The sequence below is a fragment of the Phocoena phocoena genome, chromosome 15 (genome assembly GCF_963924675.1).
Source record: "Phocoena phocoena chromosome 15, mPhoPho1.1, whole genome shotgun sequence".
NCBI classification, from domain to species: domain Eukaryota; kingdom Metazoa; phylum Chordata; class Mammalia; order Artiodactyla; family Phocoenidae; genus Phocoena; species Phocoena phocoena.
The window spans coordinates 83,047,495-83,118,649 of NC_089233.1; the positions used below are offsets into that span (position 1 = coordinate 83,047,495).

The 71,155-nt window shown below is 46.1% G+C and overlaps 2 protein-coding genes across 2 annotated transcripts in view; one reads left to right on the forward strand and one right to left on the reverse strand.

The window, feature by feature from the left end:
- The first annotated feature begins 8,060 nt into the window (after positions 1-8,060).
- On the forward strand, positions 8,061-55,226 carry VAPB (VAMP associated protein B and C). The gene is made up of 6 exons (XM_065892335.1): positions 8,061-8,436; positions 34,206-34,358; positions 46,138-46,241; positions 49,798-49,878; positions 51,816-51,992; positions 54,238-55,226. The coding sequence occupies exons 1-6, from the start codon at positions 8,379-8,381 to the stop codon at positions 54,394-54,396; spliced, it is 732 nt and encodes a 243-aa protein (XP_065748407.1). The 5' UTR covers positions 8,061-8,378; the 3' UTR covers positions 54,397-55,226.
- A 15,179-nt stretch (positions 55,227-70,405) lies between these two features.
- APCDD1L (APC down-regulated 1 like) overlaps positions 70,406-71,155 on the reverse strand; it is a 9,599-nt gene continuing 8,849 nt past the window's right edge. Inside the window, exon 4 of the mRNA XM_065893317.1 lies at positions 70,406-71,155. This exon is cut by the window's right edge and continues 21 nt beyond it. Coding sequence (XP_065749389.1) covers positions 70,406-71,155 — 750 coding nt within the window.

The window sequence follows — 71,155 nt, forward strand, 5'->3', positions numbered from 1 at the left end:
TGGAAAACTGACGTTGTGAGCGTGATTTTCTCAGTCTTTTGGGTTTCATAGGATGAAAGACAAAGTTCAGGGCCCACCCCAGGTGGGAAGTCTAGCAGCGGCCTTCAATGTACAGTCAGCTGAAAAGACTGCCCCCAGCTCCAAAGGGAAGGGAAAAGGCCATTTCCTCCGAGACTCGTGAAAATAGGGCAACCTTCCAAAGGTTTGAGGTTACCCTGGCTGGTGCCCATCCCTGCCCCCTACCTGGCAGAAGACTGGATATTCCACAAACGGAGCAATGATGTTTCCTGCCCCATGTGCTCTACTAGGACCTTGCCACACCCCCATCTGGAAGTAGAGTCTCTGTCCCCTCCCTTTGAACCTGGACAGGCCTCTTGACTGCCTGGAAGGATAGAATGCAGTGCATAAGTGGCCCTGGGTGACTTCTGACACCAGTTTACAAAAGGTGACACAGCCTCTACCTGGCTCACCTGTTCTCTGTTTCTCTCTCCCTCTCTCAGTGTAACTGAGCAGGACCCTATGGGGCCTTCCCAGACCAGGACCTGACCCTCTGCTCCCTGCCATGCCCTCCACCTGCCTTTTGTCTGTAGAAAAACTTTAGAAAAAGAATAAATTTAATCAGAGAAGTGAGGAAATGCAGAAAGAAAGGAGAACAGTCAAGCAAGACAAAATAATAATGTTTAGCTGTTAAACAAAGTCAAGGACTTTGGTTCCTCCTCAAGGGCTAGAGATAATATTCTGAGCCACATCCCGTGAGCTGTTTTGTAGATTCTGAAAAACCCCCACCAGGTGGAAGAAGTTAACTGCGTGCTGCCCACAAGCATGGAGACCCCAGACCAGTTAGAACCAGAAGGTTGATGATGTTGACTCCCGATTACCTCACCACCAACCAATCAGAAGAAAGTCCACGAGCTGATCACACACCCCACAACCCCTCTCCCTCACCCTGTCTTTAAAACCTTTCCCTGAAAGCCCTTGGGCAGTTTGGGTCTTCTAAGCACTGTCTGCCTGGACTCCTTGTTGGCGCCCTGTATTAAATGTTGCACTTTCCTTCACCACGACCCAGTGTCAGTAGATGGGCTTTACCGCGTGTGGGCGAGTGGACCCAAATTGGGCTCAGTAACATCAAGACACTGGCTTTCAAGCCCTGAGCTGCCATGTAGAAAGTCCTGCCCCCCGCAGCCTCCATGTGGAGGGACTATGTGGGTAAATGTGATGTCAGAGGGCAGTGGCCATGGAGCCCCAGGTGTTCCAGCTGCTGAGACCTCCTGGCCAGGTGCCAGACATGTGAGCATCTGAGCCTTCCTGTGATTCCAGCCTGTAGAATGGGGAATTTGGACTTGCCCAAATCAAGGTCTGGCCTTTGTCCAGCCTTCCGGGGGGTGATCTCTGGACCCTTGGGATTTTGTGACTGATAGGAGTATCTGTTTGCCTGAGGATCTCAGGTTATACTGGATAGTCTTCACAGTGTGATATAGGGCACCGGAGTGGGGAGGTGCATATGCAGATAGCCTGAGAAAGGGGACTGGCCATGCCAGAAATAGCAACAGTGTGACTTAGGGTCACATGATATCAGTTGAACCTGGAGACTGAAACAGCCCTATGGGCAATTGGTGGACCAGTTGTGCCTATGTAATGGAGCCCCAATAAAAACTCTGGAACTCTGGACACAGAAGCTCAGGTGAGCTTCCCCGGCTGGTGATGCTCTGTGCACATTGTCACACATTGACCCTGAAGAGTAACACTTCCCAACCCCACAGGGGGAGGGCAATGGGAGCTCCATGTTAAGAATCCTCTGCCACATGTGCTTCCTCACTTGGCTGACGCGAATCTGTGTCCTTTTCCTGTAATAAACCATAACCATGAGTCCTTTTCCTGTAATAAACCATAACCATGAGTCCTTTTCCTGTAATAAACCATAACCATGAGTACACCAGCTTTCATGAGTTCTGTGAGTCCTGCTATTGAATTGTCACACCTGAGGGTGATTTTAGGAGCACCACCTCCCCTGACACTGGCCATTGGTGTCTGAAATGAGGGCCGTCTCAGGGGCCATGCCCTCTAACTTTGCAGCTGGTTCTAAACTCCCTGCACGGCCTCAGCCCTTCTCTTCCTGTCGCCTCATGAGAGGCCAGGCATCACCCCCCCCGATGCGTGCGAGGGAGACTGACAGTGTGTGACGTCTGAAGCCACTGGGCTTTGGAGTGATTAGCTACGTGGTGATGGGTGATGGCAACATCAGACCTCAAAAGATTCCCATAAATAAGGTGAAAGATCATAAAACACACAAGGAAACAGGACGCCCTGAGCCAGCGGGAACAACAGCATTGAAACTGCACGCACTTCAGCTACTGAGAAAGTTGTAAACAGTCTTCAGTGTTTAAAGAAATCAAAGAGGGTGTGGGGATTAGGAAGCCATTTCCCCTCGGCTCTAAACCAACCCTCTGCTCTCTGCTCTGAGGTGCTGGAGCTGGAGCCCTGTCCACTCATTTCTCCTCAGGCAGCTGCTTTCCTGTCAGGTTCCCTCAGTACAGGCGCTTGAGGAAGACCCAAAGGCAGGAGGGCTGAGAAGGGGGTCTTGCTCCTCCTGTCTGCTGCGTGCTCCTGTCGCTGTCACCTCAGCAGCCACCCTCCACCTGGCAGCATCCTGCTCCTTTCTGGGGGGTGATCCCAGAAGCATCCTCGCTGCATCCCCTCAGAGGCCCTGGCACTGGCCAGTCTGCTCCCACTTGCACAAGCCTCTCCTCTGAGCTCCTGGGGTCTAATGACCCGACACCTTGCCTATGTTCCCCTGCCCCCCGCCGCACTACCCTCGCGATACCTCGGCGTCTTCCTCTTCTGGCTTTTACAGTTCCCCCTTACCTGATTAACCATTTCCTCACACTAAATTATCTTTGTCAAAATAACTGCTGTAGTTTCTGCTTTCCTGGCTGGACCTTGACTGATAGAGTACTTTGTACCAAGAGTGGTCCCAGGAAACAGACCCTCGAAGAGGGGATTCTGGGGCTGACTTAGCCACATCCTCATGCTTGACTGTGGTGCCCACGGGGTGTGGAACAGAGGCAAGGGTGTGCTAGGCTCGGACCAGCTCGCAGAAGCCAATGGTGCGTCTCTTTTAACTCTGTGTTCCGCGATGTTCCATAGGTGGCTTAAAATCGGTCATGGTGGGAGTGTTTGCATCACAGAAATCTGCCCAAACTACAGATCAGTTATTGTTATCCCAGAGAGTCAGTTTAGCATCCAGCGTGGGTTACAAGTAATATGCAGTGTGGCATCACTACTACTTGCCTTCGCACCTGCATCTGACTGTGATGTAGTGCCCACAGCAGCAAGGGCCCGGGAGAGCCGAGTGGCTGCTACCCCTGACGTGGCAGTGATGACCACGGGACTGTGTGTGGGGGGGTGGGTGGCTGCATCTGAGTTCCTGGAGCTTTTTCTTTTTTTTTTTTGGCCACATGGCTTGTGGGATCTTAGTTCTCTGGCCAGGGATTGAACCTGGGCCCTTGGCAGTGAGAGTGAGGAGTCCTAACCACTGTGGCCAGGGAATTTCCTCCTGGAACTGTTATGGAAGGTAAATGACAAGCTCTTTAACCTCTCAGCTTAAGTCACGGTTGGAAAGCCAGAGAGATTCTACAGAGCCCTAAAATAATCCTTTATTTCTTGCAGCTATAGGTTTTCGACCTTGCTGAAAATCATAGCCCAGATTGAACTGGTCAGGTTGCAGAATTACAACATAAGTGGAATCCATAGATTTTCCAGAATCTCAGGCAGTACATTTAGATGTTTACTTTGTCTGGCTGAGAGATGACCAGAAGCACAGATGTACACTGACCCGTGGCGAGTGGGTGGCCAGGAACAGATACAGCAGAACCGGATTTCGTGAGAAGGAGGTGTGGGGAAGGGTGATGTGGATGCCTCCCAGGATGAGCTCAGTGCGAAGATATTTCCAGTGTCCCATGTGAATGCCCACCCCAGGGCATCAGTGACTCAGTAATAATCCACTGGACACGGTGACAAATTCTGGGCCAGCCCCGCCATTGCTTGTACACTGAGTTTACTTAAAAGTGTTCATGGTAGCAGGTGTGGAAGCTCTGCATGGGCCCAAGAACATGGACTTCCCCTCATCAAGCTGACCTGGCCACTGCCACTGCCTGAAGTGACAACAGTGGAGACCAACACTGAAACCCCAATACGGCACCATTCCCTGCATGGAGGGGGGCCTGAGACCAATATTAGAGACCTGCCAATGTGATCCTTAGTTGTATAAAGGCACAAAATAGAACTTAGAGGCTTAAAAAAAAATAACTGAAATGAAAAACTCCTGGAAGAGGTTTATCGGCAGTCTAAGGGAAAATTACTGACTGCAAGAGAGATCTGAAGAAATATCGGGACACAGAGGTGACAGATGAAGCTATGACAGAGAGGCAAAGACACACGGAGAACGGTGATTTTATGTTGCCTTTGGGAAACAACCTGCAGTTTGAAGAATACTGGTTGAGTAAACTACTAGTCAGACTTCTGGGAGAAAAGAGTGAGAGGATGGACTAAAGTAACATTTAAAAGAGACATTGTCACACATGCTCCAACATGGGTGAATCTTGAAGACATTATGCTGAGTGAAATAAGCCAGACACTGTACAATTCCACTTACTTAGAGTAGTCACGTTCATAGAGACTGAAAGTAGAATGGTGATTACCAGGGGCTGTGGGGAGGGGGAATGGGGACTTATTGTTTTTTGGGTATGGAGTTCTAGTTGCAAGAGGAAAAGAGTTCTGGAGACGGATGGTGGTCATGGTTGCACAATAATGCGAATGTATTCAATATCATTGAACTGTACAGTTAAAATGACTAAGGTAGTAAACTATATGCTATGTGTATTTACAACAGTTTAAAAAAATTTTTAAATGTTGTTTGAGAATTTTCCAGAACCTTGAAAGATACAAGTCAACAAATTCAGAAACCCTCGGGAATTCGAGCAGGATAAATGCTATAGACTGAACATTTGTATCCTCCCCAAAATTCATATGCTGAAACCCAATTCCTGAATGATGGTATTAAGGACCTCTGGTCTTTGGGGTGATGAGGTCATGAGCGGGGAGACCTCATGAATAGGATTAGTGCCCTTATAAAAGTGACCCCAGAGAGCAAGAAAATAGCTGACTATGAACCGAAAGTGGGCTCTTTCCTGGCACAGAATTTGCTGGTGCTTTGATCTTGAGTTTCCCAGTCTCCAGAACTGTGAGAAATAAATGTCGTTATTTAAGCCATCCAGTCTATATGGTATTTTGTTAAAGCAGCCTGAATGGGCTAAGACAATAAATTAAAAGATACATCGTGATAAAACTGCAGAACCCCAGAACAACAGGAAAAAACTTTTTATTTTTTATATTTAAAAAATTTTATTTATTTAATTAATTTATTTATTGGCTGTGTTGGGTCTTCGTTGCTGCACGCGCGCTTTCTCTAGTTGTGGCGAGTGAGGGCTACTCTTAGTTGCGGTACATGGGCTTCTCATTGTCATGGCTTCTCTTGTTGCGGAGCATGGGCTCTCTAGGTGCTCAGGCTTCAGTAGTTGTGGCTCATGGGCTCTAGAGCGCAGGCTCAGTAGTTGTGGCGCATGGGCTTAGTTGCTCCGCGGCACGTGGAACCTTCCCAGACCGGGGCTTGAACTCATGTCCCCTGCATTGGCAGGTGGATTCTTAACCACTGAGCCACCAGGGAAGCCCAGAACGGATTATTTTTGAAGGAATAATGAGGATATTGTCATCTGAAACTTCAGCAGTAACAACGAAAGCTGGAAGTCAGTGGCGGCATCCTCACAGCCCTGAGAGAGAACAATTATCCCTCTAGTAAACCAGCCAAAATATCTTGCAAGAACAAGGGAAAAATAAAGTAATTTTCAGATGAACAAAAACCGATAGCATTTGCTCCAACCAACTCACTGAAATAGAGTTTAGAGGCTCTACTTCAGGCACGAGGAAAGTGATCCTGGTTGTAAGTTCTGAGATGCAAGAAGAAAAGATGAGTAAAGAAACTGGTAACTGTGTGGTTGTGTCTAAACCAACATTGACTATGTAAACAATTTAGTAATGACTCACTGGTGAAAAAGGAAAAGATTAAAATATACTATAATTAAGGCATACAATTTAGGGGATGGGTGATTGAAGTATGCCTAAGTGCTTTTATTTTCAGAGAGCAAAGTAAAGAGTAATCACTAAAACAACATAAATAGAGTATATAAGAGGAAATCCATATATACCATAAATATAATAAGTATAAATCGACCAAATGCTGTAGTTAAAAGACAAAGATTTTCTTTAAAAAAACCTTTTTATTATGAAGAATTCCAAGCATACTGAAAAGTGGGAAAAATAGTACAAAGAATCCCCATATGCCTGCCGTGTAGGGTCCGTGTTAGCTATTTGCTGTGTTTCATCTATATGTGAAAAGGAGAAGATTAATACATATTTTATGTAGTAAACATTACATAACGAAGTAAAATTTAAATGTCAATAATGAGGTGAAGTGTTCACTTTTGAGGCCAAGCAGACATGGTGTCTCAGTAACTTTTTTTTTAAATTAATTATTTATTATTTTTGGCTCTGTCAGGTCTTTGTTGCTTACGGTGAGCAGGGGCTACTCTTCATTGCAGTGCGTGGGCTTCTCATTGCAGTGGCTTCTCTTGTCGCAGAGCATGGGCTCTAGGCACGCAGGGTCAGTAGTTGTGGCTCGTGGGCTTCAGTGGTTGTGGCTTGTGGGCTCTAGAGCACTGGCTCAGTAGCTGTGGCTCACCGGCTTAGTTGCTCTGTGGCATGTGGGATCTTCCCGGCCCAGGGCTCCAACCCGTGTCCCCTGCTTTGGTAGGCGAATTCTTTTTTTTTTTTTTCTCTCTCTTTTTTGGAGGTGGGGCGGGGGGATGAGTTCAGAGAAACTGGCAGAAACCAGGTCTCACAGAGCCTTAAGGCCATGGGAGGCTTTGGAATTTATTCTAAGTGAGATGAGTGACATTGGGGGTTTAAGCAGGGGCATGACACCATTGGACTTAGAGTTGTTGTTGTTTTTTTTTTAAAGGGAATTCCTTTATTTAATTAATTAATTAATTTATGTATTTATGGCTGTGTTGGGTCTTCGTTTCTGTACGAGGGCTTTCTCTAGTTGTGGCAAGCGGGGGCCACTCTTCATCGTGGTGCGCGGGCCTCTCACTATTGCAGCCTCTCTTGTTGCGGAGCACAGGCTCCAGACACGCAGGCGCAGTAGTTGCTCACGGGTCTAGTTGCTCTGTGGCATGTGGGATCTTCCCGGACCAGGGCTCGAACCCGTGTCCCCTGCATTGTCAGGCAGATTCTCAACCACTGCGCCACCAGGAAAGCCCGGTAGGCGAATTCTTAACCACTGTACCACCAGGGAAGTCCAGGGGTCTCAGTAATTTTTAATCATGTACTTTTTTTGTGCAGTTATTTATTCAAAGGCTGCCTCTCCTATGGGCTCTAGTGAGAGGGTAGGAACCAGGTCAATATTTCTGATCATTGTATTTCTAAATATTTGTTGCATTTAGTAGCACAGGATTCAGCACAGTGCTTGTTTACACAAACATTTAATGTAGAGTAGCTTTTATTTATTATAATTGATGCTGTTGTTATCCAAAGCGTTCAGCAGAGTGGCACAAAATAAGCAAGCAATAATTGGTAGCTTACTAAATTTATATTTATTGTTTACCATACGTCATCGTGCCTAGCACACATCATTCACCCATAAACATCATGTTTATAATAAGAATAAATAGTACTTTATTATTCAAAATCTCTAAGTGCCTGGCACCACATTAGCAGGGGAAAGTGGCAGTTCATTCTTATTAATTATTATTATTGAGTAAAGCACTTAACACAAAGCCTGGACCCCACGGGCCCTGAAAAAATAATGTTCAGGGGGACGGTCCTCAATTCTCGGCGTCCCCCAAGCGCCCCTCCCCCGGACCTGAGCAACGCCCCACCCCCTGGCGTCCGGCAGCCCCGCCCCCGCGGCAAGCGCCGCGCCTGCGCACTGCCCGATAGGGGGCTCGGCGCGCTCAGCTCTCCACCGCCCGAGCGCGCGCCGGGCCGTGGCGGCCGGCCTGCTGCGTGCGTGCGTGCGTGCGTCTCTGCGTGTGTGCGTGCGTGCGTGCCGTGCGCTCGCTGGGCACCGCGGCTTCGCTCTCGCCCTCCGCCCCTGCGCCTGCACCGCGTAGGCCGCCCCCCGGCGCGCACCCCTTAGGCGACCCCCGCCCGCGCCCCGGCTGGCCCCCCCATTCCAAATTTAAAGGGGGCGCAGCATTCACGCCTCCCGGCCCAGGTGACCTCTCAGGGGTCTCCCCGCCGAAGGTGTTCCGCCGCCGAGGAACATGGCGAAGGTGGAGCAGGTCCTGAGCCTCGAGCCGCAACACGAGCTCAAATTCCGAGGTAAGCCCGGAGGCCCGCCGCCCCCAGCCCCCGCTCCGGCCCGCGCTCCGGAGGGCCCGGCGGCGCGGTGGTGACGTCGGCCCCCCCGGCCGCGGCGCCCGCCCGCCCGCCCGCGCTTCCCGGGCCCCGAGGGCCAGGCGTCGGGCGCGGGAGTCCAGGGCCTGCTCCTCCGCAGCCTCCCGCTCCTCGCCCTCAAGACAGTCGCCTCGTTGCCGCTGTGGCCGTTCCTGTCCCGAATGCGGCCTCCTCACTGAGTGTGGGCCCCGGCGGCCGCCTGTGCCGAGAAGGCTCAAGTCCTGGGTCAGAGGTCGCCTCTCGCTGGCCGGCCACCCCGCCGTGGACACCTGCGGCCGTCCCCTGTCGCGAACTGCTCGTGGCAGCTCGGCACTTACCACTCCCTGAAAGGACCACTTTACGCACTTGTGTACCATGTCTGTATGTTAGGAGGGAAGCTCCATGAGGACAGGACTTTGTCACGTCTCTGCTTTATGCCCCGCATGCCTTAGGAGCCTAATAAGTACCTGTTGAGCAAATGAACGAAAGGGACGTCCGCAGAAGTTCCCACGGGGTGCGTGGCCCAGCTTTCCTTCTCCTGCCTTTCTCGTGCCCGTTGCTCATGTCTCTGCAGCCGTGCGGGGCTGTCAGGGTGGCGAGATCTTTTTTGTCCCCGGAGGCGCCTGGGACTGGAGCCCGAGGAAGCCCAGGGGGCCACATGTGTTTGTGGCGAACCAGAGCCCCTTGAAATGTGTACCTTTATTTTTAATCTTTTCCCCCTACCTTCTCCAGCAAAATATTAGAGCCGGGGGATTTCTTCTGACTTGGTCATTCCTTCTTTCCAAAGGGACTGAGTAACTGTGTAGCAGACGGTGCTTGGCCCTTGAGAGATATGAATGGACAAGACAGACAGGACCCCTGCTCTCATGAAGCTTACCTTGTAGGGAGGGGCGACAGGCCAGCACATGAGAGTGTTTCAGGTAGTGGTAAGTGCTGTGAAGGAAATAAGTCAGGCTGGTATCATGAGACTGTGCTTGCGTTGGACGGCCAGGTCACCGCTGTGTCGCCAGCACTTGTCTAGGGTAGCTGCTCGATAGATGTTTGTGGCATTGGAATGCCTGCTGGCCACAAGGCACCCCACTTTAAATGTACCGGCAGGAGGTAGTGTCTGGTAACTGACCCAAAGTTACTCAGTTGGCAAATGGCACATTTGAACCCAGATTTCAGAGTTCGCACTTTAACGGTTATGCTATCCGACCCCTGGGAAATACTCCAGTGCTGGGGCTGTCACTTAGCCTCCCAGGTTAACAATCTCCAGATTGTCACATTTGGAAGTGACTCCAAATGTATAAACAACTGAAGGTTTTCCAGTTAAAACAAACACCCCAAAAACCTAACGTGGATTATAATTCCACAACCGTGCTATAGCTTATGTGATGTTCTCATCGCCCGCCTGAGAAAGCAATCCAGGTAACTCAACTGAACATGGAGGGTGATGGTTTCCACTTGAGTTGTCTTAAGTTCTCTACCCTGGAAGCCTGGCTTAGCTACTCCTGGGAATTGGCACGTTCATTCATTTAGTCCACAGACATTTCAGTGCCTGCTCCATGTGCCAGGTACCAGGAGAAGATGAGTCACATCACATGTAGGCCCCTGCTGTCCCTCAACCCCCCACCCCAGAACTTCGGTGTAGGGAAGAGAGCAGATGACAGAACCAGCCAGAGCGGTGCAGTGATACAAGGTAGTCCAGAGTACTCTGAGAGCACTGAGGAGGTCAGCTCCGGAAGGAGGTGGCATTTGAGCGGAGTTTAAAGGTCAAATGGAAGCAGGTGAAAAGAAGAAATGGTTGGGGAGCCTGTCAGGTGGAGGAAATTGCATGTACAGAGGCACGAAGACTGAGATGATTGGGCTCCTTTGGGATGCCAGTAGTATTTCGGAATGACAGTGACAGAGCATTTGTTGGGGTCACGAGGCAAAGGAGGCGATGAGGCTGTCTAGTAGACAGGAGCCAGTTCGTCTAGGGCCTCCGTGCACAGGCACAGCCAGTGTCCAAGTTCACATTGTGTTGTGTCTCCTCGGCTAGTTCTTCCTTGACTGATCCCCGGCAACCTTAACCCCACCCCTAGTACACACGCTCTCCTCTAAGGTGGTGTCATAGAAAGAGGCACTAATTGGAGAAAATTAAAGTTTTTGTCCCAGTTCTTGTACTTAGTGATGTTTGACCTTGGGCTGGCCACTTTGCTCCCCAAAGCCTGGGATTACTCTTTACTCCATGGGAATGGCGCTCATATCTCCCTTGCCTCGTGTGGAAAGTTTTGTTGGTCTTATGGCTGTTCAGCTGCTTTGTAACTGTGCAGTATTGTGCAGAGATCGGTTGTATTTACACCACTGGTTTCATCACTTCAACTTCTTTACCTGAAAGGTATGGCGAAGAAGAGTGATCTGTCTCTGGCCCAGGGTTGACCAAAGTAATGATGGCCAAAGTCACTGGATATTTTTGCTAGGGAAGTGATCCAGGAAAGTTACGGTGTCAGATTGTTGAAAGCTGTTGGCTTGTGGCTTCAGAAGAGGTATCCGCAGGCATATGTAAACCCCCTTATGATTTGTTTGTTGGTTAGTTTTAAACTGAGGACTGAGATCGTGAAATCAGAATAGAGGCTCAGTACCCTGTTTTGCTGTATAGACCGCATTCGTTTCAGGATGCGAACTGGCACATTTCACTGGTGTCTTCCAGATGGCTTGGGGTGATGCCGCTGACTTCATACGGTTCACTCAGATGAATCAAACTCGTAGCTAACTTTGCTTAAGAAGATAATAATTAAAATGCTTGTCATCCAGAGGAAAAAAATTAGTCATCTTTTAAGTGCAACCTAAAATGATATGGGGTTGTATATGTTGGATTCTTTTTCGTCTTGGGCATTTTGTGTGATGCTTTTGAAGTTAAGCATGTTGCGGAAGAAAAGAGGACACAGACTTACAGGACCTCGTTCAGTCTTACTTTTTTTTTTTTTTGGTACGCGGGCCTCTCACTGTCGCGGCCTCTCCCGCCGCGGAGCACAGGCTCCGGACGCGCAGGCTCAGCGGCCATGGCTCACGGGCCCAGCCGCTCCGCGGCACGTGGGATCTTCCCGAACCGGGGCACGAACCTGTGTCCCCTGCATCGGCAGGCGGACTCTCAGCCACTGTGCCCCCAGGGAAGCCCTCGTTCAGTCCTATAGAAAGTGCCACACTGCACTGTGTTAAGTGTCAAAAGGAGAAGGATTCCTGGCCTCCTGAAGGAAGCATGACACTGTGACATTTGCCTTGGTGACACAGTAGGGTCTGTTGGGATTGGGGACACCTTTCTGAACGAGTTAAGCGCTTCTAAAACCTGTGGGATGTGTGCTTTGCGTCATTGCTCTTTCTGTTGCTCTTACCTCTTCCGAGGCCAGATCATTTTCTGTTTCACTCTGAGGCCCCACTTGTTGCCCAGCTCAATGAGAGCTTTTTCAACGAGTCACTTTCAGGGCATTTTGTATCTCTTGTTTTTCTCCTCCCCTCCCCCTTCCATTGATTCCATCCATGGTGAGTAGTATGTCTTGTATTTTCTTGGTCATTGCCCAGGACTCTTAATCCTTCTTCACATTCTAGCATTCTCCCCCATCTCGTGATACTGTCACCTGAGAATGGTCAGTTAACCGTCCTCATGGGCTGATTAGTTAAGATTTAAACCTGCAGTGGACCCATTACTTTTGCTTTCTTGTGTGACTAAACCAGTGGCCTTCTAGAAGTTTCAGGTAGTCCTGCTGTTGGTCAGTGTGGGTCACAGGTGGGGTAGCACCACTGGATTGGTGTGGTTGATTACCACTTTGGGGTGGAAATAGGAACTTGGGTAGATAGGTTAGGGACAGTCTCTTTTGTATAAGGAAAGCGTGCTTAAAAGCATTAGTTCACCCTCTTAGGTTAACGTGTAGTTTAGTATTTAGGAAGCTAAAAAATATAACACCTTGTAGATATAGTCTGTTCAATGCAGTAATTATCTTTGAGATGCTGGTTACAGCATTAATTCTCTCGTTTTAGCACAGCACTGATTTCCTTAACGTTTCACGATCACACAGAGCAGACCGTGTTTTACAGCACAGCAAAGTGTCAGCAGTGTGCTTAAGGTTCTTTATGGTAGTGCTTTAAATCCATCCTGAATAGATCGTCTTCATTTATTTAATTATTAACCGGCTTGCTTATAAGAAGCAAGTGGCATTAAACTTACCAACCTTTAGTCAAACGTAAGTCTTTGTAGATTGTGTTATTTGTGAAGTAGAAGTTAACTTACTTTTACGCACTTATTTACTTCTCTTCTTCACAGTTAACTCCTTAAGGAAGAAATGGATAGTTCTCGGCTATGTGCTTACATGGTGATAGTTCCTTGTGTGTGGTTGTAACGTGAACAGTTTTCTTCATAATAAACCTGGTAGCTTTGCATCCAAGTGTGGATTTATTAAAATAATTAGTCTGAATCGGTGCTTATTAAAGAGGTGAACTCTTAAACATTATTAACACTGTCTTTTATTTATTAAAATTATATAGCATCTTTCCTTCCAGTGCTGAAGGCAAAATACTGAGAACTTTGACCCTGTAGTATTACCACTAAGTTGCTGAAAATGAGGGGAGGAATCAAGGGAGTAAACTACATTGGTTATACTCAAATACTACCCTTAGGCTTGACTTTTAGAACCTGAAACTTGAATTTTTACATAAGGAATTATCTCCAAGATTGCTTCATATATCTCCCACTTGTATTTGAAAAATTTGCCGTCTGAAGGATGACCATGGTTTGGAACAAATGAGCATAGCTTTCAGCAAGATGGCAAGAAAGACCAACACAAAGAGTGCTGAGTTCCATTAGTCAAGACAAGGTTGCCATTGAGTGTCTTTAATAAAATAAAATAAAAGCCTTCTGAGCAGTTATTTTGCACTGGGGATTGTGTTAAAAACAAAGTTGCATTATGGCTTCCAGGCTTGCTTCCTCCTTTTCTATCATTCTAGGCCCCCCTCTCTAGGCTGTCATCAGCGTAGCATATCCAGGATTGCTTTGGCCCTTGTTCGGTGGATGTGCACATTCTTCGAAGTTTTTACCTGACAGACCTAGGCTGCTAGCTTTACAAAAACAACAGTTGTTTAAAGAGCTTCATTATGGGAACAAAATTACTGAACTTGACAGTCATTTTAAGACTATTTTTAAAAATACCAGTGTTGCAAAATAGTATCTCTAGAATATCTGTTTTTCAAAATGTTAAATACGTTGTTTAAACAAAAGCTGTTGATGTCTAGAAACAATGCCTTAATGTGCTTTTGGATTTTTCCCCCCTTGCATGGAAAAAAAAAATCGTTGAGAAAATGCCATAGTCCCAAGGGAAAAATCTTGAAGTGCTTTCATTTACTAATTTAGCATTAATGGCACAAAACTGTAAAGGTATAGAAATACCTTCCTAGAGTTTTCCTTCATCCCTTCAGAGGGGTTATTATCAGTTTTTGACTAGCAGGTTACTATTTCTTTTCATCTGTGTCAAGTAGTGTCTTCAGTCAGGCTTTTGGCTGTGTTTGTGTGTGCACGCCCGTGTGGGCACCTAAAGTACTGCTGGTGTGCACACATTCTCACAGGTACCCATGATGTGTTTGAGTTAGTGTCCAGCTGGCATTTCAGTAGGGTCTTAGAACCTTCGCCTCTTTGGGAAGGGTGTTAGGGAAATAAATATTTTGGGGGAGAAAGAGATTGAGACTGTTTGTCTTTTGGCTTGTACTTGAAGACAGTGTTATGGCCCCCTGGACCGTTTACCTAGATTTGAATTGCTTGTGATGTGGCTTTGTAACCTTTAAGACTCTAAGTTCCTTGGGCTGTCTTTAAAGGCTGGAGGGTGCTCAAAGATTGGAGAGGGACAGAACCCCGCACCAAGGGAGCTGGGAGCAGAGGGCATATTTGTAAGGGGCTGAGCGGTGGAGGTCCACCACTTAGTAGACCCCGCAGTAGGGTGGGTCTGGAGTTAAAAGCAGTGGCCGTAGTGGAGCTGACATTCATTTTGCAATATGAGAGGAAAGAAAAGGTGAGGGAAGAATGAACGTTTCTAGAAGATAAATGCTTAATTTCCAGAAGGTAGACCACAAAGTCGAGGGACTGTGGTAGATGCTTTATGTTCTTCATCTTACTGTTTAATCTGTAGCACAGTCCTGTGATGGAGTTACTCAGTGGTTAGGGAGCCTGCTCCTGGGGGAGGCCACCGTGGCACACAGTGGTGCAAGGAGGCAACGCAGGTGTGTCTGGCGTCAAAGCCCATTTCTTTCACATCGACTCTAGAATGAACTCATAAAGGGTTTCATTTTGGAGGGAGGGAGGCAGAGAATTTTTAACCATTAAGGAAGTGTTAGGAGCTGTCAGGATAATTTCTTAAGAACATTAATTAATTAAGAATTATTATTTGTGGAATTTTTAGGAGGGATTTCTCAGCATACTTTTTAAAAAGTTCATGCTGGTGACTCCAAAGCATTCTTTGATTTACCTTGTGAATATTCAGTTTTTATAACAGGTATCATTGGTGTTTCATGATTCTGTATATTTAGAACACGTTTAACTTTCGAGTAATTTGCACATCTGCTCTGGAGTCTTTGGAAGGTAGGGTGAAACTTATAGGTAGAGATTTCACAGGTTTGCACATTTGTAAAGTGGGAATTTAGAGTTCAAAAGGGTGCTTATTAAGATATGAAGGTCTGAAATAAGTGACCTTCATAGGTGCTACCTTAAACCTTACAGGTGGGGCTACAAAGGCAGAGAAACAAATAAGTGTGAATTAACATATAACTAGAGATTTCTCAAATGTTGAAAGAGAAAAACTCAAGGTGAATATCAGAAAGTGCTGTTTTATTCTGTAGGAGGTACACTTTGGGAAGTCATCATTCCCCCAAATGATGACATCCATGCATATGAATCAGATTGGAGAGGCTTTGGAGACATGCATGGGTATGACGATTGTGTGCGTAATAGATGATTGTCCGATTGAGAGTATTTGGGGTTTCTTCCTTTTCCACAGCTCATCCTTTGAGGTTTACTTCATGAACAGATGACCCCCCTCTTGTCTGACGGAGTATAGCATAACTGTGACTCAGGGCTGGTTTGGTCACCGCATCCTGAAAGCTTCCTGTGGGCCAGGCACCGGAGTGGGGACTGGAGAGGAGTCCCGGCCCTTAGAGTTTCCAACCTCCAGGTGGTGGGAGGATGGAGGAGAATGTGGAAATGGGACACTTACGGGCTGTCCCTCACTGGGAGCTTAGAAAAAACTGTTAATTCTGCTTTGGGGTTTGAACCTTACAGGAAAGGTGGGATTTGAGATCTGTGACTTGTGCTAGGCATTTTTCTGTAAGTGCTCATTTATTCTTAAAACAGGTCTAGGAAGTAGATGGTTATCATCCTCAGGTTCATAACCTGAACTAGAGGTAGAACTGGGATTTGAACCAAGATCTGTCTGGCCGCAAAGCCCATGTTGTTTATCATTACATTGGCTATATTGCTCCCCTTAAAAAGTGAGTGTGAGTGTGGCTCACTAGGAAGGCCCGGGATTTTCTTATTTATTATGTTGTTAGGAAGATGAAAGGAGGACTGGAAATAGGACAGTGGGAATTGAGAAGAAGGAGTGAAAGAGAACCGAGATATAAAAAGGAAGGAAAGGTGCTTAATTGTCATTGTGATCTAGTAATGGCTTCTTTGTCACTGCTTCCACGCAGTGCAGAGTTGTTCTGGACCGCTAAAGCGACTGATTAAAAAAAGCTTTGTACTAATTGTTTTCCCCTCAGAACTTGTGTTCTAACTTGATCACTTCTGATTGTGTCATTCATGTATGAATGTTGAAAATTATGTGCTAATGTTATCACCACATCTTTCCTTCTACCACCCACTCCCCACTCCAAGGCCTTTATTACCTCAGTGTCTGTCATCACAAACAGTGCAGGTCGATTGGGTCCTATTTTGCCTTTTAATTACGTCACTCAGCAACATTTACAGTATAGTAGAAAAAAGGGAAGGAAAGGAATGGTACCTAGGTCAGTTTTCTCTTTCTCTCCATTCTTGGAGCAGCCTCCAGCCTTTAGAGAACCCCAGGAACTAAGTGTTCCAAGCCACATCACAAGCAGTTCAAATCTCGGTAAACAGCCAGTAGTATCATCATCTCTATTTTAAAAATCAGAGAAACTGGGCCCAGCACTTGGTGGAATGCATAATTTGCACCTCGGGCTTTCAAGCCTCTACAGCTCGTGTGCTTTGTATTACAAAGGGAGGCTTCTGTTCTTACTCTTGCTGTCACTTAGAGAGACACTCGGCTCACCTCCCCACCCAGCTTTGATTTCCTCTTCTGTCGGATGAGGAAACTTGAACTCAGTGCCACTTTGTGTTCCTTCCAGCTCTAGTCTTGAAAACGTGTGATTAAAATTTATTTTCACTGAAGAAGAAAGATGGAAAGCCCATGAGGGCAGAAAGTGGAGTTTGTGTTTCTCTTAGAACCTACCATTGCTTTGCACTAGTGGGCTCTCAGATTTTTAATTAATGAGCCCTCTTGTTCCTGTTGCAAAAGCTCACTGTATCCTAGTAACCTTTCTTGAGTATTCTTGGATATTCTTATCCAGTTCCAGTGTTTTCTGCATCACCTCAAACTGTACAAATTGTGTACCACTGCATGTTTTGTTTTTTTATCTTTTTTTTTTTTTTTTTTTTTTTTGCGGTACACGGGCCTCTCACTGTTGTGGCCTCTCCCGTTGCGGAGCACAGGCTCCGGACGCGCAGGCTCAGCGGCCATGGCTCACGGGCTCAGCCGCTCCGCGGCACGTGGGATCTTCCCGGACCCGGGCACGAACCCGTGTCCCCTGCATCGGCAGGCGGACTCTCAACCACTGCACCACCAGGGAAGCCCTGCATGTTTTGTTTATGTTATCCTCTCCCTGTGCTTTATTTACTGATTGCTTTGTCTTCCATGCTATAGAATGCAAGCTCCTATAGGTTTTGTTTCTTTTGTTTTCCCCAGTGGTAACTGATAGAATATATTTTTCTTAATTGTTTTCTTCTGCTAGTAACCCCAAAGAAGTTGGACTTGGTCATCTTTTCAGTGTGTGGTTTGACCATTTGAAATAGAAGCATATACACAAGAATAAAAAGAGGGATTTGCTGAAAAACCAAAGGTTTGTCCTTGTGGAGGCTTATTTGGATTCTCATTCTGTTGGTTGAATTGATTTGTTGGCATATAAGTGTGTCCTGATGGACTGCTCTGAAAATCTAAATCCGTGCTTTTTGACCTTTTCGAAGTCAGACACTGCTTTACTAATTGGATGAAGAAAAGCCATGAATCACTCCTTGGAGGATCTGCAGATACACTCCTCATTCAAAACGTCTCATGTGATTTGGGGGCAGGAGGACCACAGTTTACTGTGGGCGCCTAGTTGACCTCTAGTTCGGAGAGTGGCGGAGGGGGAAGAATCATGAGAGGTCATCTGGTGAAGTCCAGAGAAAACTTGGTCAGTTTATTTGGGTCTCTTTATTTTATTCTTTCAAAAAATTTTTAAATGAATGCCTTTGTTGCCTTTGCCCTTCCTAGTAAGGTTGTTTCTTTTTTTTTCTCTACATGCCTGACTTTGAGCACAGTGCTTTGGCAGTTAGTCCTCTTCAGTAAATGTCTGAGTGTTGTCCCGTCTACCTTTAAAAAAGAATAACTGCTTTCTCAGTCTCGTTTGCTCTCCCTAGCTACTCCCTTCTGGAAGTAGCTTATCCTAGCAAGCCTCTGCAAATAGTCTTAATCACCATTTTCTCACCACCCATTCACTCCTAAAGTCATTGCCTGGGAACTTTATTGCTTCATTACCGCATCTGTTGTTGTATTTTTATTCTTTATCACCTGTGTACCCTCTGTAGCATTTGACACCTGTTGCCATTGTGCTACTTGACACTCTTCCCTTCACCTTCTTTTTTTTTTTTTTGCGGTTCACGGGCCTCTCACTGTTGTGGCCTCTCCCATTGCGGAGCACAGGCTCCGGACGCGCAGGCTCAGCGGCCATGGCTCACGGGCCCAGCCGCTCCGCGGCATGTGGGATCCTCCCGGACCGGGGCACGAACCCGCGTCCCCTGCATCGGCAGGCGGACTCTCAACCACTGCACCACCAGGGAAGCCCCCTTCACCTTCTTAATCACCCTCTTTTGGCTTTCTCCCACCCATCTGGCCATTTTTACCCACTCCTTATGGAGTCCTGTGGGTGAGGCTGAGGGATACAGGTTCCCCCCTGCCTTCTTGCTCCTCTTCTCGTTGTCTCTCAGTGTCCCCACCCGTCTTCCTTTTTCCCCCTTGGCTTCTAACAGCGTTTGCGGATGACCCCAGGCCGCCCCTGCCCATGTGGGGCTGCAGGTACTTCAAATGCAGCATGCCCCAAGTTGTACTCTTCCCCACTCCCTTTTTCTGTTTTCTCCAAACCTCCTCTTCCTGCACATACCTCCTTGAATGGTACCCACATCCACACAGTGGAGCGACTCAAACTCAGAAACCCCATGACTCAGCTCTGTCCCTTCTTCCTCGTCGCCTCTGTGGCTGCCTCGTTGTTCTCCCCGATGACTGTAATAGTTTCTTACCTGGTTTTCCTGTCTTGAGTCCTTTCTTCTCTCCATACTGATGGCACTTTCAAATGTGCAAATCTCAGCTTATCTCTTGCTTTTTTTTTTTGAAGTTTTGAATTTTATTTTGTTTATTTTTTATACAGCAGGTTCTTATTAATTCTCTTGCTTTCTTAAAATCTTTAAATGTCTACCCATTGCCAAAAGAAAAACTTTTAAATTCTTTAACAAGATCTGGAAAATCATTTGTGCCCTTGATCTCTCCAGCATCACCTTTGCTCATGCTTGTGCTCTGGCCTTTGGTTCTCCCTGGTTGTAGAGCTTTTGCATATGTTGTTTCCATCACTCAAGGTGAGTTCATTCCTCCTCCTGTCCCACTGCTCCCGCCTGCACTTTGAGGTCATTTTCCTGACACTCCACTCACATTGTGCCTGTCCCCTGTGCCCCCGCACGTATCGTGGTGAGTTGTGTTTGGTTACTTGCCTTCCTCCCCTGTTAATCAGCAAGGCCTTTGCCTGTTTTGGGACCTTGTCTTTTATCCCTGATCCCAGTGCTTAGCATAATGCATGGCGCGAGGCACCTTCTCAGGGAGTTCACGTCCAGGTTGAGAAAGGTGAGAAGGGAAAAAGAAAAGAGACCTTAATGTGCAAAGGAATGATGAAGAAGCCCTTCACCAAGGCCTGCTGTGTGCCGCTGGCCGATGTGGACCTAGTGCCTTTCGCTCAGAAAATAAAGATATTCTACCAAGCACTGGTCACTTTTCTCTCCTCTGCACACTTCGGTTTCGCCGCCTCCCGTCCTGGTGCAGGGCCTCAGTACCGCCCGCACCACCTCTTCACCTGGTGTGCTTCACCCCGTTCCTCTTCCATCGCTTGTGGTATCTTGCTCCACTAGTCAGCCTCTCTGTTTCTGGTGTCTCAACTTCCTGTTCTACTTGATGCTTTCCCAGTGCCTGCAAACATGCTTAAGCTTCCCCTTCCTAAAAGGAAATCACATTCCTCCAGATCTTCCCCCACTTAAACAAATGCTCGGTCTTACATCACAGGTAAAATTTTGGAAGCAGTGAATCTCAGTGACTGGTTTACGTCTTCACTCTCCTTTCAATTCTCATTCCTTACCCCTCCACTGAAGCCCTTCTCAGTCAACAGGTTTCTCTTTGTGACTTTTGTCTTTGACTTTTCTGGTGAACTGCCCAGCCATTTATCATCTCTTTTACTGGATGTTGACATTCCCCAAACTTCTGTCCTCAGTCTTCTCCATTTAAGCATTCTCTGGGTTGTCGCATTAACAGTCCCTTCGGCTCTCACTTCTACACAGAAAACTTGCAAATCTCCAAGCAGATCTTTTGATCTCTAGGCTATCTGCCTACCAGTCATTCCTGCCTCTCTGATGGTCATGAAAACACCTCAGGACTTGCCATATTCCGCGCTGCATTCGTGGTTTACGCTCTCGTTCCCTGTTGAACGTGTCTGCCGTATCTTGGGACTGGCCCTTGCTCCCAGAGGGGTACGCCAGAGATCCTAACCTCGTCTTTCCCTGCCCCTTATCCCACACTGCTCACGTCTAGTCAGTCCATTTTCATGAACAGCGTCTCCTGCACCCCTCTGCTTCTGGATCTGCCCACTGCCATATCCTGAGTGTAGGCCCTCTCTCTTCAGTATTATTGCCCCATGTCCCAACTCCCTGTTTCTAATGTACTCCCTACTTCCCTCACCCTTCAAGCTATCCTGGATACACTTTTCAGAGTTATTTTCTAAAAATTGAAATTGATCATGTCATTTCTTTATTTTAAAACGACGTTCGTTGGCTCCCTCAGTCCTACAGGTTAGTGTTCAAAATTCTTAGGCCAGCATCACAGCCTTTCAAAACTGGGTCACACTTCTTTATTTTTAAAACAGTCTCGGCTTTTATTCTCTATTTTAAACAACTAAAATATTCAAACACTCACACACACACAGATGTGTGAGTACATCTCCTCTTGTATCTGGTTTCTCCTGAATGCTGGCAGAGGCGGTGAATACTTGTCAGAGCCCATGAGGAGAAGGAAACCCATTTTCCTTCCTCATACCTGCCTTCCTAGTGTCATTTTTAATATTCTTCCTTTCATTTCCTTCCACAGAGCTCATTCCCAGACTTGTGTAGGTTTACGGTTTTACTTAAACTATAAGCTTTTAAAAAGCATAAGCAGACGTGACTTCCCGCCACCCCTCCCGGTTCTCAGTTCACTCCCTTCCCTCAGACCCCTTCTTCTGCAGCCATATGGTCTCCCTTACAAAGGCCTCTTGCACTTTGATCACACCACACCGTGCTTATTACCCCAGGGCTTCTCCTCCAACTGAGAATGTACGTTCCTTTATCTTTTCAAACTCCGGGACTTCCCCTCAGTGTTCAACTCCCCGCCCTCCTGTGTTTACACGAAACTTTATATATTATCTTTCACATGGTATTCAGTGCAATGAGAGGTAGTGTACAACCCAGCAGTTAAGAGTGTGAACTCTGGGGCTAAAATGCTTGCATGTGAATCCTGGATCTACCACCTAAAAGTTATATGACCTGGGATAAAGTATTTAACTTCTGTGCCTCAGATTCTTCACTTTGCGGTATGTTAGGAGAGGATTAGTGAATTAGCACATGTAAAGTGCTTAGAATAGACCTGTTCAGTGTTAACTAATGTTACTGTTGTTTGATAATTTTTTTTTCAAGATACATCATTCCGGAGCCTCAACCCTAGAGATTCCTATTCATTAGCTCTGGGTGGGTCTTTCCAGGGTTCTGGGCAGGAGCTGCAGTGCCCTCTCTCCAGCTTGAGAGCCTCGCGCAGTACCTGGACTGGGCAGTCGTCAGTTACTTACTGGATGCCTGCAGTGTGCTAAATACTGTCCCGGGTACTTGAGACACCGAGATGAAAAGACTGACAAAACCTTCTGGTGGGGAAGATGGGCAGCATATAAAAGGACGGGAAATGCGTATAATATGGTATCAGATAATGGTAGGTGCTGAATGGGGGTGGGGGTGGATGCAGGATAAAGGGGTTTGGTTAGGAGTGGGTTCTGTTTTAAAGAGGGTAACTGGGGAAGGCTGAATTTCCGAGAAGGTGATGTTTGAACTGAGACCTGTGTAAAATGAGCGTGCAAGCTGGGGGAAGAGCATTAGAGAGAGAGGGGGCGGCAAGTGCACGGCCCTCGGATGGTGATGGGCTTGGTGTGTTCAAGGAGCAGCACAGTCACTTTGCCTGCAGTTGAACGATGGGGTAGTGCAGTAGGAGAGGGGCTCAGGGAGGAAGGAGGAGCTCTTGGTAGACAGGCCACGGGAAGGACTTTGGATTTTGTTGTGATGTGGGAAGGCACGGAGGATTCTGACCAGGAGTCTTTTTAAAAGACCATGGTCGGTGTGGGGAAAGTAGGCCGTGGGAGATGTGTGGATGGTGGTATGTGTGGAAGCCATGAGGCTGCTACAGTTATCCGTAACTCGTCCACCCATCCGTCATCCATACAGTTATCTATCATCCATCTACCCATCCATCATCCACACAGTTGTCCATAATCCATCCATCCATCCATAATCCATACAGTTATCCATAACCCAGGCCAAGAGACTGTGGCTTGGACCAGGGCAGTGGCAGTGGAGAGAATGGGATGAGAAGTGCTCAGATTCCAAATCTCTTTTGAAGGTAGAGCTGGCTGAAAGGTCAAGTGTGGAGCAGGAGAGGAAGAGAGGAAACTAAGGTAACTGCCTTTGGCTCAAGCATTTTGGTGAATGGTGGTTTCTTTTCCTGAGATGGGAAGCAGTGTGTTTGGGGGAGGGGAATGGGACTCTGCTCTTTGGCCGTGATAAACTTGAGATGCTTAGTACAGCTATAAGTGGACATCAGGGGAGAGGGTCAGGCTGTGGATGTAAATTTGGCAAGTCTCAGTTTATCGTTAGAACACAGTATAGGGAGGAATAATTTTTTCCAACTGAGAGATGACGTAAGCCTTTCCAGAAGAGAGGACATTTGAGCAAAACTTTGAAGAATGAGTATGATTTCCAAAGTCAAGAAAGGGGAAAATGGAAGATATTTTTCACCCGAGTCTCACGGCCTTTTTCCCTGGCCTCTTGTTGAATTTGTTTAAGAAGCTGCTGACCTGGTTGATAATCTCTTTTCACTTGTATAGCCACTTAGGTTCTCTACTGAAAAGGAAACCAGAGCAGATTACATACTAACTGATAAACCATATTCTACTATTTCTCATTGTTCACAAATTGAAAATTCGACTTGGACCATAGAGGTGCAGAATGCTAAGTGTGTTTTTGCTTCACTCCTCTGTGTCTGCTGTGAATTGGGACATGTTGATTTTGGTGTGGAGGTTTTTCATATGTTTGTCATCTCCACCGAAGGCTGAACATTTGGGGGACATTTTTACTTCTGCTGTTACTGACTCTAGGCACTTGACTTTGACCTGTTAATGTATAACTCAGTCAGGTTCGAGCCACAACCGTGACCGTGAGAAATTGGGACCCCTTGCTCTCTAATCACGCATATAACTCACTGGGGCACAGCACCTGTCTTGGTCTCGTGTTTTGCCTCTCTCCTTTACAGGGAGGGTTTTAATTGGAGTAGAATATAGCTTAGCTTTTGGTTTAATGTCATGATCACCCTAATCACAAAGTTGGTCTCCTAAATAAAGAAAAATTACCAGATGTTTGTTAGTCAATGGGTCAAAGAGTATGCATTGAAAAAAAACTGAGTCTAAGATACATTTAGAACTGATATAAAATTCACACTAGATAGGTGTGCCATTACCTTAAAATAATCTGTTTCAGTGCTGGGTATAGGTAGAATGTACGAAACTTCAGCTCTTATATAATACTTTTAGCCATTTTTCTATTTAGAAAAGAAATGTTGCATTAACGAAAGTAGTCATAGAATTTATTTCTGGGGCTTCCCTGGTGGCACAGTGGTTGAGAATCCGCCTGCCAATGCAGGGGACAGGGGTTCGATCCCTGGTCCAGGAAGATCCCACGTGCCACGGAGCAACTAAGCCCGTGCGCCACAACTACTGAGCCTGTGCTCTAGAGCCTGTGAGTCACAACTGCTGAGCCTGCATGCCGCAACTACTGAAGCCCACGCACCAAGAGCCCGTGCTCTGCAATGAGAGAAGCCACGGCAATGAGAAGCCCGCGCACTGCAATGAAGAGTAGCCCCGCTCACCGCAACTAGAGAAAGCCCACGCGCAGCAACGAAGACCCAACACGGCCAAAAATAAATAAATAAAATAAATAAATTTCGGGGAAAAAAAAAAGAATTTATCTCTAGATGGGTTAAAGCTTCTAGTCTTCAAGGTTTTTACAATAGATTTTGTCAAAATTTGGGGTTTGGGTCTTTGTCTTGAATTAGTGAGACCACTTCTACTCTAAACGTGTTTTAAATAATAACCTTGATTTTTATAAAAATTACACAAGAATGGCTATTGCTGTGTGTATATTGGTTTTCAACAACTCCACAATTCAGGATTCTAGTATTTTTATGTATACAAAGCATTCTGGACAAGAAGAAAATTCTCTCAGAACATTGTCTGGATCTTAAACTATTGCTTTTTTCCTGTGGAAAAAAATGTAAATACACAAAAGTACATATAATTTAATAAACACCCAAATACAGAATAACTAAATGTTAATAATTTGTTAGACTTGTTGTAAAGTTTTTCTTTAATAAATAAACCTTCACCAAGAATTTGAAGACATGTTTGTCCTCCACATGTGCCCATTCATGCTCCAGATCTCTTCTTCACTTTCCAGAGGAATTTAGTGTGAACTATTTCCATTTTTTTTCTGTGTCACCTAATGTGGTACTGTGGTGTATGTATCACGTGTTTTTTGAGACCTATCTGTTGTTGAAATACAGATGTAGTTCATTCTTTTTAATTGCTGTATAGTATTCCTTCACAAGAATTTAGCACGTTTGTTTTATATATATATATATATATATATTTTGGGGGGGGGTCTGCGTTGGGTCTTCGTTGCTGTGTGCAGGCTTCCTCTAAGTTGCGACGAGCAGGGGCTACTCTTTGTTGCGGTGCATAGGCTCTAGGCCCACGGGCTTCAGTAGTTGTGGTACACGGGCTCTAGAGCACAGGCTCATTAGTTGTGGCACGTGGGCTTAGTTGCTCCACGGTATGTGGCATCTTCCCAGACCAGGGATCATACTCGTGTTCCCTGCATTGGCAGGCAGATTCTTAACCACTGTGCCACCGGGGAAGTCCCAACACATTTGTTCTTAATACGAGTTCTTTATATATTCTAATAGTAATTGCTTATCTGTTACCATAAGCTCCAAATATCCTTCAGTTTCCTAAGGTGTTCCTTGCTGTCCAGCTTTATGTCTTTTGCAGGTAGCTTTCCTGAGTTTGATCTTACACTTCCATAGTATTTTATCCATTGGATTCTTATACTACAGTAGGGTGCCTTGTGGTCTAGTTTTTCCCACCCATGGAGTTGATGGGAGACTGAGTTTTATTTCTTTTTGCTCCAAAGGAGCTAGGAAACTAGTGAGTTGAATAAGCAGCCTTAAAGATTGGTATAGTCTATCTCAGTCAAGCTGGCGTCTAGTGTGCCTTTGATGGCATCATTAGTGAGTATTCTTGGTTTTTGATTTCTCTTGCTATAATAATGGGTGTGATGTTTCTCAGTAGCTGGCCTTCTCCGAGGATATCAGGTAGGTTACTTTATTAATTTAGAACACTTTGCATTCTAAGATTTCTTTGGGAAAGTTATGTGTATGTGTAGGGTTCTTTATGTGTGGTTCTTTCAAAAGAAGAGGTACATAATTAGGCTTTCTGCTGAAATATTGGAATCCACTGTCTGCCATTAAAGGCACATTTGCAAAGCTTTATTTTTGTTTCTGAAGCTTTGAATTAACATGTGAGCTAATAATTAAATCAAAATAGATTTAAAAAAATTATCTCCCAGTGTCCTTACTCTTGAATTCATGGTTATTTAAGAGCTTACCGTCTTTGAATAGCTGTTACTATGAAATCTGTTTTTCATTTTTTTTGAAGGGGCAACTTTAAGCAAAATTATCATAGAATAATAATGACGAAGGCATCATTGACACAAGTGAACGTTTTTAGTGCCTTCAACCTGTGTATGCACAAAAATATATCATGATTTCAGGTCAAAGTTATGGACTAGGCATTCGTTTATAGGAAGCGTGTCAGAATCAGAGTTGAATCGCCTCTGAGCAAGTCTGGTGTTCATTTGTGCTGTACACCCTCACTGAGCCCTTTAGTGCAACAGTGTGTGGCGCTGTTCTAGACTCAGACCTTCCAGGGCTGAATCACGTGGAGATTCACTCTAGGTGGGAAACAGGCAGGAAAGGAACACGTGAACCATCAGTCAGTGGTGAGTCTTAGGTAGAAGATGAAGAGGGGGATGATGCTGCGGAGGGAGCAGTCAGCAGCCAGCTCAGTGTTGGTTCACCCCGAGCCTGGTGGTGCATCCAGGAGGGAGGGTGCAGGAAGACTGGAAGCATTGTTTAAAGTAGATAGAAGTGTGGCATGGCCGTTTTACTCATTTGTTCAGCATATTTATTGAGCATCTGCGCTGTGTCTGGAAGTGTTCTGGAAACTGATGATCAGCGGTGAACACAAGAGGGACAGAAGAGTCTCTGTGTTTCTGGAGTGTACATTCTGAAAGTGGAAGCCTTACATGAACAAGAAAAATAATGTGAGGACTGGTGCATTGCAGATGGTCAGGGAAAGGAGGAAGCAGTAGGATACCTTTAATGAAAATACACTGTCAAAGGATAAATTTTAAAGACGTCTGTAAGATATCCAACAGACTTTTACTTGACAGTGTCCATTTCCCCCATCTTAATACACTTTTACAGTAGACTCTGTGTATCAGGGTCTATTGTATTGAAACCTCAAGCATAATTTCATTGTCTTAACAAAATCCATCATCAGTCCTGGGCTTCTGGAGACAGATGATTACCTTTCCAGAAGGTAATCTTTTCAGAGTTGAAATGACATATGGTAACTTGTTTTTTGGAAGTGTTGAAGAAACAAGAGATATTGTACCTAAATTGTGTTTACAAAAGAGTATAAAATAATATAGCTCTTTTTATGCAGAGTGGAAAAAAACTTATGGAGCTAATAACTTTAAATTTATATCTGGAAAGCTGAGAGCTGATAAATTATATATCAAATTGGCATATAACTTACTTGGTAACACATAGTTTGAGTTTCAAAGTATTGTGGCTGCATCAGGACACATATTACAAAGGAAGGATATGTATTTGCAACACCAGAATTTCATGAACTCCAGAAAATGGAAGAAAAGCAAAACAAAGCATCTTTATTTATTTATTCAATTATACATACACAGTACATTAAAATCAGTTATATTTACTATCTGAAACTGTGGGGGTGCCACCAAAAGTGGATTAATATGAAGACCAAATACTTTTTTTTCCTTCTTTTTTGGGGGGAAAAGAAAAAGCTTTATTTTTTTTAGAGCAGTTTTAGGTTCCCAGCAAAATTGAGCAGAAAGTACAGAGAGTTGCCCCGGCCGCACAAATGCACAGTCTCCTCCACTGTCAACGTCCAGCACTAGAGTAGTACGTGCGTTACAATTGATAAAGCTGCATTGACACGTCATTGTCACCCAAAGTCCGTAGTCTGCGTCAGGGTTCAGTCTTGGTGTAGTACATCCTGTGAGTTTTGATAAATGTGTAATAACATGTATCCACCAATATAGTATCATACAGAATAGTTTCACTGTCCTAATAACCCTCTGTACTCAGTCTCTGTATCCCTCCCTTCCATCTTAACCCCGGCAACCACTGTCTTCATAGTTTTGCCTTTTCCTTAATGTTATATAGTTGGAATTACACAGGTTATAGACTTTTCAGATTGGCTTCTTTAACTTAGTAACATGCATTTAAGATTCGTCTGTGTCTGAATTTTCATGGTGTGATGGCTCATCTTAGTATGGAATGATATTCCATTGTCTATATATACCACCGTTTATTTACCTACTAAAGGACATTTTGGTTGCTTTCAAGTTTTGGCAGTATGAATAAAGTTGCTGTAAACATCTGTGTGCACATTTTTGTGTGGACGTGAGTTTCCAGCTCCTTTGGGTAAATACCAGGGAGTGTGATTGCTGGATTGTGTGGCAAGAGAGTATGTTGGGTTTTTTAAGAAACAGCCACACTGTCTGCCAAAGTTCCATACCATTCTGAATTCGCAGCAGCGAGGAATGAGAACTGTTGCTCCACATCCTTGCCAGCCTTTTATGCTGTCAGTGTTTTAAATTTTGGCCATTCTAATAAGTGTGTATTGGTATCTGATTTGTTGTTTTAATTTGCAATTTCCTAATGACATATGTTGAACATCTTTTCACTTGTATATTTTTTCCACCTGTATATCTTCTTTACTGAGGTGTCTGTTCAGATCTTTTGCCCATTTTTCTTAAGTTCAGTTGTTCATTTTCTTATTGTTGAGTTTTAAGAGTTCTTTATATATTTTGGGTGACAGTCCTTTATTAAATACTTTAAATATTTTGCACATATTTTCTCCCAGTCTGTGGCTTGCTTGTCTTCGCATTCTCCTTAACAGTATCCATTGCAGAACAAACATTTTTAATTTTAATGAAGTCTAGCTTATCAATTATTTCTTTCATGGTTTGTGCCTTTCGTATTGTATCTGAAACGTCATCGCCAAACCCAAGGTTATCTAGATTTTCTTAATGTTATCATCTAGGAGTTTATAGTTTCGTGTGTGTGTGTGTGTATATATCTATCTTTGTTTTCTAGTTGAATTGCTAAGGAAAAATATTACCCCTTAATTTCTGTCCTGCTCTTTACATATGGGGTGATACGATATGCTTAAGGTTACACAGATAAGTAAGGTCAAGATTGAGTTTTGAGTTCACTTGGAGTTTCACTGTCACCTTTTACGGTCATTGGGACCTGAATGCTTAAGTTATTCTTTTGTGAAAATGGTTATTTGCATTTTCTGAAAGGAAGAGTTTTGTTATAGTCTTTTCTTCCATGGATCTTGGAATGAACGATTACAGGAAAGAAGTACTCTTAAACCGTGCATAGATTGCTAAAATGTTTAAAAATTTAATGGAATACTTTTTCCACAGAATGCTCTTGTGTTTCTTGATTGATAAGTTTATCTAGCCATTTTTGATGAAATTGTCAATACCTGAAACCTGATGTCTTACTGTTGAGAATCTCGTTTGCTGGATTATGACCTTCTTTCCTTGACCTTTAAAACCAGCGCTTTATAATGCTGAGACTCCATTTTTGTAAGTAAGACTGAAAAATTAACTGTTCCTGCTTTTACTTTTAATGCTATGCATATTTCTGCTGAAATTGTATTATTTACTTTCTAAGGCCAATTCTAGATCTTCTTACTGTTTTAAAATACAGACTTTAAAATGACAATAAGCCAAACCTGGGTGGAAGAAATAGTTTATACTGGGCTTAGTTTTATCTTAGTATGTTTTAGGGCATGTCATGGAATTCATATTCCCATTAGTTAATGCTATTCATGAGCATCTATCCGACTCACAAGAATTTTCACAGATGAATATGCATAATATAGGGCATGAAGAACATTATTCAAATTGTTAAAAAGGAGAAAAATTAAAACTTTAAGGAATATTCCTAATTTCTCCCAGATTCATGTTGCTTCATTTTTTGGACCTCCTTTTTCACATGTTAGATGTTAATTCTTAAATATCTGTATAACTATCTGAAATAAGGAAGATTAGAAAGAAAAATGCTTAAAAGGAGGTGCTGCAGTGCTAGAGATACCAAATCATTTTTTTCATCTTTTAAAAGAAAAAAGTCTAATCTTTGAAGATTTCATTTGTAAATTGACTCTGTTCATTGGTGATAAATATGCATGTTGGTATAGGAAAATCCCATTTTTTACATAATGCTTTAATGGAAATGGCAGTTCTATGAAATGAAAATGACTAGTAAAAATATGAATGATTCTCATAAGCCCGTATTACATCATTTTTATTGAGGTTTTTGTGTATTCTGATTCATTAATAGAGGGGAAAAGGAGAACAGTAACATGATTTGTTTCCTATAATTACTCAAATTGAATAGAATTTGTTTTCAATAAAATTCTTCGAGTAAATTGCCCAGGGAGAGGAGAGAAGGGTTGGCCTGTTTTTACAAAATGTCATGATTTTTACACATGAGACTTTGCTATTTTATCAATGATGTTGTTCACTTGCATATATTTTTAGTGTAGTTTATTCCAGATTTTTAAAAATAAAACCTATGTAAGCCCAAGAAATCTCTAACACTTAATGGCTCAGGATTGAGTGTTGAGGGAGAAATCTGGGATATTTATTTTATTCTGCTTATTACACAAATATCGTTTGTCTTTCAATAATTTAGACTACTTTTTAGGTGAACCTTATAGGCTGAAATATTATTTAGATTGCTATGTAATGGGTTAACTGGTGGAATTTCCAAAAACAGATTAGTGTTTACAGTTAAATTTGCTTTATTTTTGTGGAATACCTAGAAGAAAAGGTCATTGTAAAGGATAAAGACACTTAAACTCCCCCCTCTGATGAGGCAGGGTGAGGAGGAAGAGACGGGAGAAACTGAACTGGAAACAAGTAAGTGCTCTTAATTTCATCACAGTGGAATCTTGCCAGCATCCCTATTTTCTGCTTAGTAAACTTCAAACCACCTTAGAAAATCCTCTGTTTTTTTGGATGTGTTTGTGGGGCCTTATGAATTCTTGGCATTCTGATCTGAAGATGTTTCCATGTTCTTGAGGCAGAATTTTGTTGAAACAAATAATTTTAAGCTTATATCTGCAAAGCTTTAAGGCCTGTTAGTTTATGAAGCACCTTCAGGTTGTCAGTGAGAGTACTGTTTTCCCCCTTAGGCCTTATATTTGAAAGCGCACCCCTTTTCAGGTGTCTCACGGTTTTTGTCTGTTTTCTTCTCCTTTCCCCCCCAGCATTGTGGGGTCATTCGAGCTGGAGCTCTGCTTATATGATTGGCATGTAAGTCCTTGTGATTGGCACCTTTTACATGAGGGCCAAGGAATATATGTACATCGTGATTGTGCCCCTGTAGGTCTGTCTGAGCTTGTGTTTGTGTGTTTGTTTAATTGCTTTCTTTGACTCCAGAAAACTTGAGTTGTGTTTAGTTGTTCTTTTTTTCTTTTACCATTGCTGAAGTGATATCCACTTCAAGCAAAGAGACTTAATGGGAGATCAGACTTTCTCCATCTTCATTCTGAGCCAGCCTGCATGTGTTGGAGAGTGGAAAAGGGTAGAGTCATGGAGAGCTGCTGCCTCCATAATCCCGAAAAGACTGCCTCAGCAGCAAGTGTCTTTTTTCTCCTGAGAGGCCGAAAATTTGATACGAGGATGGAGCGTGGTCAGCATCTGGCTGTCCCTCACTGTGGCTGAAAATCCTGTTGGGCCACAGGGTACCCACCCTCCTGTGTCAGCTCTTAGTTCTCAGTAAGGAGATGACTTAGCATGTCAAGAGAGGGTTGTGTGTGATGGAGTCAGTAGGCGGGATGAGATAGCAGAGGCTTTGCCTTTCCCCATGCCTGGCCACAGCTGGACCTACAAAGTGCCTCCTTCTTGTGGCGTCCAGCTTGACTGCCACGGGGCCAAGGGCAGGGCTTATTGGAAAGGTAAGCAAATGGAGAAATTCTGTCTAGGCATTTCATTCTTTTTTTTGGGGGGGGGGGCGGCGCTCTGCCACGTGGCTTGTGGGGTCTTAGTTCCCCGACCTGGAATTGAACACTTGCCCTTGGCAGTGAAAGCGTGGAGTCCTAACCGCTGGACCACTGGGGAATTCCCTAGGCATTTCGTTCTTGAAGGTGTCATTGCTCAAAGAATGGGAATAGCTTTCAGTATAAGTAACTACAAAACAATAGATAATCTAGTAGTATAATCAATCCTGCTATAACGCGGCATATGCATTCCTAAAAATCGCCATCCTATACAGAATAGCACAGTAAAAACCATAGGACTTAAGAGGAGGAAACGAGGTTAGGTGCACAGCACTCAAAACCTTTGTTGGTGACACACACACAAAGATAGGAACCTAATGCAAGCAGAAGCACAGTTTTGCGCACATTAAATGGCTCGGAAATATATACATACTATAATAAATATGGCACTTTACCTTGAAAAAGACCTGAAGTTTGCCTGTGGAAGTGGGTGTTGGAAGAGAGTTGCAGTTTGTGAGGTACTGAAGTGGAGGAAGGAGGGTTACCCGAAATCACAGGGAAGGTGACACCAGGTGAGGATGGGTGTGGCCCCTGTCCCACACGGTGAACGGAGGTGCTGGTGGGTGATGGAGGTGTGTGTAGTTGTGTATTTTGTGTACTTCTGTGCCACTCGGTGCAGCTGGGTGCAGTTTTCTGTGATCACTTAGCGTTTCTTGCAGACAAAGTCACACATAAGCAAATGTGAAATTCATTTTATGCTCAGACTGTCCCCGTAATATGCACATCAATCACATTGAAACAGATTCACGTTTTCAAAATAAGCTTCTAGCAGAACTGGCTGTGGTTTATTTTATTGGAATTGAGTCCCTTTTCCTTTCTTTCTTTTCACCGTTATTGATTTCTTAATTTATATTTGTTAAGCCCACATCAGATTGATTTTCCATGCCCAGAGCACCTCCAGAGGCGAGAACGCAGCCTGAGATTTTAATTTTGCTAGTGGTAATCCACGAGGTACTTGCTCCTTGGTGAGTGACTCTCAGTCTCTGTCTCTGTCTCTGTCTCTCCCTGCCCCCTCTCTCGACACACACCCCTTTACCACGTGCCAGGCACAGTGCCGGAGATACGGAAACTGGTATCATTCTTGTCCCCAGGAGCTTAGAGTCTCATTGAAAAATTTTCAAGGCGCAGATTTAAACGTCTTGGTTGTGGATCTTCTTCGGGAGCAGATGAACCAACTTCAGGTGTTTCTTAGTTTGTGAACACAGGAGCACACGTACCTCCCCACCCCATCTCTTACTTCCTGTGAATGTAAAGATGGGGTAAAGAGCTTGCCTGGAGGAAACACAAAGACATCATTGATTTACATAGTGAAAAGATGTGAATTTGAAAAGGGGTTGAAGAGGTCCTAAGAGACCTTGTAGCTCACCCCCCCCCACCCCCCACCCCCGATTTCTTGATAAGCCCTAGTGGTCAGGTGTTGGAGAAGTCTCAGAGTAATGTAAATGGTATGATCCCATTTTTGTTAATCCCCCCTCCTCACTCATGTATGTGTGTACTGCTTGTGTAAGCATACGTGATGTGGAAACATCTCCCATATTGTGAATAGTAGTTACCTCAGGGGACAAGGGAAAGCTGATTAACTTCCTCTTTATACATCCTTTATTATTTGGCTTGTTTTAAGAAGCATGTTTTACTTTTTTAATTAAAAAATCTAATAAAGTAGAAAATGAATAAATAATAATGATAAAAAATACCCTCAGGGCACTTTGTTTCAATCTTCCCAGTACCCTGGGTAGTTGAAACTGAACGTGACGTTTCAGGGGTGGGCTGCCCAGCAGGACTCTGAACTTGCCACAGCCGGAGATGATGTTAACTTTTCTGCAGCGACACTGTGTTGCTGTGGGGGCAGTTTGTGTGTATAGACCATTAGCACCTCAGCGTCGTTCTTGCCTCTCTACCGCTGTTGGCACACTCTGCCTTTGATAATCATTTTGGACCCGGGTCTAGTCCTTTACATCCTCCCTGTTAGATTTCATCTTGTTATTGTGGAAATCAGTGTTCAGCATAGGTTAAGAACTGGCCTTGGATTCAGGCTGCCTGGTTCCAGATCCTAACTACCGCTAACTAGCATGAAGACTTTAGACAGGCAGTGCGTCCTCCCGAGCCTCAGTTTTCTCCTCCGGCGGCAATCATGCATCTGTGAGGTGTCACGGAGACACTGTGTGCTAGAACACTCACTAGGCCAGGTGCCTGGTGGCGTGGTGAGAACCTGGTGCACGTTAGCTGTTACTGGAAGTGCGTCAGCCTCAGCTGGTCTCTCCCGTCCATCATAATGAGATGGTTTTGGATTAACCACATTTGCACATCCCTCCTGACCCCAGACCATAAATCAGTCTTTCTTCTAAACGATCCTCCTGAGATCCCCAATCAATCTCTGTCTCATTCCACAGGTCCCTTCACCGACGTTGTCACCACCAACCTAAAGCTTGGCAACCCGACAGACCGAAATGTGTGTTTTAAAGTGAAGACCACGGCACCACGTAGGTACTGCGTGAGGCCCAACAGTGGGATCATTGATGCAGGGGCCTCTATTAATGTATCTGGTAAGTTCTGAGAATGAAGGCCAACAGGGTGGGCTAAGAAGGCCCCCTAGCAGTAGTGGGATCTCTTAAAGCTTGTCTGTGCAGTACAGCAAAATAATATGGTCGTTTCCTCCCCCGCAAGCCCCCGCCCTCTGATCACAGCTCTGTGGGTCCCACTCACCTCTTGTTCTTCCATAATTAAAGTCTCTTCAGTTTAACGCTTACAGCCTTCGTGCCTCAATAGTTAGAGCAAAATTAAAGTGGTAACTTCAGACTTGGCTTCAGAATGAGTTTGTTTTTCACTCCCTTGAAATTAAATCTGCCCTTTGGCAGTAAATAAAAAAGGGCTAAACAAACTTAATTTTCCTTTGTGGGAGAAAGCTAAATGGAGTTATTTTCTTATTTAAGCTAAATGATTTCTGACATTAAGCTCATGTCATTTCCAGTGATTGGTAACTGCACTTTACTGATTGTGAAAGGGTAAGGGAGATGAAGGCTGAGGAAATTGGAATATATTCAAGGGGGCAAGTTCTGTGCATGTCTGATGGGTTTTTTCCCCCTCCTGTCTGAGAGGGCATATATTTTCCAAAGTCCAAATTTTGAAAAGATGCTGGTAGAGTACCCAAATTGAGAATTGGATTTCAGAATTAAGGAGATGTAAGTGATGGGTTTGAGTTTAAATGTATTTTTAGAAATGGAATAAACTTTTAGCTCATTAGAACTTCTGGATCCAACAGTGCTTTTTGTATTTGTGGAGGAGCTGTGGGGGAGTGTGTGTTAATCCTTTAAGTATCAGGAGACTGTCACAGAAGGTTCTGCATCATTAGAAACTACTACTCATTTGAAATGGGTACCTGGCTGGCTTTTTTCATGACAGATTTTGATTGTGATACATTGGGCTATTCATTTGACACCTAAAAGAAAATGACTCACCTCTTTGGAAAGATACAAGGTGTTTCATTATCTGATCATTTCTGCAAACTCTTGTTCCCTACATCCATTGGTCTCTCTCATTATGGTGCGCTCACACCAGCTGTCCCCTTGTGTGTTTGTCCCTGAGGCTGCAAGACCTGATTTGGACTCTCACATCGGGTTATTATCCAGGAGAAATCAGGAGGGTGGCAGCCAGCATTTACTGAGGGTCTCCTCTGTGCTGGGCCTGCACACATGTCATCATGTCATTTCTGTTATCTGCCCTGTGCAGAATGCACTGTTACCCCCATCGTACTAAGAAGGGGGCCAGTGACAGAGCGAAGGTGTGGACCATCTTGATTGGCTCTGATGCCCAGACGCTCCGAACTGCAGCATGCTGGTAAAGGAAGGGGCCCAGGGTGTTGGCATTTCGGTGTTCCTTGGATCCAGAGGGTTTCAGTTTTTCCATTGAAATCAAGGGCAGCTGGTATCTTTAATTCCCTTTTTAAAATTGACTTCTTTACCTCTTGATTTCCTTGCCCATGTCAAATTTGAGTAAGGTTGTCAGTAGGTGAGACTTAGATGTTTTCACAGTAGACATGGGGCAGCAACGTCGTTCTCTGAATAGTCTCAACAGGCAGTTGTACAGTGTAGGTGTGCTTTCCAATACGAGGTATAAGCGTGTGTGAGTGTATGTGTATCTCTTTCGGAAAGATTCACCCCTCCCCCATCAGAGGAATGTTTTTTAAAGTAATAACGAACCCTGGGCATTTGTTTTGATTTATGTCTGCCTCTTTAAGGAAGACCAAGATTTTGTGGTTGTGGCCTTCCTTTTGCAGATAAGAAGGTAAGGTTCAGAGAGTGGGCGTGAATACCTACAGGCACACGGGTGATTAGTGGCCGAGCTAGTATTTGAAGCCAGGTGTCTGTCCTGATCTAGTGGCTCTTTGGTGACACTGAACTGCCTCAACAGTGTTAGGGGATGGCCCCACTTACAAATGAATGTAAAACAAAATACCTTGGCTCTCAAAATGTCATGTACTTGGGGAAAAAAGCCACTGAATAACAGAATGTCCACGTGTCTGCAGACCTTCCTCCTGACGAGACAAGATTATGTTTACACATGAGAAAGGCCTCCTTTGTTTTTATTTGGTGTGTATCGGTCTCAGTGCTTGGGGTGCACCTGGGTGAAGCCAGATTTTGTTGCATTTTCGGGACAGCCTCATCAGCCGGCAGAGACCAGCCTCCACTTGCTGGAGTTTTCCGTGCTGAGGGGCCGCTGTATCATTTATTAGACGTTCATGTCTTGGGGTAAAAGCACTGCGCTTTTCCAAGGGTCCTGTTAAAATGCAGCCACGTGATGGCATCTGGGTGAGGACGTGGGGTTCCCGGGTTCCTGCGGGTGAGAGAGACTGTCCTCGGGAGAAGGAGGCGCCCGGCGGCCGGGCAGGAGCGCGCGGCTGAGCCGGGCTGCACCCGCTCTACTCAGAGGGCGTTAGAGCTGGGCTTCGGAAACCTGAACCGGGAAGCCCAACCCTGCTGTTTAGCCTGTCGGCTGACCTGTGCCAATACTCTGAGCACCCTAGGTTCCAGTTTTCTCATTTGTGAGGTGGAGAGAATGGTATCCGCCTCACAGAGTATTTACCAATGCTGAAGGATTTTAACGGGAAGCGTGGTACGAGAGTGGGATTGCGTTTTTCTTCCACTAGCTTTGACCAAAACTGGCTAGTTTCTGTTGAAGGTGGATCGTACATATTTGAATTGCCTTTTTAGAAATAAATCAATCCTATACATTTTACTCATTTATGAAATCTTTCTAATTTAAGAAGAAGTTTTTGTTTTTCTTCTTTCTATAATATGCATTTGTTTTATAGTGAAAAGTCACTAGTAAATTTTCAAATACAATCTGTGAAAAGGAGGTCATCAAATCAACTGAAAATACTACCAGCATTGCCCTGCCTACCACACAGAATGTCACAGCATACCTGAAAAGGACGTGACTAGTATGTTATTTTTTTCCCATCTCTGAAAACCCTTGGGATGTGCTAGCTGACAGGAAAGGTTATAAATCATTCTTTGAGAGAGGGGGGCAAGGAGGAAGGGAAAGAGGAGGAGGGGGATGGTATCCACCCATGGAGCTGGCAACACAGACTGAGGTCTGAGGGCACACAGATCAGGGTTTTGATGGGGGATTGAGACTTTCTAGCTGTCAGATGTCTTTCAGACACACCCTGTGAAACTCTTCTCAGCTGTCAGCTTAATCTGATATTCGCAGGACCTTACATTATGCATCAAAAGTCCAGACGCTGACCTGTCATGTCTTTTCTTCAGAAGATGGCACATCACTCATTGGGTCCTTAAAAAAAAAAAACAACTCTTGTATAAACTCAGGTGGTAAAGTTACAGTTGGAAACAGGTATCACCTAAACTTCTTGTGTCGGTAGGTGAAAACATGTGGACTTTGCAAAGGAGTGTTTGGGGATCCGGTCACTCGGGTCTCTGACTCCTTTTCTTTGTCCTTTAGATAGGTGCTCCTTGCATCTCTTTCTGACAGCCCCTTCTGGGATCTGTGCCTGTTGGATGAGGCAGGCAGTAGGTGGGAGGGTGCTGGGTGCTTTGTGTTTGCATTAATTGTCCCAGAATGCCATGGTTTTGGCCCCTTGCCCCTTGATACGCACCATCTGCTAGAGACGGTTTTGAATTATTCAAATCTGGACCTCAGCAAAATAGGCACACTTAAATGGAGATTGGAGAAGAGGAGATTGGATTTTTTCCTCTAGAGATTTTAAATGCAAGGAAAATAGAACTTTTTGAATTAATGAATTGTTTGACGCAGTGGGGGGTCTCCATTTGTTCTAGCTTTACAAAATTAAATCTGTTTTCTGAACTGTCTGGTGGGAAAATATTTTTAAGGTAGATAATTTCTGAAAATGTCTGTGGTAAGCTGTTAGTGGTTGTGGATTTTTTTGTTTTAATACTGCAGTTTAATAATGAGGGGGTTTTCCATTAATATTCCAAACCATGTTTGCCAGCGGATACAGCAGGTGAAGTGGTAGAATTATGGGCCCATCAAAAATACTTACGCTTCCTGTAATATGATATTAAGTTTAATATTTTTATAGCCTTCACTGAATTCTAATTTCACTGAAGTAGCAAGCACGCTTCCATTTGCAGTTCAATTATGCATATTGGTTGCCTTTGTACCAAGGAAATTAGAAATGCAAACTATCTGTTTGGTGGGGGGGGCGTTGGAAAGAGTCATTAAAGATACCAATATGTAGGCACAGATACACTTTACTAAGTGTACCCTGGGAATTGAAAATGAATTAAAGACAAACCAACACAAATCTTCTAGTGTCTGAATCTGTGTTTTAAATTAAAATTCCGAGAATTAGGGAGCAGTGTTTATTCCTGACATATAGCCCTTTTCAGCACTTATTTCAGTCACATTTAAAGCATAAAGTTCTTCCAGTAAAATCCCGAGGACAGAGAATGAATATCAGCAGCTCTTCTTGGATGGGAACATTGGTCAAGTAACGTAATTGGGTAGTACTGCGATTGACAATTAATCCTTTTAAGATTTTGCTGACTCAGTTTAAAGGAGCCGCTTGCTTGCCCTGGACCAGCCAACCTTGGGTTGCAGCTCTTAGGTGATTAGCGTCCGGAGTGTAAGTGCCCTGCCCTTAGAGAAAGAAGTCAGGGATTCATCCGTCACGTGCTGATAGTGGGAGCTAAATTTGGAGGTTTTGGCATCTTAACAGCCTCATTCTTCTTCGATGGATCGTTTGCTTTGGAAGTCTCTGATAAACAGAACCTTTTCATAAGTGGTTTTCACGAACCAGCTTTATGACTCTCAGATGAGAACAACTCACATTCATACTTAAAAGATGTCTTTAATCTTTTTCACCAGATGAGATTCTGGTTTTTTAAAAAAGGGGGAAATTACCAACAGTAATTAAGCTTCATCGTGCCTTTAAAGATTTGTTTAAAGTTTACTGCAGGGACTTCCCTTGGTGGCGCAGTGGTTGGGAGGCTGCCTGCCAGTGCGGGGGACCCGGTTTCGAGCCCTGGTCCGGGGGGATCCCACATGCCGCGGAGCCGCTGGGCCCGTGCACCACAGCTACTGAAGCCCGTGCGCCGTAACTACTGAGGCCCGCGCGCCTGGAGCCCATGCTCCGCGGCAGGGGAGGCCACTGCAGTGGGCGGCCCACGCACCACAATGGGGGGTACCCCCCACTCGCCACAACTTGAGGGGGCCCGCGTGCAGCAACGAAGACCCAACACAGCCAAAACTAAATAAGTGAATAAATGTATAAAAAAAAAGTTTACTGTAATATTGAAGTTTCTTAAGGAGAATCCTGTTTCACTTTTTATGAGTGTAACACAATTTCCTTATTTTTTACATTTTTCAAAGATGATGATCAAGAGGACTTTATCCAAGTACATTCAGTACAGCTCACTTAGCTGAAGTACATTCAGTACAGCTCACTGCAGCGTGGCCGAGGAGCAAAAACCAGGCGTGGCCGAGGAGCAGCCAAAAGTAATGTTCCTTTCACTGGTTACAGCACCTTTTGCACATTCTACACTTAGGCTCCCTAGTCTTGACTCTCCTGTTTATACTCTTACCTTAGACTCTCTGTTAACCCTGTTCTGATGTCCAGCCCATCACAGGCCAGAGTGAAGGGCAAGGGCTGCGAGCGGTGGCCACAGTGAAGGCCTGGACAGGAACACCGCAGAGAACAAGTACGGGAAGGTAACAGCAGGGATCCGGGATTGCCGGAGCCTCAGGGCACACCGTTCTCCCTGTGCAGTGGGTCAGTCCCGAGGGACCTTGCTTGTGGGTCGTATTAAGGTGGCATGTAATGGATGTTGATAATCAGAACACGAGAGTACTCAGGGACGGCTGTGTGGTATTCCAGTATAAAGTGTTAATGGAGATAGGAAAGTCTGTTGGAGCTTTGAAAAAAGATGTGCCTTTTAAAAGATATTTATAAAAAAGAGTGAGTCAGCCATGTTCTTCGGCCAGTGACTGCATATTGCACACCTCATTTTCCAGTGATACTGGGGTACATTTGCCCTGTAAACGCTGCACAGATAAATCAGTGAGACTCTGAGGGGTCTGCTATCTAAGACGGGCTGTACTGAACTGGAAACTCCTGTAGAGAGCACAAAGACAACTCAGTGTCAGCCAGTTTATAAATAGATAAAATTAATTATTTACCTTCTAGACTCTTAGTTCCATCCATGGGTCCCTGAGTAGACAGAGGTCCAGGAAAGTAGTCATGTTTCCAACATTCTGAGCATCCTGAAGGAAATAATACATTTACTCACGATAAGGCACCCAGTCTCACTAAAATGTCCGCTTCGCTCTAGGCTAGAACTCTGTCCCCTCATTGTGGAATACTGGCTACCATAAGCTGATGACAGAGTGCTGGTGTGTCTCTGATTAGTTTCAAAAAAGTGGAGCAGTGACTTCATTATGACATTGTAAATGCAGCTTAGTAGAGAACAGTCTTTTGACAGAGGCATGAAAGCAAAGACAGAGAGTGCGAGAGCACAGTGGTGATGAGAGGATTGGAAACCACTGTCTTAAACCACGAGATGAAGAGTGAGTGGCTCTGGGAAGTGGGGCAGAAGAGAAGACAGCTGGTTGAGGATTAAAGAGGGTTTCCTCTCTCTGTGCTGCCCAGGGAGATTTCTGGGGGGAGCATGATTCCAGAGGGCTTTGAACGTTGGAAGGGAAGAGGGGGCACACTCCTCAGCCAGTGGGAAGCCGCAGGTTAGTTCCCAGAATGTGAGGTAGCAAAGCGTGAAGTCCTGGTCTCAGCTTAATTGGGTAGAAAAGGCGAACATGTGGGGAGAACTCTGTATCAGTAGTGTCCGCTGACAGAATAAGATCCCCAGTAAGACGAGAGTGTGAAATAGCATCCCAGTAGGAGCTGCGGCGTGAGGAGGTGTCGTGCAGCACGTGTTCTCCAGGTAGGGTGCCTGGACCGGCGGCAGCAGCTGGGAACAGGTTAGAAATACGTGGAATCAGAAACTGGAGGTGGGACCCTGCCACCTGTGTTTTGACAAGCACTCCAGGTGGGTCTGATGCACCCTGAAGCCGGAGACCCCCTCATGACAGAGTCAGACTAGTGGCAGGTTCAGAGTCAGATGAAGCCCGGGGAGGTGTGACATACTGAGATGTGAGTAGGGCAGGGGGACCGAGAGGGATGTGCCAGCCTCCTAGGCCCAACGTGATAAGAGGAGACTTGGGTAACGACAGGAGAATACCTGCGTGCGGGGGTGTGGCCAGCACCATATGCACACCTGTTGGACCAGCAGGGAAGCCTGTTGTTGGATCATATCAGTAAACTGAGAGAACCAGGCTGTGGACTTGAATTGATTGTTTTTTACTTGGGAAATAGGCTTTTTTTTTTGTAGCAGGTTTCTGGTCCGAGGAATTTCGTGATGGTGAGTAGGGTGTTTAGGGGGAGATTAAATTTGTAGCGTTTTCGGGCTCTGCAGGGCAGCTTGTCTGAGAGAGAGACCGGGAGGAGGCGGGGAGATCTAGCTGGAGAGGCTTAGGTGTTGGGGGGTGGGGCTGAGCTGAGATTGTGGTCATGTGAACAAGGAGAGGGACATTTTAAAAATAAAATTCTGAGATTAAAAAAATAATAAAGCGTGTGTCGAGGTGCTTGTTAGACTTTTATTCATTGGCTCTGTTGCCATTATTATGATGCAGGTGAAGATGATCTGTGACCTGCTCGCTCAGGTTCTCATAAGAAGCTTTTATGCTGCATTTAATCAAGTCATTTCTCTGAGGGTGTTTTGTGTGTGTGTGTGTGTGTGTGTGTGTGTGTGTGTGAGAAGCGGCATATATTCTGCATTTCTTCTGAAGAAAGTCTGATCTTATTGATCCAGTGTTTTATGACCATGAAGGCAAACGCCTTCTTTTCCACCTACTGCTCTAGGTGGAAGGAGAGTTGCTGCGGAAGTTCACCAGCGGCCACCATTTTCACTCAGCTTAAAGTTTTCACCTTGCCAGTCTCACCAGTGCATCGGGCATCTGCGTTTCAGTTTCATGAGTCCCAGCCTTTGCAGAAGGGGTATTTGACCTGCCGCCTCTGCTGTCTCCAGTGCTCCTGTAAGGTGATTTGTTACCACCAGTACCCGCTTCTTTATGTGCTTACATTCTTGTTGAGCCTCGAGGTCTAAATGTCAGTTACATCCTCTTGAGGGTCTTCTAGCTCTGCACTGTGGCGACCTGGCAGGCAGCCTGCTCTAGGCCTGGAGTTGGACTGATGCCACCTTCAAGGTCCGAGGGTGGCAGGGGGGTCTCAGACAGCGCCCTTCTCCAGAAGTGGAGCAAGAGGTTGCAGGGTGGTTTGTTTAGCAGAGCACGGGGAACCCCAGTCCCCTCCCTGTAAGGGACACGTGCGCGTGCACGTGTGCCTCTGTCTCCTCCCGAGGCCTGGGTACATACGGGACTCAAGACTTGGTTTGTGTGAGGTTGCTTTCTGTTTCAAACTGCACATTCTCCCAAGAAGGGGACGACACAAGGCCACCAGTGCCTTCACTTGAGTTATTAAAAGAGCATTTTCCTCCTGGAGGGGCCTGCGAGGCAGCTTGATGGAGAATGACGGTGGTCAGACCTTTTGGTCTCAGGGCCTCTTTACACTCTTAGAAATCAAAGACCAAAAGAGCTTTCTTTGATTTGTGGGTTGTATCAATATTTATCGTATTGCAAATTAAACTGAGAAATTTAAAAAGTATTCTTTAATAACAACTTTAATAAATACAGTTATATGCAAACAGTAACATTTTTAGTGGAAAATAACTTTTCAAAAAAAGTATGGCTTTATTCAATATGTTTTGCAAATCTCCTTGATTTCTGGCTAAATAAAGAGAAGACAGGCTGGATTCTCTCAATTGCTTTTGCATTTCAGTCTGTTATAATGTGTTGTTTTGGTGAATATATATGAAGTAAAACCACCTTTACCACAGATATGTATTGGAAAAGGAAAGGGTATTTTTAATAGCCTTTTCAGATAATTATAGACATTATTCTTTGATACTGTATCAAAACTTGACAAGTGACACTTCCTTAAAGTTTAATACAGTGTGGAATCTGACACCCTGTCAGTGAACCGTTTGAACTTTGTTTCACTAAAATGCATTGGTTTCTCTTACACTTGATGGCTTTGGTAATATTATGCTAGCTGAGTTATACAGATCTTCCAACTGTTGACATCTCATTATACAGTATCAAAAAAGTACATTCGTTACTATTCCCACTGATCTCATTGGAAAAGTCCTTAAATCTTCAGGAAACTGCGAAGCTCTTGGTGGCAGAAGGAGGTTTTCCAATATTCTAACTTTTGTTTGAATGCCTGGTTTTTGTCACCGGCAACAACTATAAGTTGTTTTCCTTAAAGTGACAGGTTCACTTCATTCATTTTTCAGGAAAATATCTGCTGTATACCCAGGTGTGAATAACCATAGTTTTTCTGTCGGTTGTTCTTTCAAGTAAAAGGTTCCATGAGAAAGCGTCCAGTTGAGCTCACAACCCAAACAGTTGCGCAGGTGCTTTTCCCAAGGCAGCAGAAATGCTTGATGCGTACTTATCATTTCATCGTACAGAGTGCTGAGATGCATCGTCAAGGGTTGGACTTTAGTAAAGTCTGCCCTCGGGCACTAGCAGTTTCACCCACCGTTGGTTTTGTGCCGATCACCACTTCGAATGTCAGTGCAGTGGGAAAAGCATGCGACATGGAACGTCTTGGTATTATGAGCAGTTTTGATTTTATGGACCGCCTGAGGGGTGGGTCTCGGGGTCTGGGAGTGACACTTCGAGAACCTGTGGTGTGGAAGTTGGACTGTGGACACAAAGCCAATGTGGAGCTCTGGTTCCATCAGTTAATACGCTGTCCATGGGACCCCAGGGAGGCCACTTAGCCTTTCCAAGCCCTGTCTTCTCATCTAGAACATAAAGACATGGCCATCTTTATGATTGTTGTGAGGACTGATGGGAGAACTAAGGAAAATATTCCTTCTTTGGTGCCTAGTCTGTACTAGGCCCTAGTAAAAGTTATTTTCCTTTTTTGGGACATTGCGAAGGCACTGGGGATGGGAGTGTGGGGCGAGGTAGAGAGAAAAAGGAAGGGTCAGTTTGCTTTAGAACGTGCCTGCAACCCAAGCCCTTCTTTCTGGCTTACACCTCCTGGAGGAAGGGGGAGAAGAGTGGAAAGGGAACAGCAGGCCTTCCTGGGGCTCTTTATGTGGGGTTGTCTTAGGGTCTCTGGACCCATCCATTCTCTGTGTGTGATCCAGTGTCACTGGAGCTAAAGAGCCAACTTCTCTGAAAATTAACCGTGTCTTCTGATTGTTCTCATCTCCTGGGCATTGGGCTCGTTACAGATAAGACGGAGGGGGGGTGTTTGTATTTCTCTTCCTCATCATGGGTGGTCCTGTAAGATACGTGATGGTGGGTCTGCGGTGCGTGCAGGATGTGACCCCGTCGCGAATTGGAGTGTCCATTGTGGCTGAAGGGGTGCTGACTGCACGTGGCTCCTGGTCGAAGTTTTGCTGCTTCCCAGCACAGTGACCTTGAGCAGGTCCCTTCACTTTGTCGAGTCCCTTCACTTTGTTGAGTCCCTTCACGATTCCTTTATAAGCTAGGGCTTAGGGTAGGTGCCCTGCATCTGCTGCAGGGGGTGGTTGATTGTGAGGCTTTAAGCACCTGGGAAGTTCTAAGTGGTGTTCAAGGGCAAGAGAACACTGACGAGTGCCCAGCAGCAGAGGTGCTGGTGGAGAAGGACAGGACCTGCACTGTCAAGAGGACAGAGAGCCAGCCCCTCATGGTGGCCACGAGCACTGGCTTTCCAGTCAGACCACCTGCGTTGGAGTGTCCACTCCTCCACGGTGTGACCTTGGGCAGGTTAGCCAACCTTTCTGCACTTCAGTTTTTTCATCTGAAAACAGCCATCAAAATAACTTCCACAACATTACCTGCCTTTGAGGTAAGGATAAAGCTGAAGTGCAGAGCTGAGCTTCTGGCCCAAGGGAGACGCTCAGTCCCGGGGAGCTCTTATCAAGGTCAGGGCTACAGCGGGCTTTTCCTGTGTATGGAAAAGTTAGTTTTCAGGGAACTTAGTGAGATGTGTGGTTTAGTCAAAGGCTTGTAGCAAAACCTGTATTTGAAAGCAGCTGTCATTTAATGGGGTAGGGTGGTAGGTCCTAGGGCAGCCGTTCAGAACGGGACGGCGCCTCGCTCGGCGCAGTGGGTGTGCTCAGTCAAGGAGCCCTTATGTGAGGCCCCCCTAGCTGCTTAGGGGAAAAGGGCGTAAGCTGGTGGCGTCTTCTCCATGCCCTGAGGGTGCTGGTTCTGAAAATTCTCTAACATTCCTGGCAAAATTGCATTTGAAGCATTACTTTGATGACCTTGACGTGGGAAATAGGACAGAGAGAAGCTAAAACAGTTCCTTAGATGTCTTGGATTACTCTGTTTTAGTTCCTGAAGAGATCATTCGCATGTATCTTCTTGAGCAAAACAGGCACAGGTGTTTCTACCTGGTTGACCTGGATGTAAGGCCCGTAGCAGATGTTTGGTCAGGTGTGCCCTAGCGGCAGACCAGTGGGCTGGGAATCAGAAGACCTGGGTCCTGAGCCCCAGTCCTGGCTCTGCCACTACCTGCAGGTGGACCTTGAGGAAGTCCCTTCAGTTTCCTGGACCTCAGGTTTGGGGCCTGGTCATCCTGACCTGCTCGCTTCACCTGGGGCTTCTGAAGGCTCAGATAGAGAGTTCTGGTAAACTGCTTTACAACCAAACTGCAAGTAATTAACGTAACAAATGGCTGCTGGTAACCAAGCTCTGACCCTCCTAATGAAATATTTTCTTTCTCAGTGATGTTACAGCCTTTCGATTATGATCCCAATGAGAAAAGTAAACACAAGTTTATGGTTCAGTCTATGTTTGCTCCAACTGACACTTCTGATATGGAGGCAGTAGTAAGTACTGAATGCTTCTTATTTTTTTCAGTAATTAAAAGAAATGATTAGGTGCAGATTTGCGGGTGCATGCATTTCAAAATGTGTCAAAATTGATTTTAAAGGGGAATGGTGCCTTCAAGGAGGTTTGTGCTTTGACTGCCTTTATGGTTTTTCTAAAACTTTGATTTTAACATTTCATGTAACTTTTTAGAACACTCTTCTTTTCTGACTTTTATATCTGGTTGCCTTCAGCAGCTCCTTCTTCTGGTGGATTGTGTCTTGAATGGTCTGAGGATTCTCTCCCTTCACCCCCCTCCCATTCCCCCCACAGAAAAGGACAGTTTTCACTATAGAGAACCTTCCTACCACATCTTCCCCATCTTCCAGAACCCAGAGGGATGGGAGAGAGTTGAAAACTAAATATCCTTCAACCCTTTAGGCATTTTTTTTTTCATGCTTGGTTCTGGTAAGCATGATTCTGGGTTTTTTGTTTTTGTTGTTTTTTTTTTCCCCAAGTTTCCTTCATTTTTTTCTTTTCCCCTGCTTAAATACATGTTTAACTCTGTCTCTTAATTTTGGTAAAAATAAGATGACTTCATTTTCATAAAATAAATAATTGATACATTACAGTTGGCCCTTCATTTCTGTGGGTTCTGCATCTGTGGATATGGGCCAGCGATCCTAGCATTTTATGTGAGGGACTTGAGATTTTGGTAGCCGTGGGGGCGGGGCCCTGCAATCAATCCCTCGTATTGATTTTTCTAGAAGAAGACTATAATGGTAGTTCTTCCCCAGGGTTTCCCTTGAATAAATCGGCAGGCATCCTGGTGCTGTGAGTGTGTATCACAATACACGGATAAACCTTAAAAGAATCCACAGCACCAGTGAGGACAGACGGTGTAGCCCTCACAGTTTGGGAAAGGAGGGCAGGACTGCCGCAACGTTTTCACCGCTTTGCGGTTCGCCAACTGAAACTAAGAGACTGAAGTCATCCGAGGAATGGCTGCAAATTTGAGTTAGCTGGGACGTACGCTGTACCGCTGCTTCTCTTTCACAGCTGTACACTGGGCGCTGCTTTCACGCACAGCCCACCTTCGTGTCCCCGTGTCACCGCACAGCGGCTGCTTTTCATCTCGGAAAAGCATAACCGACCACCTTCACGCATGTCTAACTTCTGGGTAGGAAATGAAGGGTAAGCTAGATATTTGGGGGTTTCAGAGAGATCAGGGAGAGTAGGCTTCCTTTAAGATTCCTTCGAGGAGGAATGACTGTTGAGACATTCACTACTTTTATTTCCTGGAACATGATGTGTCACTTCATGTTACTTTGTGTGATCAAGGAAATGTATGGCAAATGCAGAATGTGGAATATCCAAGAATATATTCTGTTTGGCTTCCGCTGCATGGCTTGGTGAGAAGAGCATGGGCTTGGGTGCCTTGGGTGTGAAGCTGAGTTCTGCCTCTTACTAACATTGTGGCCTTGGGCGATGTTCATTAACTCTCTTGAGGGTTTGGTCACGTGTAAAATGGGGATGAAAACCTAGCTCACGTGGCTGTGGTGGGATTAAATGTGCTGTGTATGTAGAACTTGGCATAGCGTCTGGCATCTGGCAGCTGTCTGAGCACTCTTACAGGCCAGGCACTCTATGTACAATAAAGGTGAATTTTGCTTCCATGATAACTTTTATAACAGTTAAACATTTTTTATATGAAATGTACATTGTTGGAAATTTTGGCAATATACAAATGAGCAAAAATAAAACTAAGGGACCTGTAATTTGTTTATACTAAACCCAACCACTGTTAATGAGAGCCCTGTGCTCTTTCTTTACTTTAAAATATTTTTCTTCATATTGTGATGTACAGAAAGTTGAAAAAATAGTAGTGCCTGCTCATCTAACCTTTACTAAGGTGCACCGTTTAACATTTTGCCACGTTTGCTTCGTTGCTGTCATAAACTTCCTTTTTTGCTGAACTACTTGACTGTAAGACACAGACTTCATGACCCTTCACCACCTAACTGCTTCAGACAAGGCCAGTCTCTTACGTAGCCACAGTCCCATTGTCACAGCTAAGAAGCTTAACATTAATTCCGTAATGTTTGATAGAGAAACTCATACCCGTAGTCACCATTTTCCGGTTGTTTCAAAAATGGCTTTTAGTTTTTCTTCTCCTAGAGCACCCTCACCCTTTTTACAGTCCAGGCCAGTTGACTTGCAGAATGTCCCACATTCTGGATTTGTCCAATTATTTCCTCATGATTAAATTCAGGTTAAATGTTTTTGTTTTCTTTTTTTTTATTTTGGCAAGAACATTCCCTAGGTGGTGTCATGTGTGATGCATCATATCAGAAGGCATTTAATGCCGTGTTGTCCCTCTTTTGGTGACACTCAGTTTGATTACTTGGTTAACATGGTGCATGCCAACTCTCCCCAGTGTCAAAGCACGTTTCCCCCTTGTGGTTAATAGGTAATCTGTGATACTCAGAGTGATCAGATACTTGGAGACCACATGAACATCCTGCTTGCCGGCGAGCAGTCTTTCACTTGGTGATTTTTGGCGCCCAGAGATGATCCTTGCCCGATGTTCTTTTGACACACGCACGCAGGCACACGTACGCTCTGTGTGTGTGTGTGCGCGCGGGCGTGCAGAGGAACAGACTTAAAATATTGCTTGTAGTTTCTTCACTTAACATCCTGCGAATTTTCCCCATGCGATTAAACACTCCTCAGTATCCCTTGAATGGCATGCTGTTCCATTGACTGTACCTGCCATGGTTTATTTGGTGGTTCCCTATTGTTCAACACAAAGATGATTTCCCATTTTTGGCTCTTGGTACTGTGTTGCTCTCGCTGCCTCCTGCATGGTTCTGGGGTGAGGGTGGGGGGGTTCGTTCCTTTTTCTGTATTGCAGCCTTCCTGCTATGCTGGTCTGTAATGATCAGAACACCTGGGATTCCTGTCCTCCACTGCCAAGAGGAGGAGGAGTAAGCCAGAAGTGCATCATCCCAGGACATGGATTTAGTCAGGAAGATGTTACTACCAGCACACCGAGGCAGTGGGGGTCAGCCCAGACAGCGGCGATCACAGGGAGTGGCCTGCCAGTTCTTGTGCCCTGTTGGTAGTTGGCAGTGTTCTAAAACCACTCCCAGATAGCGCAGGCTTACTCTCTCTTAAGAAGGACGTGCCCTGCGAAGTAAGTTGTGTTTTCTTAAGGAGAGCCCAGATGTCCTTAGGCCATCCAGTTGCAGTTTAGAAGATTCCTCTTGGGTCAGCGGTGGTCTTCTCTGTCCCGTGTGCTTCCCGCAGACTGGCGACAGGAGGAGCGCTGGTGGGCTCTGAGGGGTCCGGCAGCAAGACTGGGGTCTGTGAAGAAGAGTATATATTCAGGAGAGCTAGTGCGTTTAATCTTGTCATGTTAAAAGTATTGAAATCTCAGCAGACTTAAGTGCTTTATTTGATATACGTCAGGGCTTTCTCATTAAGAGTATTTTTCTGAAATTGTCAGTTATAGGAAGAAAATTATTCTTCCAGCAGCTTTATAATATCCTGATTATTAAATTTAAATTGTTTTAGTGGAAGGAGGCAAAACCGGAAGACCTTATGGATTCAAAACTTAGATGTGTGTTTGAATTGCCAGCAGAAAATGATAAACCAGTAAGTATGTTTCTAGTTAACGGTAATTGACGTTGCAAGCTGATGCTTATTTGCATACCGTCTCCCGCAAAACCAAGGTTTAAGTTGGCAAATTATTTTCCTTCTTCTGATGTATGAGGAAAAAAATAAGCCGAAGTTAACAAGTAAGTGGGCCTTCATGACATCTGCCTTTGAGAGACTTGCAGAAAGACAGCTAATTGAAACATTTTTTCCCTTCGAAAAGTGCAGCCTGTTGAAATGTCATAAATTCCGAAGAGCTTCTGTGACTTGGCAAAGTTATAGGTTGCTATTTAACGGTGGGTAAGACCAAAACGGAATAATTTGCCGTTTATCGTGGTGCTTGGTGGACAGGTGGCGGTGAGCTCTGAGGTTCTGTTGTTTTGCAGAGTGCCGCCTGTAGGCTTCCCCGTCTACACTTTCCCTCAGCACCACCTCTCTACCCCTTGAACCCCACCCACCTCTTCAGTGAAAATATGCTTTTAGATTAGGATTTCTCAACCTCAGCACTATTAACACTTGGGCTGGATAATTCTTTGCCGTGGGGGCAGTCCTGTGCCTTGGAGGATGTGTAGCGGTATCCTTGACCTCTGCCCACTAGGTACCAGTAGCACCCCCTAGTTGTGACAACCAAAAATGTCTCTGGATATCGCCAAATGTGCCTTTGCTGGGGCAGAATGATTCCCTGTTGAGAATCGCCCCCTTTGCTTTCCGAGCGGGTGAGGGCAAGGAGCGACTTCCTCCAGGCTGTCAGCTCTCTTTTCTCTGTGTGAAACCCAAGAGATAAGCCTGTGTTGGCCCTGGCTTGTGACCGGTTGGAGAGAGAAGATTGTATCAGTAATGCTAATGTGGACCTCCCTTCAACCTAGTCAAAAAACTTATAATAAATTGTATTAAAAACACAGTTTAAAACACATGTAGAACATTCAACCACCCTGGCTGTTAACAGCTGGAGGTGGGAAATAGAAATGCTCACCTTCTCAACATTATCCATAGCCGTCTCCAGGAATGCTGATGCTTTGTGTCAAAACCACGTAGCATTTTCTTTCTGCTCAATAATTGACCACTATCGTTATCCTGTTGGTTTGAATGGCACTGGTCTTTTTTTCTTTTTTTCCTTCCCATTCCCATTCCAGTCCTGGGAAGGTTAGTTGTGGACGCTGTGAGATCTGTATTCTGGCCCTAGCTCTGTGCTAGGTGATTAGCTCTGTAAGCTGGGGCCTTGCCTTTCAGGGCCTCACCCTTCTCACTTGGGAGAGACGAAGGGTAGAGCTCCTAGTTTTCAGTTTGCTGCATGGAACCCCCAGGGCAACGATCCCCAGTTATTTTATTTTCCCGACACACCTGAGTGCTTCTGTGCCCTCCCCCCACTTACTGATCCGTCCCCGGCCGGCCTCCAGAGTGTGTCACAGCGCAGTCTTGGCCGAGGAGATGGAGGAATGTGGCGCTTCCCCAGACTGAAATATTGTAGACACTGAGTTTACTGCACCTCCGTTCCATCTTCATGAAATAAGTCGCCCTCTGTGTTACGTCCCCGCTGGCCTTCTTCCGAGACCCCCACTCAGCCAGCCCTGGGGGTGTTCAGACCTCCGTGGTGACAGGGATTTGTGGATGATAATTCCTAAGCTTGCACCATTACAGTGTGCTAATTTCTGCATGGCAGGAATTTGATAGTGCAGAATGCACGGCCCCTTCTCTCTTTCTTTGAAGTGTTAGTCTCAGCTGAACTTCATTATTTGCCCTCGTCCATAATTTCTGGAGCGCACTTGCTGTAGATTATTAAGACACTGGATAAAGTGATCCATATTAAAAGTAAATGTGACATTTTACAGTGTGGATGAAACGCTACCACGTGTGGTGTTTGCTGAGAACTACTTTGCATTAAAAAGTCCATTATTACATAGTTGGTGACACTTGGGCTTTCATTTATTTCTGAACAGCATGATGTAGAAATAAATAAAATTATATCCACAACTGCATCAAAGACAGAAACACCAACAGTGTCTAAAGCTCTGAGTTCTTCTTTGGATGACACTGAAGTTAAGAAGGTGATGGAAGAATGTAAGCGGCTGCAGAGTGAAGTTCAGAGGCTGCGGGAAGAGAACAAGCAGTTCAAGGTAACAGCGTTTTATTTTCTGATCATCTGCAGGCAGCAGGGGCTTTTTCGCTGTGATCTTGGGTGGGGAAGCTGACGGACCCCTGAATTTGTGGAGTTGTTTTATATTTGCACAATATAAACTCTTGTCACCTCGTATAAAAGCAACAAACAAACAATCCATTAGTGTAAATTGAAATTCAGTTCTGAGACTAAAAATAAAACAGCAGTGGTTATCTTGAATTCACATGTTCAAACCCCACTCCATCCCCACTGGATGAGAATCTTTTTTAAGTGGGTAAATACTGACCTGTATTCTGTTTTAACACAGGCATAATTCTGTTTCATGAGGATCCTAAATAGGTCTAGGCAGTAGGGTCTCATCCTGCCGTTAACGCGGTGAGGAGACTGGAGATGGGAAGCTGTCGCCGTACATGGGTGGAAATTACAGGGAACCAGAGTCTCCAGCTTGTGGCCACTGACCCGGCGGTTGGCATTGGAGGGAAGCAGGTGCACTTCGCTTGGTCTTGGAGGCCTGCGGTGTTGTGGAAATGACCAGCCAAACTTGGGCTCGCTGTGAATCTTTTTTAGTCACGGCGGCTCCCAGGCCTCTGTTCGCAAAACCCCATTAAGGCCCCTTCCAGTGTTAAAAGTATGTCTGTTTCATACGCAGTATTAAAGAGAGCATTTCTGAACGTCTGATCATAGGGTCTTTCGTTGCAGCTTAAATCTCGAGGCCGATCTGTTCTCTGCATCGTGATCATGTCCCCCAACCACACGATAGACTTTTTCACTCGTTCACTGCGTAGCCCCAGGCACACGTCATAAATTCGTGGCAGTTGACTTTTCCTTCTCTTATTCTAGCAAGGTAGTAGATACAGGAGGGCTGACAGAGTTTGGGAAATGGCATCATCTTCTTTCTTGGCAGTAATCTTGATTTGACTTCTCTTAGTAAGGAGTAAATTATGAAGCTGACACGCTACTTTTTGGCTAAAAATCTAAGATACGCCTGGAGGTTCTCCTTGAATGTATTGCTCTTCAGAAACAGACTTCTGTGCCATTTAAAGTGATAAATAGGTAGAAGTAGCTTCTATATAAACCCAATAAAATAAATGCTGTATTGCTGTGCCCATTTTTTTTTTTTAAAGTTAATCGAATAGCACCAGTCATTTATCACTGTGCAGTCGTATTGGCCATGCCCCGTGAGCACAGTGTCTTTTAAAATATTATCAGACGAATCTTGACATTAGAAGATTCTTTATCTTGCCAAACACTGATTTCTTGTTTTGTGTTGTTTCATCCTGTCATTTGGCCAGCACATTTCCTAAGGTCCTACCTTGTACCCCGCTCTGTGGATACAGACACGGGCAGTCCCTGCCCTTAAGATAAGCTCCCTGTTAACCAGGGTAGCCAGGGAGGCCCCGACACGAATACTGATAACAAGTGTGATGAGCGGTGCCACCGAGATGGCCATGAGTGTCACGGAAAGTCTGCTCGATGGGTTGGATGCCTCTTGTCTTCAAGACCTGCTAGGCACTTGGTGAATGTGAATGGACTGAAGAAGAAGAGAAAGTGCAGCTGCTGTGTGGGCGTCAGGGATGAGTCGAGGGGTAACTAGCCGGGGTAGGAAAACCTTGGTGTGTGCCCCGTTTGGGGACGTGGAGAAAGCAAAAGTTTCTGTTCGTACAGGTCTGTGTGTGCGGGGGAGAATGGCCAAGTTATCTTCACGTGTATGACAAAGAGAGTCATTTCTCTGGTGGGAATTCCATGCGTTAAGTAGGAAATACTTGAGATGCATGTATCAAGCTCATTTTACTATTACACACATCACAGTTTTGATCCAGCAGTCTGCCTGTAACTCATCAGATATCAACTATATACAGAGCTCTACCTTTGAAAGCTTCCAGGTCCCCCACTTGGTTGTTTCTTGTGATTCTTTTCTCTGAAGAGTTTTTTTCTGTAAATCATGGGGAACCAGGGAGTCCCCTGCTTAGATGTGTGGTATAAAAAGGTACCCAGCAGCATTGTGTAGGATGGATGGGAGAAAAGAGGGGCTCCTGGCAGTATTTTTGTGGTGGCCTCAAGCCAGCCTCTTCTTCTGTGTAGGCTTGTTTCTCCATTTGCAAAACGAGGAGGTTGGACCTCATCGTGTGATGGAGTCTGGGCATCACCGCCCCCCCCGCCCCCCACCGCGTCCCCCAAGCTGTACAGTTGACTGCTGCTCTGGTGCCTTGGACTGTCTTTGAAACGTGTGTTTGCTCCCGTAGGAAGAAGATGGACTTCGGATGAGGAAGGCAGCGCAGAGCAACAGCCCCGTTCCCGTGTTAGCTGCGGCTGGGAAGGAGGAGGGCCTCAGCACCCGGCTACTCGCGCTGGTGGTCTTGTTCTTTATCGTCGGTGTAATCATAGGGAAGATCGCCTTGTAGAGGCAGCAGGCAAAGGATGGTAAATTGGATTGATGGCTCCGCCATATCATGGGATTTAAATGTATCATAACCGCGTGTAAAAAGAAGTTAATGTATGATGACATCTCACAGGTCTTGCCTTTAAATTACCCCTCCCTGCGCGTGTGTGCTGCCGCACGCGTGCACACACACATAGAACATAAAATAACAATCTTAGAAAGTTTAACACGTGTAGTAAGTGATCGGGGGAAAGAATGATCCTTATTAATGACAAGGGAAACCATGATTAAATGAGACTGGCATGTTGGACATGTCATTTTAAACGCTTGTGTAGCCTTGGTCCATGTTGCTAGTCACCTCTCTTCCAACACGACACTCTTCCTTGCCTGTTGGTGCTGGCGCTCGGGGAGCTGGAGCCCAGCGCGGTGGAGAGCGCATCCCCCCCAAGGCGTCCTCCCCGCACCGCTCGCTCCCTCCGGGCTGCTCCTCCAGGTCTGCCCCTGCCGTCAGTTCCCTGGGACTGATGGACAGAGTCTGAGGCCGAGAAGAACGGCGCTGTGGCAGCATCGGCTATGCTGGGAGGTGTATGTTGCCCGAGTGACCCAATACTCTGGAAATAGAAGTCAGTGAAGGCTTTGTTCTCTTAAAGGGACCAAGCTAGATAACCATTGGTTCATGTCGTGAGATTGAATTGTTATTCAGAGATGTTTAATGCATATTTAACTTATTTAATGTATTTCATCTCATGTTTTCTTGTCACAAGATTATAATTAACTCTGTGGCCTAAAATCACCTGTGCTACCTAACTCTGCTGGGTGAAGCTGGCATTGCTGCTGGAGGTTCTGGGCTGTACACACACATGGAGGTGCGGCTCATTGGAACGTTGGAAAACAGCTGCCGAGAAGTGGTTTTCTGTGCAAATAAATGACGACTCTCATAGGGAGGGAAGTGCTCAGTAGTGGCAGTCAGCTCTAGGTGACGCTTTCTGTGGGGAAGGGTAGCCGATCTCTGTACTGTTCTTTCCTTCTCCACTCCTCAGCCTCCACTCACGCTTCAGCACACGTGCCCCAGCGTGGCCCTGACCTTCCCCGCGTGGCCCTAGCTGGGGATCAGGGCGTGTGAGTCGGGCAGCAGAGGGGAGAGCAGAGGAGAAACCGGCTCGGTGGGGTTGGGAGGGGGTGGGAGAGAAACGTCAGATGATCCGTCAAGTAGTGACTGAGAGCTTGTGAATTAACTTTATGCCATAAAAGACCAATCCGATTCTGTTTGACTATGTAGCATCTTTAAAAGAAAAAAAAATTAAAATAAAGCCCCCAAATTAAGAGTTCTTTTGTCATTTTGTCACTTGTGCTAAATGGCGGGGGGAGGGAGACATTATTTTTATCATTGTTATTTTGTCATTGGAAGGTTGATTTAAAAATGAACCCTGTCGATGAGAAATAACATGTTTACTGTACATCCTGAGAACTCGCGGTAAATGTTGAATAGACCTCGTTCTCGACCACACACCCATGGCGTGAAGCTTTGGAAGGCCGGCTGCCCGGTTATAAATTAGTCTCCAGTCTCTATTCCGTGTGGACCCAGGTACTTAGGAAAAGGAGTGAGAAGACTGAGCTGGGAAGCATGTGCTTCCTGCTGTTTTCTCTAAGTGGAGTAAAACCTATCTGAGTGTAGGAGTTGCAACGAATTACTCTTCATGTGGCTTCTAATACCTCATGACCTTGAAAGGAGAGTGATTTGGCCGGGGGGGGGGGGGTGCCTCAAATAGTGCCTGGGGATGCAGTACAGTCCCATTCCTCTAGAGCAGGAGTTGGTAAACATTTTCTTAAAGGATGTTGCCGTGTGTGCCATTAAAACTTTATTCACGAGAACAGCTGCTGGGATTTGGCCCGTGAGACTGGAGTTTGCTGGCGCCTGTAGTCGAGTGACCAAGTTCTCAAAAAGAGTACCTGGGACACTTGTGTTTTAGGTCTTTGGAAGTGACTAAGTGTTTCGTGTGCATCTAGAAGGAATTCAGCTTCTCCAAGGATGGTGGCATTTTGTGTGTAGCTAAAAATCAAAATCTAAAATCCAAAGTTGTCTCTTAAAACTAATCACCCTGTGAAACCTCTTTCTGTTTTAGGGGCCAGGACTTGGTGAGCACCTGTGGAGCTTTTTGACTGAGAGGAAAAAGGGAACACCTCCCCCCCGCCCCAGGGAGAGGAGGAGGGTGGTGACGGGCAGAGCAGACACCATGCCAGTGACCCTGGTCAGTGAAGTGTGTGTCAGGGAGGAGAACGTGTGTGGAGCAGGCACCGCTCTGGTTCAGGGACCATTTTAAGAGCCACAGACACTCAAGATCTCAAACCTGGAGAAGCACGCACTTTTTTTTTTTTTTTTAATTTTATTTATTTTTGAACGTTTTGGGTTTTCGTTGCGCGCGGGCTTTTTTTAGTTGCGGCAGCAGGGGCTATTCTTCGTTGTGGTGTATGTGCTGCTTCTCATTGCTGTGGCTTCTCTAGTTGCAGAGCATGGGCTCTAGGCACGCGGGCTTCCGTAGTTAATGTCTCGTGGGCTCAGTAGTTGTGGCGCAGGGGTTTAGTTGCTCCGTGGCATGTGGGATCTTCCCGGACCAGGGCTCGAACCCGTGTCCCCTGCATTGGCAGGCGGATTCTTAATCACTGCGCCACCAGGGAAGTCCCAAGCATGCACATTTTGGGTGTCTTTTTCTGGAAAATGAGAGTAAAGCAGGTAGATGGATGTGCAGTCCTGCCCCGTGGTCTGTTCTGTCCTGAGAGGGTGAGAATCAAGTCACTGGAATAAACTGGCTTAGAGCGAGCCAGGCTGAAGCTGGTTAAGGTGCTGGCTGGGAAGGGAGCCTGGGCGGGTGCAGTCAGGCTGCTCCAGTGCCTGCTGCCCTGGTTACTGGCTCACGGCACCTCTGAGAGTGGTGCCCTTGTTTTAGAAATACCCGCCACCGGGCTCGGAGATATGGGAGAGATGCAAGCAGTAACAGAGTCCTGTAAATTTTTATTGATTGAATTTAAAAATTGGTAATTCAAGCTCCCTCGGCACCTTACAAAATACCTTAAAGACCAGCAGGCTATGTTATTTGTAGGTATGAGGACCCGGCTTTCATTTTTTTTCTCCTCCTAGTTTGCATGTTTTCCTTCTCTAGTCTTCTAAACTGCTGGCACCAGTGCTAATAAATACTGATAAAATCAAAATTGATTTTTACCAGTGGACAGTTGATGCCTAGAGAGACGGCTTATACCTACATAACACAGAAGGGGGAAAAATGAAGAACCTCCAGTGATCCGTGAAAACCTAAAAGCTTTCAAAGAAATCCCAGGAACAGAATTGCTATCGGAAGATACCAGTACTGGACTTGCAGGCTGTGTTGAGTCATATATAACTGAATGAGGTGATAGCTCAGAGCTAAATAGCCGTTCAAATTAATTTGAAAACAAGCTGTGTGTGTGTGTATATATATATATAGCATATGTACCATATGTAAGTAGCTTAACATTTTTCAAATGGTGCCTATATTTTTTGCGCACAAAAATCTTTATATTTGCAAACTCAGAATCCACACCAAAATAGAATGCCTTTTGTCATCTTCAGCTCCTTCTCCAAAGAACTGGCCCAATTACAAGTTTCTGGTTGTGGGTTGTTTGTGAAATTCTTGATTAAAAGAAAAAAAAAAACGAGCAAGGTGGGACTTGGGCTTGGAAGTCACCTTGAACACTTGAGTAACGTTTAACCTCCGAGACCTTGGCAGGTGGAGAGGGCGCTGCTCCCCCTGCTGGTGATGGCCGTTCACTGACTCGCGTCTCGCTGGGGCCCTGGGGCGGGAGCGGCGTATTCCTGTTGAGACAGTCGGGCTAGAGGAGGAGGAGCTTTAAATAATACATGGAATTATCAGAGTTCCCACTCTGAGGAGGCCTGGCTCAGTGAAGCTTGGGCCGAGGTTGCTGCTGCCGAGAGATGAGCGGGAATGGGGTTGTATTTAGAAAGGCCCCTGCACGGTAGACGGAAGACTCCAGCTCAGGGCACGCAGATCCGATAAGACCCGAAAGGGCGGCTTGGGACCACGTGTGCCCCACGAGAAGCGGGGTCCCTCAGGGTTCCTGGCCCGATTGGGTTTGGAGAAAACTTATTAGTCTTTTTAAAAGCCTTCCTCAGCCAGAGCTGCTTTGACAATAACCTCTTAGAGAAAGTCGCTGTTGTTAGGACGCCCTCCCACCCCGTGCAGAGCATCCGATAGGTTCACTCACTGGCTTAGTGCTCACGACGACTGTGATGGGGATGGGGGCGTGAGGGCTCTAGTTCTGCACGTGAGGAAATGAAGCCTCCGGGAGGTTAAACGGGGCGGCTTTTTAGCACCTCTCATTTGGAATGAAGTCAGTCTCTGGGAAGCCTGCTGCGAGGGCCTACATCGCCAAGACGCTGTTTCAACCACAAAAACCAGTCAGAGGAGCGGTGAGAAAGGCCTCGGTGAATTCACAGGGGCTGATCTCAGCAGCGCTGACCTTTGTCCACCTTCCAGGTGTTTGCCTTTGTCCCTTCTGCGGTGATTTTAAAGATAAAGTAGACAGAATCAGGACTCTCCTTCAGATGCTTTGTATTTTGCTTTTTGAAACTAAGCACACTTCAGGCAGTGAAGAAATGTGCGTTTTCCATTTTCTCACTGCCTGAAGATCTCTGCGTGGTGCTCCTGGGGAATGAATTTGGGGGCTTGAGAAAGAAAATTACTAGCTTGTCTCAGCGAGGTGATGATGAGAAGGCTTTCCAGGGAGGCTTTACGAAACTTGTGAATTAAATGGGAAGCGAAGGCAGTTCATTAAAATTGGTGTCACAGAAGTGGCCTGCTGAGGTTCACAGCAGCCGAGCCGCTGGTCTCAGACCTCTCCCCGAGTTAGCGCTGTGCTTCTCCGGGAAATCACCGGAGGGAGCCAGTAATAGCAGACCCCGATGAGGCACATCGGCGGACAGGCAGACTGGGCAGGCTGTGAGCGTGGATCTCCAGCGAGATTCACAGACCCTGAATCTCACCAGCCGCGTACTTAGCACGCAAGGCTTGGCCTCCAGGACCAGGAGTTGGGGTACACAAGGCCCTACACCCCCGTGCCGACGACACAGACCCCACTCTTGTTAGCTACGGCCCCGCCACTGAAAAGCGAGGTGTCCTTCTTATTGTCATCACAGAGGTATTCTGAAAAATTTAGAAGACGTGAGCACACACAAACAGTTGTGTGTAAGAGTTAAAAGTGAAACCAGTAGAGGTGGATGAGAAGTTGTCTCAGTATAATTACTTCAGGTTTTCTTCTTAGTGGAAATAATCATCAGAAAATGCCCGCATCCAATCAGTAGGAAAGGAAAAAAGAACAAGCAACAAAGATACAGCTGTTATCTAACATGCCATGTGTATTTGCAATTATGATACCTTGGAATGTTGCCACAATATGGATTGCTTTGATTAAAAGATGTCAGTTGAATAAAACAGTGCTGTGGGATAATAGTTTTCTGCTGCTAAGTAAATGCTCATGTTTGTTTTTAAACCAGGAAACATTGATCCTGTGACAATACCGTATTACAGTTACTTTCTTATACCGCAGGGTTGATGTGTATTTAATCATCTGGCTCAGGGTGGGTGGGTGCAGGGCTGATGCTCGCTCCCCCGTCCTGCTCACCTCTGCATCCTGAACGGCAGGAGCTCCGCCCGGCTCCCGCAGGTGCAGCTGCGGCCCCGGAGGGTTTCGTCTCACTGATAGCCAGTGCCGAGTCTGGGCGAAACAGAACAGGTTACTTTTTGTTTGTTTGTTTCCTTCAGCAGCTGCCAACTAGGGGAGACAAATCAGATATCTTAACCCGATTTCATTAAGGCTTAGTGCTAACAAGAATGCATAGCTTTTTGTGATTTAGGATGATAAACTAGCATGCATGTTTCTCACATCAACTCGACGGTTTTCCATGTAATACGAAGAGGTCTGGTTCTTTTTATGAACTGGCTGCCTGCACTCCCATCTGTCTTTTGTATTTTATTTATTTTTAAATTTTTATTATTTTTTTTGCGGTACGCGGGCCTCTCACTGTTGTGGCCTCTCCCGTTGCGGAGCACAGGCTCAGCGGCCATGGCTCACGGGCCCAGCCGCTCCGCAGCATGTGGCATCCTCCCGGACCTGGGCACGAACCCGTGTCCCCTGCATCGGCAGGCGGACTCTCAACCACTGCGCCACCAGGGAAGCCCTGTCTTTTGTATTTTAGAAGTAACCTAAATTCGGCTGTTAGCCTCTAGTGCAGCATTCATTTAAAAATACTTTTTTCCCCTTGATAATTTTCCTTGGATTCAAAGGTCAGAGTTTACTGTCTGTCCTACTGAGACCATGTGTACAAGAACTGCTTCTTGCTTTTCACCACTCCGTCATTCAGCAAACGTTGATCAATTTACCTTTCTCTGTGTCTGATCCTGAATGAGATGCTAGGAAATTACTCAGTGGGAAAGAGTGTGTTTTTGTGTTTTTCATTCGTAAGCAGCCTCAGTAAGGTGAGTCCCGTTCCTACGTAGAAAAACGCAAAATACATTTGGTTCTCCTTTCTTTTGCTAGTGTTTTGTTTTTTTTTAAAGACAGTTTAAAACTGCTGCCATTTGGAACTTCTTTAGGAAACTCAAAACGATCTATTTTTATTTAAATGCTCCCTTCACCTCCTCTCAACATTTTTGAGTCAAGAAGTAGTTTCAGTCACACGTGCTGTTCTTTCCATGCTTTGTATCTCACTCTTGTCACTCCCTGTCCTGAAAAGAGATCTCTGTGGTTTGTGATCAGGATTTTTATTCTGCCTTCAGTATATGTTAACATTTTGGGAATTGAGTATTTTAAGAGGTGTCTTAGAATGCTTTCGTTTTCATAATTTTTCTTTTATATATTTTAAGTTGTATGCCCTGTTTTGACATGGAATTCATTTAAAAAGCTGGTGTAGGAAAGGACTCTTCACCATCGTACGTGTTGGTTATCTGATATGTAATAAATTCGCGGTTTTATGGCTAATTTTCTGTTCTCCGGAGGGAAGGAGGTGTATTTCTGCAGTGGCCCGCTCGAGAGAGCCGTTCACAGCATGTTCTCACATGTTCCGTGTCAGCCTGATGAAGCTTACCCTGCTGAGGCATGAACTTCTGTAGTAGCCATCTCCATATTATGTTCAATAAATTCTGTGCTCTGAATGTGTTTAAAGGATGCTTCAGTGTGCGATTATTTTGAACGGATGGCCTGTGAGCAGTTTAGCTGTGCTTTAGAGAAGACGGCGCAGCCCTCTCTCACCACTTCTTAGGAACATGAAATTTGTTTAAGTGAGCAATCAGATATTTTGTGCCCAAAAACAGACTTAAGGGATGACTTAGGTCAACCTTCTCATTTTACTGATGGGGAAACTTTTGCCCAGAGAGCTTCAGCATGGGGGCCAGACCTGCATCCCCGTGTTTTCCTGCTGGGGGAGGCGTTTGTCATTGATTTACCGATTGCCCACTGGTGTCCAGTTGCCTCCGAGCCTGCAAGGTGGGGTGGTGATGGTCTTTAAGCGGTGGCTGATAGGCTCCAACTTCTGATGTTATCTTTTTAAAACATTCCTGAAAACATTTTAACCTCTTTGGGGAAAGTTACACATGCAAACAGTAAGACTTCATACAAGACCAAAGGATAGACAGCTCCAAGTCAGTGCCCCCCCCCGCAGGCCCAGGCCCGGGCGGGCCCGCTCCCCTCTCCAGGGGCTCCTGTGACCCATTCTTGTTGGACTCTCTCCAGAGAGCCTCTCGCTGTGCGCCTGTGTACGCAGAGCCCTCGTGTGTCCTTGCACACAAGCGGCAGCCCACACGCCCTGCCCCTTCCTGAGTGCTGCGTGTGGACTTGTGATGCATCTTGGAGATCGTTTCATGGCCACAACACATCTGAATGGTTTTGTAGTTCTCCTCTGGGTGATGTGCCCATCATTTCCTTAACCAGCCCTCTATGAGGTGCACTTAAGTCATTTCTGGTCTCGCTGCTGCAAACACAGGCACAGCAGACTCCCCTGTAAATGAGACAGTTCCTGGAAGAGAAACAGGAAAGGGCGCCTGCATGTAAAATTGGTCATGTGACTCCACATCGTCTTCCAGAGGACGCGGCAGCACGTGGTCCCAGCACTGCCTCCATCCCTGTTTCTTCACCAGCATGTTGCATCGTCCACCTTTTTGATCTTTGCTCATCTGAAAAGCGCACTTGGTTTCCCGGCTTTAATTTGGGGTTCCTTTACATGAGGTTGAGCAGCTTTTCATACGGTAAAGGATCTGCAGGGACATTAAAAGGCCACACAAAGGGCTGATGACGGAGAGCAAAGATGAAGATTCTGAGGACACATTTATGAATGTGCAAATAGGAATCTAGACATGATTTTACTAATAGGAAAATCACGTGCCGCAAAGGGTACAGAAGTGGATTGGGCAGGGGGAGGAAATCGCCCTTTGTGGCCACCGAATTGAGCTTGGACTGTTGACCTACACTAGCAGCCTCACTACTGCACCAGTCCGAACATCTTGTGTTACGTTCCTATGGAGTCCACAGAGGATGCGAATGGGGTGGGATGTTTCAGCCTCCCAGTCCATAGGGAGCTTCTGTAAGAGGGACTGAAAATGGTGGTAATCCTTAAAGGGTTAAAATCCAAGCTGTGAAACAGAGGCCTTTTCAAACGACAAAAGGTGCTGTTCTGAGGAAATGACCACACCAGTTTGCCATTAGCTTTCGTTAGTGCATTAGAAGACAAATCTCCCTGAGAATCTGCCAGGGTCCTGTAACGGGAGTGACATGCCCGTCAGAAACTGAGAATACCCTCGGAAATTGTACTCGGAGTCTAGACTTCCTTTTTTTCTTTCAAGTAGAACTTCTGTTTCTTAGCGATGTTTGACTGCTAAGGTCACGTCAAAGAAGCAGAGAAACAGCAAAACTTTGGAGAAATACAAAATTAGTGTTACGGACTTTTGCAAAAATGTACTTTTATGCTGTTTCAAAAATGTTAGGAAAATGTATATGCAAGGCAGGACTCTATTTTTAAAGTCAAACCAAGACCGACCGTTATATTTTAAGCCCCTCCTTGCAGTCACATTGCCAGTCCTAAACGTGATTCCAAAACATAGAAGTATCTTCCATTAGTAAAGATGAAACCATCAAAGAATAGCTATCCAGGCCCTGTGGCCCTGTCACACTTTGGGTATTTCCCTTCAGCCTCAGACATTGAGGATAAGCCCACTTTGCAGACTGAAGATGTTATCTTCTCTCATCATCTGGCACTGCCTGCTCTACAGCACCGTCCCTACCCCACCACCCCTGTCCCCCCAACTCTCTGGCCCTTTACTGGATTAAGAGCAATTTGAAGGGATGTTCTAGGCTTTGTCGTTGGATTTGGTCGTGTGGTATTTTTAATTTTGTTTTTTAACCGAAGCATTTTGTGTACATGGTATAAAAAGCCAAATAGTTCTAATAGGCTCATAATGAAACCCAGCAGACCCCCATCACTCCCAGCTTCCATTGCCTAGAGGCAGCCGTTTTAGCACTAATTTCTTCTGGGTATCAACCTCTATATTTCTGAATAATGTGCCTGTATTACTTTTTCTTGGTTTTTCATGTCTAGATACTGTTTACTGATTTCCTTCTAAGGAGGATAAGGATTTAGCTCCAAAAGCCTTTCTCTACATCCCTGCCCCTCTCAGAGTGTTATGTCATCATTTCTGGCTGTGTCGGCATTCTTTTGCATGATTAAGACTACCTGAAATATTGTTCACAGCTCTGCCTTGTATGTTCTATGATTATATTTCCCTTTTATCCACAGTCCTTTTCCCCTTGGAGTAACTAAATCTCAGTGCTCTGTTTGCTTAGTTTCTATGATAAATTCAGCCCCAGACTCTGACAGAAGTATGAGTCTCTTGAGTACATTTGCACATCGGGTAGTCTGTGATTTTCTTCTTAGAAAGGTCCCCCCTTGGAGCTCTGCGTCTTGCTACTCTCTGGACTGACAGCTTCCTAGGCTTGCTGCACGGCTCTCAGCCCAGGAGGGCTCCTCCCTCGCTTTCATCTTGGGAACTCCCTTTGTTCTCTTCTGGGTTTTGGATTACTTGTCTTCTGCACCTCTAGCCTTCTTTTCTTTTACTACCTCCCTTCGGTGGAGCACATCCTTTAGCAGGTTTCTGACGGAGGAGTACGTGGGAGATCATTTTTCTGAGAACTTTGCATTTCTGGAAGTGTTCCATTCTGCCCTCACACTTGGTTGATAGCTGTACTGGTTATAAAAATCAAGGCTGGCCATCATTCAGAGGATTTTGAAGCATTGTTCACTGATTACCAGTTCGCAGTGTTGCCCTTAAGAAGTCTAAGGCCATTTTAATTCCTGATCCTTTTTCTATTTCTGGGGAAATTCTTCAGCTCTAATTTCCAACTTTCTTTTGACTTTTTTTTCTGCTAACGTATTCATCATTTTCAAGAATTCTTTCTTTTCCACTTACTATTTGTTTATAGCACCCTGCTCTTGCTAGATATATATATAATTTTCTTTTCACCGTGGATATTATCGTTCTTTTGTTGTTGTTCTAGAAGCTTTCATTTTGATGTTCTATATGAGGGACTAAAAAATGGTTGTGGTCTTTAAAAGGTTAACATTCTTTTCACTGAGGAAAGTATAGTTTTTGTTGTTCTATCTCTTGCATTATCTACTACTTACGACTCACTTTGGACTAGGTTTGTGTCACAGTCATTTTGGAGGTTTTCTCAAATGCCTGGTTACCCTTGACCATCCTTAGGTATTTATTAGTGAAGCACTAAAAAGCTGATGGGAAGCTGCACGGGTGAAGGGTGGGATTTGTTGAATGGTGGGTTTGTATGAAAGCTAAGTGGGTAGGGACCTAAAAGACACCTTTTGGGGGAATGTCTAGCTGTCAGTATCTGTCGTTGGTTTAGCCTGGGCTCATTTCTCTAAAGAGGAATCTTACAGCCTCCTTCCTGGCAGCGTTAGTCCGGCCGTCATCTCTTAAGAAGGGAGAGACTGTACAACCTCACTGTTTCATGTGTAGAGTTGTCTTTACTCCCTCTATTTTCAGTTTCATACCTGACCTTGCCCTGGGTGGTCTCCGCGTACGAAGATCCCCTGGTTAAACTGCTGGCTGTTAGAGGGGTTAGGGAGAGAATCTGGGGGCAAAACTCCTTTTATAGACTTGCAAATGGTCCTCCTGTTTTCAGCCCCACTGCTCTCCCGCCTCTGAGGCGCCTTGGGCCACCAATTCCTAAGGCTCAGAGCACGAGTAGACATGCTTCTGAGCTCTACGCCTCCGATCAACCTGCCAGCCCTTTTCTTTTGCTTTCTGTAGCCTGCTGTCCATGATAAGTGGCCCATCAGCTTTCCAGATTCCGGAATTTTGCTGACATCTCTTGTTGGCTCTTTTGTCTTTTCCTTTTTCTTGTTTATCTGTGTGATTTTGTGCCTTTTAATTCTTTTCCTGTAATTTATTGGGACTTCAGAAGGAATTGGAGAGAAAAGCATGTGTTCTACTGACCACTTTAGTCAGAAGTTTGGAAGACCGTCCTTCCAAGGCACCCAGTATAGTCTTTGGCTCATGGTAGGTGCTAAGTCAATATATGTAGGTCTTATTAAACTGGCATGGCTGATTTTAACAGAAGCAATAACCACCTAAGTTTTGTGTTAACTTTTTTCCTCCTGAAGGATTAAAAAAATACCAAATGTAAGCAGAAGAGTAGTAAGTTGTTAATTAATAGCCCTTAGGAAGTAAATACGACATCACTGAGAAAAGACCCATCCTCACTGAGAGTTTCCTGGCTTAAAGCCATTTCTCCTAGAATATATATCATTGATTCCTCCGGATTCACTTGCCAGCTATGGGCTTTCTGGGTGTTGAGGCTGGGTGGCTCCGGGAATTACCAGGTTTCAACTCATCTTGCTGGTGGGGAAACTGAAGCAGCAAGAAGGAGAGTCTTAGGTGTGTCTGTGAGGTTGAGGGGCCCCAGTCTCCCTGACCTCTGTTAAGTATGAGAAACCTGAGGTGGACTCTTGGGGGACCCCATGTCAGGCCGTGTTTCCCCCTCTGTTGGGACAGCAGTCCCTAATGTCCTTCCTAGAGAGAGCCTGGCTAGCAGAAGACAGGCGTCCTCAAGATCACAGAGTTGTGCTCCGCCCATCTTATTAAGAAGAAAAAAAAAAAAAATTCCAAGCTGCTATTTGAAGTATGTGGTTATCATCTTGATGCTTGAATTCGGAGTACTTCCGGCCAGGTCTCAGAGCATTTCTTCAAGACATCAGTGTTTATTGAGCCCCTTACTCTGTGCCAGCCTCCGTTCCACACGTGGGGGCACAGTGGGGAGCCAGGCAGACAAGGGCTGGCTGTCGAGGATCTCGTGCTGTCGATGAGGGAGGCTGACCAGACAGAAGGAAACGAGCAAATAGGGTATTAGAGACCCTGAAAATTGCTGTGGTGGAATAGAAAGGGTGCCCTGGTGGGCAGAGCACTCCAGGGAGAGCGGGGAGCTGAGGCAACGAGCCTGAGGGGGACCGAGTTCCAGAGAGCAGGGAGGCCACCTGGCTGGGGCTGAGGGAGGATGGAGGTGGCAAAAGGGGCATCCGGGGAATCCGGGGGTCGCAGGAGGGTTGACCTGGAAGCTGAGAAAGTGAGTCCTCAGGAGTATTGGCAGGTGATTGACTCCATGCTTACATCCATCTGATGGGGGCTATGAGTGACAAGGAACTGGCTGGCTGTCACTTAAGGCCATCAGGGGCAGACTAGGGGTCACATGTTGCTGCCCAGGTCCACCCCCTCCCCGCCTGGGCCACGGCCCCTCCTGCAGCAGGAAGCGCTGCCCCTCCCGGCTCCTGCCTGAGTCAGCGGCCCCAGGGCCCGGGGCATCGCAGCACAGCTCGCGTCACCGTCACCGTGAGCCCTGTCGATCACGCCAGCAGCACCACTGGGAGATGAAACACATTCGCTTATAGAAAGCAAAGAAAGAACTTCTTTTGATAACCACCAGCATCTGTTCATGGGCCTCTGAGAACTGTGTACAATTTAAACTTTTTATTAAAAACAAAACCAAAAAGTACTCATTTACCCTCCTGGGAGCCTGTGCTATGAAATTACAAACTGCACGGGTTTGTTTTTGTTTTTGTTTTCCTTCTAAACGTGGCTGAACATACAATGGAGAACATTTGTTTTGTTTTGAACTACAACTGTGGGTTTTACTTTTGCCTGTTCTGCTTAAAGCTCTCTTGGGTTCTATGTGGAGGGTCCAGACTTAACAATAAGGTGGGTCCCCATCACTGGGAGAGTCCCCTCAGCCCTTGGACCCCAAACCCACCCCTCGCTGGAGCCTAGAGTCTGGGAAGCATGGTTTCTTGCCCGGGAGAAAAGAGCCTGGGATTTTCTGTCAGCACCAAATGCTCCAGAACCAAGAAGCTGGGGATGGGAGGGTGCCTCCGTCCGGTCAATGGGACCAGGCACCTTCTCTTTTCCTGAGCACGGGCCTCCTAATTAGGGGAGGCCCAGCCAGTCCCACAAAGCAGCTCTGAACTGCTTTCCCCAAATACGGTCACGAATCCCACCCCTGCCAGGGACCAGAGTCCCAGAGGGACACCCCAAGATGGAGGCTCAGCTCTCAGGCTCTGGGGCCTGGCTGCGGCGGCCTCGGGCTGGTCCCTCTCTGCTCCGAGCCTGCTTTCTCTGCAAGTTGCAGAGTCACACCCTGCACTGCGGGGCTTCCCTCACAGGATGCCAGGCGTGTGGCAGTGACTTCTTCGCTGGCAAGGGTTAACCAGGATCGCCAACGACCTGGTTTACCAGACTGTATTCATTGAAGTTCTACCGTGGGCCAGGTACAGCTGAAGCTGCTGGAAGAGATCCCAGTGACTGACTCAGTCCTTCCCTTGAGGCAGAGAATAAGCGTGGATAAATCAGACGCTGATCACTAAGCATTATAAAGAACAGAAAGCAGAGTGATGGGATGGATAGATAGGACAGCCGGCCAAAGGAGGCTGCTCTTCGGGGTGGGGGTTGGGGGATGCTCACGGTGGCTTCCCTGAGGAGGTGACATGTGGTCTGAGACTTGAATGAGGGGAGCTGATCCTCTGCAGATCTGGGGGAAGAGGTGCTGGGCGGCAGCCGTGGCGCAGGCAAAGGTCCTGAGGCAGGAAACAGCTTGGTGTGATCAAGAAACAGAAGGAACCCCAGTGCAGCCAGGGCAAGGGGAGGTATTGCTAGACCTGGGATTTTATTCTGTGTGCACTGGAAGCCCCCAGAGAGCTTTAATTAGGACAGGGCAGTGGCGTGAAGTGAAGGTGCATAACAGAGAGAGCTGGGGTTTACCTCCACTTGTTTTATTCTCTTTCACACGTTCTCTCAAGACACTTCACTTCCTTTCTTTAGAACCATAATCCCCTTGGTTGACTTTAATAATCAGCAGGAACATTTTTCAGGCTGCTTAATTTTATTAAAAGATTCAAATTTGATGATAAATGGTGGTGTGGCTGCCTTAAGCCTTGGATACAAGACTTGCTCAGCCGTGGACATGTTCCCACCACCCACCCTCATCCCCACCAGGAACACTGCCACACCGCCCACCCTGATGCAGTCTGAGACTGTAAATAAACGAATTATTTCTTGTACTTCGGTAAATACGCCACGAACACTCATAGCTCTCTGAGACCTACAGAGAATATTAACTCGGGTTTTTTGTTTTGTTTTGTTTTTAAGAAGGCTGTGTAGATAAGTTAGGGCAATTTCAGCGGGCTGACTGAACCCCACACAGCCGAACAGAGGACAAGGGCTTCCCTCTGAAAGCACCATTAGCCTCACAGACAATTGTTGTTCAAGATCTGTGATAAGAGCCAGAGACAAGGGTTCGGGCAGAAGAAGGAGGGCGTGAATCATCGGCACAGCATCCCGGAAACCCTTGAGCCCACCAGGCTGCCAGTTAATTTCACAGTGTACTGACGAGGCCCTGGGCACACAGTCAGGGTCCCTGGAGAGGCACAGCCTGTCCCCACCTTGATGACAGCCCCCTCTGAGCACATCAGCACGGCAGCGAGCAGGCTGGGTGAGGTGTGGCCCTCCGCTCCCTCCTCCTCCAGATGTGGCCAGGTTGCCCGCTGACCCTAGGATGGTCCCCAAGACGCGTCGGAGGTTTCTCTCCCTCCTTGTCAGCCAAGCACAGGGAATCTTGAGAACAGAGGACGCCTGTGCAGGGCTAATTACAGAGCACATTAGTGTCACCGCTGTCATTAGTATTAATTACTTTCCAAAGGCTGGAAGCGCCGCTTTCCTCCAAAGACCTGACCCCGGCTGCCAACCCTACACGCTGGGGTTTGGTGTGGATGGGGCTGCCTTTATTTGCTTCCTGGCCGGGGAGGGCTGGATTCACCCGCTCGCCGTGTTGACAGCTCGAGGCCCGACTCGCAGAAGCACAGGCAGCCGCAGACAAAACACCAGCAGTCACGACTCGAGAAAGCCGAGAGGCTCCCAAAGAGACGAGCCGAGCCCCCTGCCAGTGAGCTGAGACGTACCGAGAGCCCGAAGCAGCATCTTTAATTCATGGCTCGGGTTTCAGTTTGTATTGCTAAATTCAAATTAATAATCTTTAAACAACAACCCACAGACTCAGCAGAGCAGTGGCAGCAGGCGCGTGCAGAAGCGTGTTTCCATTTCCCTGAATCTCAAGGGCTCAGGGAGGGCACTGGGGTGCCGTCGGGCAGGGAGACGGGTGTGGTGCACTCCCTGGCGCTGGTCCGCGCGCTGCCCAGGAAAGCTGGGAGGGAGCGCTTGGGAACTCGGAGCAATTGGCGTTGCTGCGATGCCCGTTTGTGGTCATGATTCAAGTTGCTAGCCGTGGTGTAGACTCTGCAGGCGCTGTTGAAACTCGGGTGTTGAGCCACTGTGTAACTGTCCAGGACGGTCACGGGTGGAGGAGTCTGTGCCGGAAGGGAGTCCATGGGGTCGGACGAGTGTCCTGAGGCACCGTCTGGAAGTCAGAGACCAATTTCATAGCCACTGGAGGAAGGCCAGCCCGAGAACCAGAAGCAGGGAGGGGAGAGGGGCCGCTGGGGGGCCCAGCCCCCCGCCGCTGACGGGCGTCTGCAGTAGAGGCCTGTGCCGCGGAGGCCTGGAGAAGCCCCAGGCCACCCTGTCACAGAGCACCAGGGGTGCTTGGTAGGATGTGGGCCTCTTCTCCGGGGTGTCGGGACTGGAGCCGTCAGTGGGCCTTTGTCCGATGAAGAGCAGGCTTTGCCCGAGGGGGTCCTCCTCCATCTTGAAGAGCTCGTACTCCACGTGGGGGAGCCTGATGCCCAGCGGCAGGCACCCGTTGGTGGCGGTGACATCCCGCTCGGCTCCCAGGTACCAGGCCCCCGGGCCGCCACAGCTGCTCGGCTCGGAGAAGTTGAGCATGGCCGTGGTGACCCGGTCCATGGGGGTGACGCGGGCTCGCGTGACCTGGAACACCAGCTCGGTGCCGCCGCGAACCCTGGCAGACGGCGTGCCCTTGGTGTAGCGGCCGGCTGCGTAAACGGTGAAGGTGGGCTGCCGGCAGGTGGGGTCCGAGAAGTGGTGGTAGTACCCTTCCCAGGAGCGGTTGTGCCCGTGGAAGGTGAACACCCTGGTGAGGAAGAGCACGGCAGGGCGCACCTCGCACCCGGGGCTGACCCAGCGGCCGCCCAGGCGCAAGGGCAGGGCCGCCTGGCGGGGCAGCACGGGCGGGTGGTGCTCGTCGGAGCGGGCGATGAGGCTGCAGGC

Bases quoted from the DNA above. Each gene is read 5' to 3' on its own strand.
- VAPB (XM_065892335.1), top strand. From the start codon at position 8,379: ATGGCGAAGGTGGAGCAGGTCCTGAGCCTCGAGCCGCAACACGAGCTC. The intron at 8,437-34,205 runs GTAAGCCCGGAG...CTCATTCCACAG, and splicing joins ACACGAGCTCAAATTCCGAG to GTCCCTTCACCGACGTTGTC. The intron at 46,242-49,797 runs GTAAGTACTGAA...AAATTGTTTTAG, and splicing joins CTTCTGATATGGAGGCAGTA to TGGAAGGAGGCAAAACCGGA.